The sequence below is a fragment of the Bos javanicus genome, chromosome 2 (genome assembly GCF_032452875.1).
Source record: "Bos javanicus breed banteng chromosome 2, ARS-OSU_banteng_1.0, whole genome shotgun sequence".
Classification (NCBI taxonomy): domain Eukaryota; kingdom Metazoa; phylum Chordata; class Mammalia; order Artiodactyla; family Bovidae; genus Bos; species Bos javanicus.
The window spans coordinates 6,387,340-6,459,428 of record NC_083869.1 but is presented as its reverse complement, the minus strand read 5'-3'; the positions used below and the strand labels follow the sequence as shown (position 1 = coordinate 6,459,428).

The following is a 72,089-nucleotide window of genomic DNA, read 5'->3' as shown; positions in this document are numbered from 1 at the left end:
AGTGATTTTGGAGCCCCCAAGAATAAAGTTTGACACTGTTTCCCCATCTATTTGCCATGAAGTGATGGGACCAGATGCCATGATCTTCATTTTCTGAATGTTGAGCTTTAAGCCAACTTTTTCACTCTCCACTTTCACTTTCATCAAGAGGCTTTTGAGTTCCTCTTTACTTTCTGCCATAAGGTGGTGTCATCTGCATATCTGAGGTTATTGATATTTCTCCCGGCAATCTTGATTCCAGCTTGTGTTTCTTCCAGTCCAGCGTTTCTCATGATGTACTCTGCATATAAGTTAAATAAACAGGGTAACAATACACAGCTTTGACGAACTCCTTTTCCTATTTGGAACCAGTCTGTGGTTCCATGTCCAGTTCTAACTGTTGCTTCCTGACCTGCATACAAATTTCTCAAGAGGCAGATCAGGTGGTCTGGTATTCCCATCTCTTTCAGAATTTTCCAGTTTCTTGTGATCCACACAGTCAAAGGCTTTGGCATAGTCAATAAAGCAGAAATAGATGCTTTTCTGAAACTCTCTTGCTTTTTCGATGATCCAGCGGATGTTGGCAATTTGATCTCTGGTTCCTCTGCCTTTTCTAAAACCAGCTTGAACATCAGGAAGTTCACGGTTCACATATTGCTGAAGCCCGGCTTGGAGAACTTTGAGCATTACTTTACTAGTGTGTGAGATGAGTACAATTGTGTGGTAGTTTGAGCATTCTTTGGCATTGCCTTTCTTTGGGATTGGAATGAAAACTGACCTTTTCCAGTCCTGTGGCCACTGCTGAGTTTTCCAAATTTGCTGGCATATTGAGTGTAGCACTTTCACAGCATCATCTTTCAGGATTTGGAATAGGTCAACTGGAATTCCATCACCTCCACTAGCTTTGTTCGTAGTGATGCTTTCTAAGGCCCACTTGACTTCACATTCCAGGATGTCTGGCTCTAGGTCAGTGATCACACCATCGTGATTATCTGGGTCGTGAAGATCTTTTTCATACAGTTCTTCTGTGTATTCTTGCCATCTCTTCTTAATATCTTCTGCTTCTGTTAGGTCCATACCATTTCTGTCCTTTATCGAGCCCATCTTTGCATGAAATGTGCCTTTGGTATCTCTAATTTTCTTGAAGAGATCCCTAGTCTTTCCCATTCTGTTGTTTTCCTCTATTTTTTTGCCTTGATCGCTAAAGAAGGCTTTCTTATCTCTTCCTGCTATTCTTTGGAACTCTGCATTCAGATGCTTATATCTTTCCTTTTCTCCTTTGATTTTTGCTTCTCTTCTTTTCACAGCTATTTGTAAGGCCTCCCCAGACAGCCATTTTGCTTTTTTGCATTTCTTTTCCATGGGGATGGTCTTGATCCCTGTCTCCTGTACAATGTCACGAACCTCACTCCATAGTTTATCAGGCACTCTATCTATCAGATCTAGGCCCTTAAATCTATTTCTCACTTCCACTGTATCATCATAAGGGATTTGATTTAGGTCATACCTGAATGGTCTAGTGATTTTCCCTACTTTCTTCACTTTAAGTCTGAATTTGGCAATAAGGAGTTCATGGTCTGAACCACAGTCAGCTCCTGGTCTTGTTTTTGCTGACTGTATAGAGCTTCTCCATCTTTGGCTGCAAAGAATATAATCAATCTGATTTCGGTGTTGACCATCTGGTGATGTCCATGTATAGAGTCTTCTCTTGTGTTGTTAGAAGAGGGTGTTTGCTATGACCAGTGCATTTTCTTGGCAAAACTCTATTAGTCTTTGCCCTGCTTCATTCCGTATTCCAAGGCCAAATTTGCCCGTTATTCCAGGTGTTTCTTGACTTCCTACTTTTGCATTCTGTCCCCTATAATGCAAAGGACATCTTTTTTGGGTGTTAGTTCTAAAAGGTCTTGTAGGTCTTCATAGAACCGTTCAACTTCAGCTTCTTCAGTGTTACTGGTTGGGGCATAGACTTGGATTACTGTGATATTGAATGGTTTGCCTTGGAAATGAACAGAGATCATTCTGTCGTTTTTGAGATTGCATCCAAGTACTGCATTTCAGACTCTTTTGTTGACCATGATGGCCACTCCATTTCTTCTGAGGCATTCCTGCCCACAGTAGTAGATATAATGGTTATCTGAGTTAAATTCACCCATTCCAGTCCATTTCAGTTCGCTGTTTCCTACAATGTCGACATTCACTCTTGCCATCTCTTGTTTGACCACTTCCAATTTGCCTTGATTCATGGACCTGACATTCCAGGTTCCTATGCAATATTGCTCTTTGAGGCATCGGACCTTGCTTCTATCACCAGTCACATCCACAGCTGGGTATTCTTTTTGCTTTGGCTCCATCCCTTCATTCTTTCTGGAGTTATTTCTCCACTGATCTCCAGTAGCATATTGGGCACCTACTGACCTGGGGAGTTTCTCTTTCAGTATCCTATCATTTTGCCTTTTCATACTGTTCATGGGGTTCTCAAGGCAAGAATACTGAAGTGGTTTGCCATTCCCTTCTCCAGCGGACAACATTCTGTCAGATCTCTCCACCATGACCCACCCATTTTGGGTTGCCCCATGGGCATGGCTTAGTTTCATTGAGTTAGACAAGGCTGTGGTCCTAGTGTGATTAGATTGACTAGTTTTCTGTGAGTATGGTTTCAGTGTGTTTGCCCTCTGATGCCCTCTTGCAACACCTACCGTCTTACTTGGGTTTCTCTTACCTTGAGCGTGGGGTATCTCTTGACAGCTGCTCCAGCAAAGCGCAGCCATTGCTCCTTACCTTGGACGAGGGGTATCTCCTCACCGCCGCCCTTCCTGACCTTCAACGTGGGATAGCTCCTCTAGGCCCTCCTGCGCCCATGAAGCCACGGCTCCTTGGACCTGGGGTTGTTCCTCCCAGCCACCACCCTTGGCCTCGGGCGTGGGAGCATGGGGTAGCTCCTCCCGCCCGCCGCCCCTTGCCTGGGGTTTAGGGGCGTGGGGTAGCTCCTCCCGCCCGCCACCCCTGACCCCGGACGCAGGGTAACTCCTCTCGTCACTGCCCCTGACTTCAGACGCTGGGTATCTCCCCTCGGCCACCACCCCCCGACCTCGGACACGGGGTAGCTCCTCTCAGCCGTTCCTGCGCCATCGCAGTCTGGTACTCTCGGCCGCTGCCCCTGACCTCGGACGTGGGGTAACTCCTCTTGGCCACCGCCCTTCGGGCATGGGGTCCTCCCGGCTTCTGCCCTGACCTCAGACATGGGGTGGCTCCTCTTGGCCACGCTTAGCGCGCCCATCACAGCCGCCTGCGCTTTAGCACGTGACATCTACCAACCCTAAAATGGACTGGTGCAACACTTTGCACTTTAACTATGGACATCACATGACTTTTAATTTTGATTCTGAATGTTTTGTTCTTGCTGTTTGTTGGGGATTTTCTCCCTGGGACTTGGAAGCGACAAACCTGAAAGAATGACACTCGGACAATCTCTTGCAGGGACTGACAAGTTTATTTCTGCAGTCAAGCTTTTTTATAGAAGCAGAAACAAAGAGCTTAAAGTATACGGCCAGCAGAGCGCATATGGAGTTAACACATAATCAGTAAAAACATTTCAAGGACAGCGTGCTCTAAATGACTCATGGGCTTATCCCACAACCCGCTTTCACAAGTAACATCCCTATTTATTATTAAATCTTGGCACCGAGCATAACCAAAGGCAGGAGATGTTTTTCTGTCCGTGTACAAAGCTGGGTACTTCTGGCCCTTCGCCATTTTCCCAAGGACTTTCTCCTTTTACGGCTATTTTGTACTACGCTTCCCAACATATCCTCCTTTTGTTTTTAAATTAAGCATGGCGGCTGCTAGTTGGACTCCATTGTGGGAGGCACAGAGTCTTGAGTAGAGACTTCTGTATGCTATAAGCAAAGACAAAAAGAGCAGGGTGATTAATACATATATAAAAATATTGCTTCCTGAAAGCCAAGCTCTAGGGTCTAGAGACGATAGGGTTTTGGTTAAAGTATCATAGAATTGAGTGCTATACAATTCTGTAGGTACCCTAACTTGAAAATTAGCAACTTGTTGTTTCAACAAATTGATGTCTAAACTTGAGTTATTTGTGAGATCCTGCAAATGCACCTTAACTTTATTCCAAGGATATTCAGTGCTATTATAGGGCATGTTAGTCAGAAAAAAAAAGTAAAATTCCAGTGACAGCGTATACATGTTTGGAAAGTCAATTGCTGCATTTGATCTCCTAAGTAGATAACCACAGTTTGTAACTCATTAATTCCTGTTTGTAATTGCTGATCTATTTGAGCTCGTCGAGTCCACAGATCATGAGAGTCTTTGTGCCAAGCAGTGATAAAATCATGATTTTGTATAGAATTATGTAAAGCCATACCAGACAAAGTTCCTACAGTCACAATGGAGATAAGGCTTAAGATGCCTGCAATAATCCACCCAATGATGCGCTTAGATTGCCTAAGCCCAGTTTTCAACAATACAGAAAGAGATACAGAATCAGTCCAAGGTTCAGTTAAGTTTACAGGAAGCCATAACTCAGATCTTTGTTTAACTAGCGCAATGCTAACACTGTGATATGAAATGGTGTGATTAAGGCAGGTATACAATGCACATGCAGTACAATTGACAATCTTGGCTGATAAGTCAATATCAAAATGCCCTACAATAAACAAGTACTGAAGGTGAACACATGACTGAACATAGCCAGTACTATTATATAGGAAGGTATAATTAGAAGGACGAAACATACCCACAGTCCCATAAACATTAGCGAAGTGCTCTAAAGCTGCTGGAATTTTCTAAATGTGCCATTGCTCTGGCCCCACAATGGGGACGACAATCCTGGGTCGTGGGGAGTGATAAGCCCCCATTATACCAATTCAGCAATATGTTCTTATCAGTCCAGAAGCTTGTCTTAGAGTTATGAAAGCCTCCAATGCTTGATCTATTAAACCAGTAGCAATTATGATGTTCCTCCTGCTCTTCAGAACAGTTTACATTGCCAGAAACAGCATATCTGGAGTCATAGGAGTTTCAGTACTCTTCAGTGTCTGCTCAGCCTGATGAGTCATGTTTTCACTTGAGCCCATGTCGGGTAAGGATTCAGATGATGGCGTTTCCTCATTGGCTCCTCCAGGGTCATTGACGAGACCCTTCGTGTCAATTTCGTCACTTCCCAAGGGAATCCGGTCTTGGGGTCCCTCTCGGTAATGGACTTGGCGAAGGGTAACCCAGATTTCCTCCCCATCTGCAATGACAAGGCCATAACCCTTGCCTAGGAGTTGTAAGATTCCTGGCAGCCATTGATTAAATTGCTTATAGCATATTGGTATATTGATTTCTAATTTGCTGTTTTTGTCTTCTGCAAAATGTCTATCTGCACCAGTGTCAGAATTATTTTTTGTTAAGTTTAAAAAATTTAGGGAATAAAAAGTTAAAGATAATAATAATTGAGGGTTCATAGGATAAGAAGTGTATCTCATCTTCCATATTCCCCCTTTCTGTTTTAGTAAATGAGTTTTTAGGGTGCAATGGGCTCTTTCAATAATGTCTTGACCCTGAGGATTATAGGGTATTCTTGTAATGTGAGTGGTGTTCCATTCTGATAAAAATGAATGAAACGAATGAGAGGTGACTGTAGGTCCATTGTCTGTTAACAAGACAGAAGGAATCCCCATAATGGGGAAGGTGAGTAAGAGTGCAGAAATGGCGTGTTTATTGGGTTCTGAAGAGATAGGTATTGTCCAGATAAAGTTGGAAAATGTATCTATTGAGACAAAAAGTAAAGAAAATTTTCTTTAAGGAGAGTGAGTGAAGTCAGATTGCTAAAGGGAATTAGGTTGTTGCCCCCGGGGATTAACTCCTGAAATCATAGTTCGTAAGTGCAGAGGGGCGCAGACATCACAGATTTTAATAATATGCCATGTTTCAGTGAGAGGAATATGGTATTTAGAGTGCAATCTGTTAGCATCGGTATGAAGATTAGCATGTTCGTCATTGGCAAATGTAAAAATGGGAGCTATGAGCCTGTCAACAGCATCATTTCTTGTGACCAGAGGGCCAGGTAAACTTGAATGAGCACGTATATGTACAATAAAGAAGGGTTCCGTACGTGAGTGAATTAAAGCTTGAGTCTGTGAAAAGAGAGCATATAATTCTTCATCTAGATTGTATAAAAAGGCGGTAACAAAATCATGAAAAAGGGAAGCAAGGTATTTGGAATCAGTATATACGTTGAAGGATAATGGTTGAAGTGACAAAAGAGCATATAAAGCATACAATTCAACTCTTTGTACTGAAGAATAGGTAGTGGGTAATTTCTCTTTGATATCAGGGCGGACAATCTCTGTTACGCTTTTCTTGTTGCCATCAATGAAATAGGTGGGTGCACTGGAAATAGGCTGGGATGCAATGATATTAGTTACAATGAATTTAGTACATTGTAGAAAGTCCTATAATTTTCCTTTCGGTAAATGAAATGAAATAACATTTTGAAAATCCTTTAATGCCATTTGCATGGTCAAGTTATACTGTAAGGCAATTTGCAATTCTTTTTTTGTCAAGGGAACGTGTATTGCATATGGATCAAATCCAGGCAAAGTTTGTACATGGCTTCTTCCTGACACAATTAAGTGCCCCATTTTCTCAATATATGCTACACTTTTTTTAGACTGTTTTGTGTGTAAATATACCCATTCTATTGGGCTCTGTTGAGCTATAATTGCAGTGGGTGAATGTTCAGTGGGGAATATATCTAAAGAAACTGGTTGATCATAATTTAGCCGAGTTGAAAAAGATTGTTGAATGTGTTTCTCCATTAAGGCCAGTTCTTCTTTGGCCTCTTTTGTTAGTTGTCTAGGGCTATTAGGGTCAGGGGATCCCTTTGAAATTTTAAATAGATTTTGTAAGGCATAGGTGGGGATGCTGACAGATGGCCGCAGCCAATTAATATCTCCTAGCAATTTTTGAAAATCATTCAGTGTGCATAGAAATTGCATAGAAATTTGAGTTTTTTGAGGTTTGATTTTAGATTCTTCCATAACATGTCCTAAATAATTAAAGGGTGCTTTCCATTGAATTTTATCTGGTGCTACAAGCAGGCCATGATTTTGAAGAGTAGTAATAACTTCATTATATAACTGTTGTAAAGAGAGTTCAGATTCCATAGAGAGAAGTATATCATCCATATAATGAATTATAAACGCAGTAGGATACTTGTCTCTAATGGGTTGTAATAATACAGATATGAGATATTGGCAAATGGTAGAGGAGTTCATCATTCCCTGAGGTAGCACCTTCCATTGGAAATCTTTTAACAGGAGCCATGTGATTTATAGAAGGAATTGAAAAGGCAAAACGTTTTCTATCTTTAGGATGCAAAGGTATAGTAAAAAAGCAGTCTTGCAAGTCAATAATAACTATAGACCATCCTTTTGGTACCATAGAAGGGGAGGGCAATCTGGGTTGTAAGGGCCCCATAAGTAACATGGTATTATTAACATTTCTTAAATCTATCAACATTCGTCATTTTCCTGATTTCTTTTTTATTACAAAAATAGGGGAATTCCATGGGGAAGATGAAGGTTCTATATGAGCTTTTTGTAATTGTTCATTAACTAATTGTGTAAGAGCTGCCAATTTTTCTTTAGTTAAGGGCCATTGAGGTGTCCATACTGGGGTATCAGATTCCCAATCGAGGAGCAGTGTTGTTAACTCAATGGCCCCCATTAAAAAGGTTCATTTAAAGAAATTGTGGCTTTCGTTTGTTCAAGAAAATCCCGTCCCCATAAATTGATTGAGATATTAGTAATATATGGTTTAAGATAAGCTACAATTTGATTAGGGCCCTAGAGACATTACTTTGCCAACAAACGTTCGTCTAGTCAAGGCTATGGTTTTTCCTGTGGTCATGTATGGATGTGAGAGTTGGACTGTGAAGAAGGCTGAGCGCCGAAGAATTGATGCTTTTGAACTGTGGTGTTGGAGAAGACTCTTGAGAGTCCCTTGGACTGCAAGGAGATCCAACCAGTCCATTCTGAAGGAGATCAGCCCTGGGATTTCTTTGGAAGGAATGATGCTAAAGCTGAAACTCCAGTACTTTAGCCACCTCATGCGAAGAGTTGACTCACTGGAAAAGACTCTGATGCTGGGAGGGATTGGGGGCAGGAGGAGAAGGGGATGACAGAGGATGAGATGGCTGGGTGGCATCGCTGACTCGATGGACGTGAGTCTGATTGAACTCCGGGAGTTGGTGATGGACAGGGAGGCCTGGCGTGCTGTGATTCATGGGGTCGCAAAGAGTCGGACACGACTGAGCGACTGATCTGATCTGATACATTTGTAAATAGGATGCATTGACAAAAGTTTGTGTGGCATTAGTTTCATTTACTTCTAATAGTCTAGAAGGAGCTATAACCTTATCCCAATCAAGGGGCCATTTTGCATCTCTAATGATTGAAATGTTAGCTCCAGTATCTAACATGCCTGTAAAATTCTTTCCCTGTATGCGTAAAGTAAGCATGGGTTTCCGATGTTCCTTTAATAAGGTAGATAGTGCAGCAGTAAGGTTGGTACTGCCAAAGCCTCCCTGCCGAACTTTATCAGATGCCTTCATTGGTTTGACATATGGTAAAAGTAATAATTGTGCAAAATGTTCCCTTTTTTGTAAGTATACATTTCCCATTTTCACAACATTTACCATAATATGTATTTCCCCTTCATAATCTTCATCCACAACACCGGTCAATACCATTAAACCTCTCATTGTGCAGCTACTACGTCCCAAAATCAGTCCCATTGTCCTGGGTGGAATCGGGCCATAATATCCAGTGGGAATTTTGTGGGGGTTGTGTAATTCTAATAGTTCCATATCATAAGGACTAGGTATATCAATGCAAGCATTCTTAGATGTAACTGCTTGTAGCATCATAACATTAGTTCCTCCTTTTGTAGTGGGGCTAGAGGACGGCCCCTTTATTAGTTTCCCTGTTGTTTTTGCTGGGCACCGGGGTTCAAGGTGTTTGCATCCTTATCAAATTTAGAATGACATTCATTCAGCCAATGGAACCCCTTTTTACATCTTGGACATATTCCTGGGGGTCTCTTCTTATTAGAAGTAGTATTATTTTTTCTGGCCTGTGTTGACATGCGACATTGCTTTTTCATATGGCTGGGCTTCCCACAGTTAAAACATTTGGCATTAGCAGCTTTTTGTACATTAAAGGTTTCCAATGTTGCCAATTTTGCTCTATGGGAACTAGATCTGATATCCCTATATGCTTTCAAACATTCCACAAGAGAGCCAGTCTCTCAAATTGGTCTAAGCATGGATTGACATTCCTCATTAGCATTTTCAAAAGCAAGTTGTTTTAAAATAATATTTTGTAAAGTCACATCCTTAATAGATTTTTCAATTGCATCCTTTAATTTTCCTATAAATTGAGAATATTCCTCCTCATGTCCTTGAATATTCTTAACAAATGAACCATAAGAGTTAGTGCTATCAACCTTTGCTTATGCCCTGCAGGCAGTTTCTTTAATGAAATGTAACATCTGAGGGGTAATATTAGCTAACTGCACAATCATATCGGCCATGGCTCTTGTTCCAGTGAGTATATCATAGGTTAAATTGGCAGGGTTACCATGAGATTGCTTGTCAATCATCAGCTGTCGGGTCTCATCATTAACCCACATTTGCCATTGCAGTAATTGTTGAGGATTTAAAACCATCTTTGCTACTTGAAAAAAAAATCATATGGCATCCAACGGTCAGCCCATCCTCTGAGAAATTCTATACAGTAAGGAGAAGTAGGTCCATACAGAGTGCATGCTTTCTTAAAGCTAGACAACATGCCAAAATCTAGATTAGCCCAAGTATTTTGGTCTTGGGCAGGTTGATTAAATTGCATTGGGAAAGCGAAAGCGCAAGCAGGCATCTCCCGAGGAGGAGTGAAATGATTAGTATGAGCAAAGTTAGCAATTGCTGTTACAGGTGGAGCAGAAGGAAAAACCTTAGATTTGGGCTGTCCGTTGAATGAAATGACCTCCGTTCCAAGTGGCTTCAGTTTTGACATATCCTGTATATATATGTCTCTAAGTTGTTTTTCTAAGGATTGTGTCTGATTGAGCATAACATTCTTATATTTCAAAGCACCTTGCATATCTTGTTCCTTATGCTCATATTCATGTAAAGATTGAATAGTTTTTACTTCCAAATCAATGTATGTCTTTCAATTTGTTCTATGATAGCCCGTATGAGTGACCATGTAACCCTTGCCGACATGCTCACAAAACATTATTTTTAACCCTTTTCTATATGTCTAGATTGAGTGTCCCCTCTTCTGGGAACCATGAATTGTTCCAGTAAAATATGATAGCAGTCGTTCAACTGATCTCTTGAAACATTAACACTGTTTTGTTTCAAAAAATGATGCATTATAGAAATGAAAGGAATTTTACTGCTATGTTGTCCCATCCTACTTACCTCTTTCTGCAGGGGCTCATCGCTTTGTTCAGCCTTCTTTTCAAGTCCCTGTTCGTGGCGCCACTTGTTGGGGATTTTCTCCCCGGGACTTGGAAGCAACGAACCTGAAAGAATGACAGTCGGACAGTCTCTTGCAAGGACTGACAAGTTTATTTCTGCAGTCAAGCTTTTTTATAGAAGCAGAAACAAAGAGCTTAAAGTATACGGCCAGCAGAGTGCATACGGAGTTAACACATAATCAGTAAAAACATTTCAAGGACAGTGCGCTCTAAATGACTCATGGGCTTATCCCACAACCCGCTTTCACAAGTAACATCCCTATTTATTATTAAATCTTGGCACCGAGCATAACCAAAGGCAGGAGATGTTTTTCTGTCCATGTACAAAGCCAGGTACTTCTGGCCCTTCACCATTTTCCCAAGGACTTTCTCCTTTTACGGCTATTTTGTACTACGCTTCCCAACACGGCTCCCTGCATCTGTAACTGTATAACTGAATTTGTTTCTAGCCGCATGAAAGCTTTTAAGTTACAAATGGTTGCTCAAACTCCTGCTACTGCTGTAGCTTCCTCCAACTACTATTTGGGGCCCCTGGATCAGATATCCTTAATATGAGGATTAGGAGAATATGTTGCCTCACCAATTTAGGGACAACGCCCCTTGTCAGCTCGGAAGCAGTTATGGAACGAGAACGATGCCCCTTTTCCCTAGGCAACATAATTATCCTAAAAGATAAGGGGGGAATGAGAGAGTAATCTCCTAGGCAGGTTGATAAGGAGTCTAGGGGTCCCCAAGGAGAGAGGGGTCTGGAATTCTCAAGGAGGAAGAAAGGACAAACTTTTTTTTCCTTCTCTACATTCCTTAGGATTATATAACAATAATGTATCCTGCCTGAGGACAGTCTCTGGATTAAACCTTCTGGCTAATTCTGTTACCTTAAAATGTAAATTATGGGAGTAGGTCTGGTGAGGTCTTTACAACCTCCAGACATTCTTTGGATTCGTTGGAGAGTATATAACTTCATTGCTAACACTAGCAAGTGGGTACTCTTTCGGCCCCCTTCTGATGCCTATGTCAGAAGCTTTCTCTATCTCCTTTATACTTTAATAAAACTTTATTACACAAAAGCTCTGAGCGATCAAGCCTCGTCCCTGGCCCCGGATTGAATTCTTCTCCTCCGGGGGCCAAGAATCCCGGTGTCTTCATGTGATTCAACAACAACCTTTCAATACCTGAATGGGCTCCCCACTTTCTTCAATTTCAGCCTGAATTTGGCAATAAGCAGTTCATGATATGAGCCACAGTCAGCTCCCAGTCTTTTTTTTTTTTTTTTTTTGCTGACTGTAAAGAGTTTCTCCATCTTTGGCTGCAAAGAATATAATCAATCTGATTTCGGTGTTCACCTTAGTATTAAAGTCACTAGCTATTCTGACTTCTTGGATGTAGTTTTACCTGTTTATGTATATCATCTAGAATTGTGCCTAACCTAGAAGGCAATCTACAGCTGCAAATTTGAGTTATGGCATTTTATGTAGCATTCTCTCACTTCAGTTTCAAATCTGCTGATATTGACAAGCCAATACTAGTCTCATGCCCCATGAGAGACTCTCCCCAAGGAGAGTCTTGGGAAATAACAGTTCATTCAGAACAGAGTTTGAGAGGACCTGAACATAAGACTAAAGATTTCAACTTGGGGAAAGCAGCTTTTGAGCATGAAAATAGTCATCAGAACTGTAGTTTATGAATATTAGATTAAAACTGTGTTGGAATCAGAAAAATGAATTGGAATCAGCAAGAACAGAGGAGGGGAGGTCAGTTGAAAAAAGTCATATGGCTGAAATTCCATTTATAGCCAAATGTCTTAGTCATCTCATGTTCATTGTATTCATTCCATATAGAAGAAGAAGCTTCTTTAGAAGAACTTGAAGAAGAATTTGACATTCTTGAGGTATAAAAATATGCTATTTCTAAACTTAAAGTAAAATTTTAAATCATATATGTTTATTTTCCATTTTCTAATTCTAATGTTTGTCAATAAAATATATTAGTGACTTTAGAGAATGTCAATTCCATACTTAATGAGAATGCTATTTATGGTATATATGGACAAAAAGATACTTTAAACTTATTTAGTTTTATCTTTTTTTTTTTTTTTTGGCAGCAAATATTCAGATGTTTAGCCTGAGATGCCATCCTAAGAGGATGAGATGCCACCCAGCCATCTCATCCTCTGTCGTCCCCTTCTCCTCTTGCCCCCAATCCCTCCCAGCATCAGGGTCTTTTTCAATGAATCATCTCTTCTCATGAGGTGCCAAAGTACTGGAGTTTCAGCTTTAGCATCATTCCTTCCAAAGAAATCCCAGAGCTGATCTCCTTCAGAATGGACAGGTTGGGCCTCCTTGCAGTCCAAGGGACTCTCAAGAGTCTTCTCCAACACCACAGTTCGAAAGCATCAATTCTTCGGCACTCAGTCTTCTTCACAATCCAACTCTCCCAGCCATACATGACCACAGGAAAAACCATAGCCTTGACTAGACGGACCTTTGTTGGCAAAGTAATGTCTCTGCTTTTGAATATGCTATCTAGGTTGGACATAACTCTCCTTCCAAGGAGTAAGCATCTTTTAATTTCATGGCTGCAGTCCCATCTGCAGTGATTTTGGAGTCCCCCAAAAATAAAGTCTGACACTGTTTCCCCATCTATTTCCTATGAAGTGATGGGACCATATGCCATGATCTTCGTTTTTTGAATGTTGAGCTTTAAGCCAACTTTTTCATTCTCCACTTTCACTTTCATCAAGAGTCTCTCTAGTTCCTCTTCACTTTCTGCCATAAGGGTGGTGTCATCTGCATATCTGAGGTTCTTGATATTTCTCCTGGCAATCTTGATTCCAGCTTGTGTTGTACAAACTTAGTTACCTGATTTATTACCTTACCCAGTTGTTCCATCTGCTGTGAAATCTCATGTCCCCTTACCTGAGGCAAATTTGTTGGCACCTGTTTTATTATGGGAGGGGGCCTCCCATACACAATTTTGTACAGAGAAGAGCCATGGGACTGTGGGGTCATCCTGAGTCTGAGCAGAGCCATCAGAAACAAGTCCACCCAGGAACAGTCAGTCTCTAAGATCCACTTGGAGACTGTCTCTTTAAGTGTCCAGTTGGTTCCTTCCACCGTCCCAGAACGCTGGGGCCTATATGCTGTATGTAATTTCCACTTGATGTTTAAAGTTTTGCTTACTTGTTATACTAAATCAGCTACTAAATCTGGGCCATTGTCCGATCCAATGCTGGTAGGAAATCCAAATCTGGGAACTATCTCCCTAAGCAGGCACCAGGCTACTTTTGATGCTCTTTCAGTGCGGGTAGAAAAAGCTTCCTCCCATCCTGAGAATGTATATACCATGACCAGCAGGTAATGGTAGTGTCAGTGAGGTTTCATTTCAGTGAAGTCCACTTCCAGGTGTTCAAAGGGCAGCGTGCCTTTTACCTGAATCCCTGGAGGTTTCTGTCTGTGCTGAGAGGCAGCATTGACCTGTGAGCAGGCAGTGCAGTTCTGAGATATTGTCCTGCATAGGGAAGAGAGGTGGGGAACCAAGAAATATTTTCAAATTAGCTCTTCCAGTTTATCATGGCCTAGATGGGTCGCTTGGTGTGTTTGGCTTACCAGAGCGGGTGGAAGTTCCTCCAGTACCAAGAATTTGCCACTTGGCAATTCCCACCATCCCTTTTCAGTCTTGATGGCCCCTTCTGCTTTGGCTAGTCGCTTTTGGGCTTCATTGTATTTTGGAGAGTCTAGCGTTAGCTCAGGGAGCTCTGCCAATATGAGAGCTTTAATAGGGGCTTCACTTGTCACCCCCAAGCCCTCGGCTGCTGTTTTAGTGGTCTTAACTGCTAGACTGTTTCCAGAGCCCGAGGGGTATCCTCTTTTTGACGTCCTCAGCAGTGTATGACTGCAACCCTTTCTGGTTCCCAGGCAGCATCTAACAGGGTCTTAATTGCTTCCTTATTTTTAATATCTTTTTCACGAGCTGTCAAAGGCCTCTCTCCTTATACCGAGCCCTGTAGTGTGGCAAAAGCATACCTGGAATCTGTGTAAATGTTTGTCTTCTTACCTTTTGACAGCTGGAGGGCCTGGATTGGAGCATATAGTTCAGCCTGTTGAGCGGACCAGTGTGATGGCAGAGAGCGAGCCTCAACGATGGTTTCTTCCATGACTACTGCATGTCCCGACAGTCACTGTCCTTGTTTCACCAGGCTGGTGCCATTGGTGTACAGGACCCAATCTGGGTCCGGCATTGGCTGGTCTCTCAAGTCAGGTCTGCTGGCATATTTCCTAGTAATCATGTGAAGGCCCACCTTCTCCCACAAGAAAGAGAGTGGCCAGATTCAGGGCCTGACAAGGCTCAGTAGTAACATGGGGGTTCTCACATAACAGTCCCTGGTATTGAGTAATCCGGGATGTTGACAGCCATTTATGGGGGTCCCCTCGCAGGAGAGCATTGACCTCATGTTTACGAACAAATCTTGTCCCAAAGTCAGCTTGGTTGCCTCCCAGACCAGTAAGGCAACTGCAGCAACTGCCTGTTAAGCATCCTGGCCACCAGTGGCAACATTGTCCAGCTGATTATAAGTCACTGGTCTGTCCCAGGTCCCCAAAGTCTGGGACAACACTCCCACAGCCACCTTGTCCTTTTCAGTCATGTGAAGAGTAAATGGCTTAGCAAAGTCTGGCAGGCCCAAGGTGGGTGCTGATGTAATTGTACCAGGTTTGAGTTCTGTTACCAGTGGAACTTGTTTTGCAAGCTTGGGGTGGGTTGTCTTCCACCCAGACCTGTGGGAATTGTTGAGTTAACTCTCTCACGCGCGACTGTTTAGCCTGTCTGGTTTCCCTTCCTGGAGATCGTGCAACCTGCATTCATCTTGAGGGGTTACTGAGAGGAAGAGTAAATAGGTGGTTGGGCCCACTCAAACAGTGAGTCTTTTGTGGGGGGAAAGGTCACTTGTGCCCCTAGTTTAGACAGCAAGTCTCTTCCTAACAAAGGTACTGAGCATTCAGGGATGTATAAAAATTCATGAGTCACTTGGTGTCCCCCCATCTGATATTTTCAGGGTAGGCTAGAGACACAAAGGCTGCATTTATCACCATCTGAGACCCAGTAGCCTCTGGCTGGGTCTACTGGTGTATAAAGTCTACAGGTCTCAAACAGTCTTTCGTAGAATTCAGAGGGTGATTCGCTTTCCCTTTGAATCACTTTGGAGGGTTTTGTGATACGCATGGCTTTTTGGGCCCCCTTCTTGAGACCTTGTAAAATAGTCACCTGATATCTCTCCAGGTGGCCCCTCTCTTCTGTGTTACAGTCCCAATTGGGCCTCTCCTCGGGGGTGGCTCCTTCTGCCCACCGCTGCGGGTTTGCAGTACCCTCAGGTGCCATTTCTCTTAACCATTTTCTGGCCTCAGTTAGGATCCTGTGTCTTTCCTCAGTGCTGAAAAGGGAGACTAATAGTTGGATTATGTCATCCTATGTAGGGTGGTGGGTTCGAAAACTAGTCTCCATTAGCCTAATCATGGCTTGTGGCTCCCCCGAGTAGGGTGGAGCATGTCTCTGCCAGTTTAATATATCCGTAAAGGAAAATGTCTGGCAATAATAGGCTACAGGAGGCAGACGGTAGTGCCCCATGCGTCCTGAACCGGAGGCTGTTGTAGCTCTCTGAGGGGCATCTGTAGTGGGGTTCTTTCCCCCTGTTCCTTGGCGAAGCGCAGCCTCTGTCTATTTGCTGTTTTCTTCCCCCTTCCCATCAGTACTCACCGGGAGAGGGGGATACAATCTAGGCGGTCCAGCTGAGGTGGAATTCTGGGGGTATTGACCAGAGGTCTCCATTGCTGGGATTGGAGCCTGCCAAAAGGGCGGCTCTACGAACTCCAGGAGAGCTGGTGGAAGAGCAGTGGCTGCTGCAGGAACTTCATCTGGCCCTGGATTGGGCAGTAAGGCGGCCTCCGTTCCTGGTAGAGCATTGGGAGGCGGGCGCGTCATTATCCAGTATGGAGGAGGGGTCAGGTCATCCCCGTCCAAATCCTGTAGAATTTCCCTTTTGATCATCAGTCAAATTTTTGTGCCATTAATATTTTCCCTTTCCCTTCTGGATACAGAACCTTGTCCAACTAGGAGGGTCTTGAGCTAACCCTGGCCATGAGTCAGTATATGGATATTGATCCAGGTGTCCTGGCTCTCCTGTGACTACAGTGTATACTGCTTCCACTATTTGTAAGTTCATGGTGTTCTCTGGTGGCCATCCTACTCCCATAGGGGGCCATTCAACCTCACAGAATATGTGGAGGTGGTTAGGCTTCATCTTCACCCCATAGTCTCCTCCAAATCCCTTCTTTAAATTTTCAGTCATGCACTCCAACACAGTTGCCTTAGCTTCACTTCTCCCCATCTTGCTTGCCTTCTCGGACCTTCTTCTACTTTTCCTTTTCGTTCTGTCTACGAAGTTCTCAGTACCCTATGTATGTCTGATATTTCCACTCAGTGACACTTAAATTGCCGTTCTGCCTCCTTCCTAATTGGGGTGAGAACAGTCTTACCTGCCAGATCCCAGAGGGAGAAGGGGGACCAGCGTGTCTTCACCTGCCAGTCACAACAGCCGAACCAGAACACCACGTGATCCAAGACTGTTTTTCTCCCTTAACTTTTAAAGTCCATTCTGCCTTGGTGGGCTTTATCAGGTGCAGATGAAAATACAGATGGGTTACATATCCCATGTCCCAGGCCATCTCCAGAAAAGCCAATTCGTACTCACTTATGTATCCCCCTCCTTCTAGCCTGAGAATTCCGAGGGGGTCAAGAATTTCATAGCAGATGAGACACCACCTTGGGGAGGGCAGAATACGAGCACACAAAAACCAAGTTTCTTTTCCTAAAAATCCCCTGGCAATTGCTTGGTAATAAATTTCCCCTAGACAGCATGGACACCACCTCCTAAATGACCTTCACAAATTTCCTTCCTAAGCCCTAACACGCTCGTCAACCTGTGTACAAGCAATCATTGCCACCTGCCTATTTTAGGCTCCTGTGGGTCTGTGCCCCTTCTAATCCCTCCCAGGGGGTGGTCGGGCCCCCTCTTCCACCCTGCTGGGTGGGTTCCTCCTCACCTGAGCAATCAGTTCCCCTGCTGCCATCCACTACCTGCTAACGTGAAAGGTGCGGGCATTCAGAAGCAGAATCCTTCCAGAAGGGCAAGGCTCCTTCCCCCCCTTCTAGAAGATTCGAGCCGCAAGGCCTCAAAGTAGTCCCAAATGGGTCTTGTCTCCTCAAAGTGAGGAGTTTCCTGGCCCATGCACCAAATGTTGTAGCCACGCGTTCTGGGAAACAAACTCACTCAGAAGTACAATGCAGATAGTGGAGTGCAGTTTATTACACCGGCGGGCCCAAGGCAGAGTCTCCTCTTAGCCAAAGACCCTGACCAGTTTTTCTGAAAAACCTTATATACCCTAAGTGTACATGCCCATACCCACCTCCCCAAATTCCCTGAAACTAGTCTGAATAAAGGAAAAGAAAGATACAATCAAAGTTAACCCGTGATTCATATGCCTTAAGCCTAGGTAGTTAACAGTGGAAAATTATCAATAGGCCTGTGGTCATACCCCAATAAGCATAATAGACTTCATGATTCTATTCAGTTACACAGATAATTAGGGTATTCTTTTAGGCAACAGAGAGTCTAGGTACGAGCCCTGGGGCTCTTCCATCCAGGGGGCCTGGTTTTCCAGTTGGTATGTCGTTTCCATAGATACTGGGCACCTAGCTCAAAGTCCACAGTCTGGCCCAAGATGGAGTCCTGCTTTCAAGATGTAGCCTGTTCTGTCTGTTTCCTCCTTTAATAGGGCAAAATTTCCAACTTTAACTTCGATTCTTTGAATCTTAGGAGATTGTTTTCATTTTTATCTGTTAAAATTTCATATATCTTTATTAACTGTTTATTCTCTACAAGGTATATAAACATCTGATGCTCTAAATACTGTTCTTTTATCTTTTATCTAAATACCGTTCTTATCTTTTTATTTCCTGGTAAAAATTACTAGGTATCTTATTTTTCCTAGAAAAATTACTAGGTATGTTATCTTCTTTTAGTTATTTTTTATTTCCAGTGCTGCAGTCTAAATTCATAAAGTATTTTATCCATGTATTTTCAGAGGTTTAATATGAGAATTAAGTTTGGTGCAATTACAAATGTAGAATTCAGAAAGTCACTAGAAATTCTTGGTAATTCCTGTTTTCTAATTTTAAAGTCTTTTTTTTTTTAATGCAAAATAGATTCTACACTAGTTGCATGATTAGAGATTTCTTACAGAGCTTTTCTTTATTTTTTCTTTAAAGCTTTGGATTCAATATGTCAACTGGTATATAATATAATTATGAAAAGTATTACATGAATGCTTATAAATATGCTGTTAAAGTAAACATGGGTAGGACATAAACACTATCAGTAATAGGTCTTAGAATTACCTTTTTTGGGTCAGCTATGAAAAATTCATACTTCAGTGTCCCTCTTTTGCTTTCTTTTTATTTTTTTCATGAGTCAAAAATTTTTGAGTTTTTAAACTCATTACAGTACAGAAGACTAGTAATAGGAAGATTATTAATTTTTACTGCTCAACTTGGCAGCATATATGTTCTTTCCCTTTCATTGTTCAAATGCATCAAATAAAGATGATTCTTTATTTATGATCTCTTAGAGAGCTAATGGGGGTAAACAAAAGATAGAAACTAGCCATTGGAAGATGAGGAAGAAAGGAAAGGCTGTGGATTTAATAGGACAGTGAAGATTTTTAAAATAGGTTTCTTTAAGATCTTAGTATAAGAAAAATTCAAAGCATAAACTATAGAGGGAACATTTGTAAATGGAAAATCAGAGTAAAAATTGAGTAAGATAGCTGTGTATACCTTATATAACTACATATTCTATTCTACTTAATAGTTTTCCTTGAAAGGTATAAAAACTCTAAGTATTGAATGTTATTAGGTTTAATTTTAATTATGGTATATTATGGTTGATAAAATTAATCCAAAATAGTATGAATAATTTGGAGAATATTGGGATTGCATATATTTAACTTATGCTAAAAAACACATGCTAAAATAAATTCCTTACCACTGTGCTTAGATAGCTGAGTTGTTGCTAAACTACTGCATAATAATTTACATTTATAATGATGATTCCTAGAGCAAGCCAAGATCTTGAAGAGATTTTTTAATCATTTAAAGAAGATTAAATTTTTTTCACTATAGTTTGTGTTAAATATATCTTATTCATTGTATTTTAGTTCTTCAAATATTGACAGCCAACATTATCATCACTGTTAGAATCAGTAATAATTTGAGTGTCTTTTATATGTAAACATTAAGTTAAATTACATTGTTAGAGCATTCAAAAGGGGGATGGTAATTTGTAAAAATACTTCAGATGGTAAGAAAGCAAGACTGATTATGTATATGACTTACTAAAAGTAAATCAGCATTTTATAGTTATTCTTAATGTAAAAATTTTAACCTACAAATAATAAGTGATAGTGATTATTTAAATTATTCAAAACTTGCTTTCTTTGTTTTATGTACAACTTTCAATAACACTTCTGTAGCTTAAAATATGTTTTAACTTTTCATGTTGATTGAATTGTGATTAGTATCTGCATTAGGAAATACACGGAGAAGGCAATGGCACCCCACTCCAGTACCCTTGCCTGAAAAATCCCATGGGCGGAGGAGCCTGGTAGGCTGCAGTCCATGGGGTCGCTAAGAGTCAGACATGATTGAGCGACTTCCCTTTCACTTTTCACTTTCACGCATTGGAGAAGGAAATGGCAACCTGCCGGGAGCCACCACGGGAGATCCCACCCATGACAAAGCTCAGGAGAGAACCTGACAGGCAAAGGCAGATCAGGCCTCAAGGGACCCCCTGGATCTGCTCGAGCATCTACCCCAAAATCAGAATCTGTCTGTCTTACTATTTTGTGCCTTTCACCAACTCTTCTGACATTAACAGGGGACTATCCCTGACCAACTTTCTCTGGAAAAAGTCAACTTAGGGCTTTAGTTAATAAGTCTCCTGGGCATGAAAGGAATATTTCTATTTTAACCTCTCTAATGGCTTTCTAGCTTGCCTGACAGGTTTATCCATATTCTTGCAATTAACACATGATTGTTCACAACTCCCCAACCTTGAAAGGCATGGGAAGCCAAAACATTCCAAAAGTCCTAATGAGCTTAGAGTCCTTTAAGGGATGAAAAATTATTACAATAGATAGTACTGGTAAAGGGCTTCATTACTGGGCCAATGCTTGCTGCCAAGTGCCCATATCCCTTATCCATTGTGCACCTGGGGGTGCATTGGTTAATATAGTTGGAATGTAAGAAAAACAAGTAGCAGCCTTGGAATTAACCACATCAGACCTTTGAGCTAATTGGTTCTTTCTTTGTTGTGACCCACTGCACCTTTGCTCCGTGAGAATGTAACTCTGTTTAGTACTTTCTGAGGCTGGGAGAAATAAAGAAGAAACACTTTAAGGGAAAACAAGTTTTCTGGCTGAACAGCCTTTATCAAAAAAGGGTCATAAAATTTCCACAGGCCTCCAAGGCCAGAAGCTATTGTACACAACATTTTTTATGGGAAAGGTATGTAGAGAAAATCCTGGTTTCGATAAAGACAAAACAGATGTAATGTTTGGGCTGACTCTGTATGACTTTCCATCTTTCATTTCCCTCTATACACAAGTCAAGGTATAAAAGTTCCTTTTGAAAATAAAGTTATGGGCCTCGCTCACTGAAGCTTGGTCTCCCCATGTCATTCTTTTTTCCTTTTCTCTCCTTTTCTCTCTCTGTTCTTCTTTCAGGATGACTCCTTGGAACACAGGAGATTTATTGGCTTTCTGTGTAAACCAAGGAAGATCAAGCCTCTCTTTCTCTGTCTTTTTACTTTCCTTATCGCCTATGCCATCATCCTGAGGGTACCCCTGGATCCTGCTGGGGCTGGACCCTGGCAGCAACCCACTCCAGTGTTCCTGCCTGGAGAATCCCAGGGACGGGGGAGCCTGGTGGGCTGTTGTCTATGGGGTCACACAGAGTCGGACACAACTGAAGTGACTTAGCAGCAGCAGTAGGAAAATACAACCAGCAAATCAGTAACTCTGCCTCTTTACATTTATGCATAGTACTTGAGGGTTTACAGATTGGTATCACATACATTTCTATGTAATCCTTGCAGAAATGCTATAGATCATTACTCTGTTTTTCAGATGAAATGCAACATGTTAAGTGACTAAACCAAGGTTTGTCCCTGTAGATCTATGTACGGTTGGGTCACTCCTCTTCTAAGCATGCTAGCATTCTGTGTGTGTGTGTGTGTGTGTGTGTGTGTGTTAGTTGCTCAGTCGTGTCTGACTCTTGGTGACCTCATGGACTGTAGCCTGCCAAGCTCCTCTGTCCATGGAATTCTCCAGGCAAGAATATTAGAGTGGATTGCCATTCCTTTCTCCAAGGGATCTTCCTGACCCAGGGATAGAACCCCTAGGTCTCCCCATTACAGGCAGATTCTTTACCATCTGAGCCACCGGGGGAGCCTATTCTACATAGTTGCTTACAAAATTATGGTCCCATTTATACTTTGTTATACAGACAAATTATTTGTTTCTTTTAGTCATCTCTAAATGTATTAAACTTGTTAACAGAGCATGGGAAAAGATTACCTAACTGGATTCTTTAGTGGGAAATGTAAACACAGTTTCCTGGTAAGTCATTTTGGCCATGTTAAAGGCAGAACCTGTTCTTTAAAGTCACTTTTGGGATAAGATATTTGTAAAGAAGGAATGGTTTTGGAAATCTGTGTGCCATAATTGACTATAGTGAATTTCAGTCCTTAATCCTCACATGTACCATAAGAAAACCTACCTTAAGAGAAAATATGGCAAAGAAAGATGATTTTCTGTACTACAGAGAACACTGGATCTAGAGTGAAAAGGCCTATGTTCAAACAATGACTCTGGTACTTACTAGTTCAGTGACTGTAGGAAAGTCATTTATCACCTTTGATTCTTTTCCAGCTTTCTCACTTGAGAAATGGGGAAAAGAATACTGTTATCATCTGACAGAATTATTTGATGGAACAAGAGCATATATATCAAAACACTATATAATTATTTTAATTTATTGTTACTAAAATAATGTATATTTATGTATCTCTGTCACTTTTTTTTATCCAAAAGAGAAGGTTGGGGTTAAATAGGGCCCTTTGATTCTAAAACTCTATCACCAATAAGTAAGATTTACAAATAAATATTTAAATTCAGGACTGAAGTTTCCATCTAAAAGAAAATTTGATATAGTCTTTGATAAGAATAAGATACATTGTGTACTGTAACTATTTCATAATTTATTTGTTCTCAAAACCTAGATTTTTAGTCTTGAAAGTAGAGACAACTGCAGTTGTGTTTCCTCGGAAATCAGTGCTTTAGTTGCCAATACACAGTATGCTCCTTGTGCTCAGTCATGTCCAACTCTTCACGACCACATGGACTGTAGCCCACCAGGCTCCTCTGTCCATGGAATTTTTCAGGTGCGAATACTGGGGTGGGTTGCCATTTCCTGCTCCAAAGGCTTTCCGACCCAGAGATCGAACCCAAGTCTCTTGAGTCTCCTGCATTGGCGGGAGGGTTCTTTACCACTAGTGCCACTGGGAAGACCTAATACACAGTGTACCATGTTACCATTCCTATGAAGCTGCTTAGAGAAGTAATTTGAAATTGTTTGTTCTTTTAAAAATGTGAAAATAAGGAAGTTTACCTCAGTCCAGGGCTGGCTGAATAAAGGATATAGCTAGAAGTAGGTAGCTCGGATGTGACTGAGAGTCACAGTTCCCCTGCCTGCCACACACATCAAAATCTAACCTCATCCTTTTGGGAAAAAAATCTGTAGCAAATAAGGTAGTTTTAGATTCCTGTCATGAAAGGAAATTTTTATCCTTTGTCTTCAAAATCTGTAGTCAACAGAATTACGTTGACTCTTTGGCCAAAGTGAATCTTTGGCTAAAATAAATTTAGATATTTATTCTGTTAAAAGTGCTTCCTGTTCCCAGTCTACTGTTGTGTTGTGCTTAGTCGCTCAGTTGTGTCCAACTCTTTGCAAACCCATACACTGTAGCCCACCAGGCTCCTCTGTCCATGAATTCTCCAGGCAAGAATACAAGAGTCATTCTCTTCTCCAAGGGATATTTCCGACCCAAGGATCAAAGCCTCATCTCTTGAGTGTCTTGCATTGGCAGGTGAATTCTTACTGTCTGAGCCACCAGAGAAGCCCATCCTCAATCTATAGTCCGTTGGTGAATTCCTGTTAAATTGAGTCAGAACAACATAGTTTCTAAGCCCTCAGCAGCAGTGGGAAACTGCTTTAATCACTTTCATGTAGCATCTGCTTAAACGAAAGAGAACTTGAGGATTCCTCTTTAACATTTACATTCAGCTTTAGGAATATAGATTTTTGCAGCAAAGATTGAAAATTTATTTCCAGCATTAGGGAGGACTTTAGGCAGGCAGATGTCCCAAGGAAGGAAGTTAACAATTTGGTTTACCTTTTGCATTAATTTTAGAGTCATTTTTCTCCAGTTTGAACTGGATTGCAGACCACAGTGAGCAGAGTAAAAGAGTAGATAACATTTTCCACTCATTTTGAATCAGGTCTTCGTGTGATGTTACCAGAAGGGAATCCCTTCCAGGGCCTGAGAGCAGGCTCTGGTCTAACACTCGGAAGTGAATTGTTGACTTGGCCAAGGAGACACCTGTACTGATAAAACAAAAGACTTTATTGGAAAGGGGTGCCTGGGCTGAGAGCCGCAGGGTACGGAAACCCAGGAGAACTACTCTACCAGATGGCTTGCAGCGTCAGGTTTCATGGTAATTGGGTTAGCTTTGCAGGTTGTCTCTGGCCAGTCATCTTGCTTGTGCCCATACTTGGTCTGATTCAAAGCTCTTCCTGGTGGTGCACACATCTTTCAGTCAAGATGGTTTCCAGCATGAGGGTTTCTGGGAGGCTGGCAAGACATACTGTCCTTCCTCCTGTTGGCCCCTCCAGAGTTATTTCAGTTGGCAGTAGGTAGCTTGTCAGTTCTGTGTTCCTTATTGGGACCTCCTATTGTGAGATAATTCATGCAAGCATTTATTGTCCTGCCTCGCCAAGATGGGCATTTTCGGTCAGTGGTTCCCTGACAGTGAGATTTTGCATATTACTTGAAATATGAATTCTCAAACCATCACACTTTCATATGTTTGAAATGTATTTATTAAAGCATTTAATATGTTAAGAGGATGAAGCACAAGCTGGAATCAAGATTGCCGGGAGAAATATCAATAACCTCAGATATGCAGATGACACCACCCTTATGGCAGAAAGTGAAGAGGAACTAAAAAGCCTCTTGATGAAAGTGAAAGTGGAGAATGAAAAAGTTGGCTTAAAGCTCAACATTCAGAAAACGAAGATCATGGCATCTGGTCCCATCACTTCATGGGAAATAGATGGAGAAACAGTGGAAACAGTGTCAGACTTTATTTTTGGGGGCTCCAAAATCACTACAGATGGTGACTGCAGCCATGAAATTAAAAGACGCTTACTCCTTGGAAGGAAAGTTATGACCAACCTAGATAGCATATTGAAAAGCAGAGACATTACTTTGCCAACAAAAGTTCGTCTAGTCAAGGCTATGGTTTTTCCAGTGGTCATGTATGGATGTGAGAGTTGGACTGTGAAGAAAGCTGAGCACCGAAGAATTGATGCTTTTGAACTGTGGTGTCGGAGAAGACTCTTGAGAGTCCCTTGGACTGCAAGGAGACCATCCTAAAGGAGACCAGTCCTGAGTGTTCATTGGAAGGACTGATGCTGAGGCTGAAACTCCAGTACTTTGGCCATCTCATGCGAAGAGTTGACTCATTGGAAAAGACTCTGATGCTGGGAGGGATTGGGGGCAGGAGGAGAAGGGGACGACAGAGGATGAGATGGATGGATGGCATTACCGACTCAATGCACATGAGTCTGAGTGAACTCTGGGAGTTGGTGATGGACAGGGAGGCCTGGCGTGCCGCGATTCAAGGGGTCGCAGAGTCGGACACGACTGGGTGACTGAACTGAACTCAACTGATATTGAGTTGACTAAACTCATAATTATCAGAGTCATTCTTTGAGTATGATACTATTATCTTCACTTCAAAGGTGAGGAAATTGATGTTTAAGAGAAAAACTAGTCCAAGAAATAGCTGATTAGTGTCGTATCAGGCATTTGAACCTATATCTTTCAATTCTCTGTATTCCATATGAAGGACCTTTCTAGGTTCTGCCTTTTTCCTTCTGCCTCTCTAGGTCCTTTGGCTGTCCTTCTAATCAGATTTACAAGAGACAGGTTAACAAGAGGGAAAAAAAAATACATATGTACAGGACCATCATAAAGATATAAATACTCAACCAAATATAAAATTGCAGCCAGGACTCCCCTGGTGGCACAGTGGTTAAGAGTCCACCTGCCAATGCAGAGGACACAGGTTCCATCCCTGGTCCAGGAAGATTCCACACGCTTCAGAGCATCAGAGCCCCTGCACCACAACTACTGAGCTTCCACTCAAGAGCCCATGAGCTGCAACTACTGAAGCCCGTGTACCTAGAGCCAATGCTCTGCAATGAGAAGCCTGCACACCGCATTGAAGAGGAGTCCTTGCTCGCAGCAACTAGAGAAAGCCTGCTGCTGCTGCTGCTGCTGCTAAGTCACTTCAGTCATGTCTGACTCTGTGTGACCCCTGCACAAAGCATCAAAGACCCAGCGCAGCCAAAAATAAGTAAAATTATAAAAAATAAAAATGCAGCCAAACATCCTGAGAGAAGGAAAGGGGTAGGGGCCTGGAGATGCAAAGTCAAGGAATGCCCCATTATAGGAAGCAGAGAAAACATAAGTTGTGCTGTTATGCAGATAAATGTCTTAGGTAAAAAGTGCCTCTGGTAATTGCTCCCTTCCTAGTATCAACCCCCTTTCCGGTATAAATTTAGGCAGTTGAGGGGGAGGAAAAGAGCTTTTCTTGAATCTGCTGGGATTTTGATTGCCGTCAGCTCAAAATAATGTGTGAAAGTGTTTTATTCGGGGGGGGGTGGGGTGGTGCGGGTCACAGATTCTGCTCCCCTTTACTTAGTTTTTCAAAATGTGAAGGTATTTTTTAAATCACAAAATTAATTCCAGTTCACTGAAGAAAATTTGAATACAGATACAAAATAAAATAAAATATCCTTAATCTTACCACATAGAAAAATATTTTATATATCTCTTCCAGTATATTTGAGATATATATATATATATATATATTATAGTTGAGAACATTTGGTATATATAGTCTTATTCTGCTTTTTGAACTTTCCATTATACAAACTTGATTCCATGTTTTATAATTTTGAGTGTTATTTTTATTTTTAATTTTTTTTAAATTTTATTTTATTTAACTTTACAATATTGTATTGGTTTTGCCATATATCAAAGTGAATCTGCCACAGGTATACATGTGTTCCCCATCCTGAACCCTCCTCCCTCCTCCCTCCCCATACCATCCCTCTGGGTCGTCCCAGTGCACCAGCCCCAAGCATCCTGTATCATGCATCGAACCTGGACTGGTGACTCGTTTCATATATGATATTACACATATTTCCATGCCATTCTCCCAAATCATCCCACCCTCTCCCTCTCCCACAGAGTCCAAAAGACTGTTCTATACATCTGTGTCTCTTTTGCTGTCTCGTACACAGGGTTATTGTTACCATCTTTCTAAATTCCATATATATGCATTAGTATACTGTATTGGTGTTTTTCTTTCTGGCTTACTTCACTCTGTATAATAGGCTCCAGTTAATAGCTGCATACTATTCTAGCATATGGCCTTCCCTCATAGCTCAGTTGGTAAAGAATCTGCCTGCAATGCAGGAAACCCTGGTTCAATTCCTGGGATGGGAAGATCCACTGGAGAAGGGATAGGCTACCCACTCCAGTATTCTTGGGCTTCCCTTGTGGCTCAGCTGGTAAAGAATCTGCCTGCAATGCAGGAGACCTGGGTTCAACCCCTGGTTGGGAAGATCCCCTGGAGAAGGGAAAGGCTACCCGCTCCAGTATTCTGGCCTGGAGAATTCCACGGACTGCATAGTCTATGGGGTCACAAAGAGTCAAACACAACTGAGCGACTTTCACTTTCTTTCACTTTTCATTTTAGCATATAGATAGATATACTATCATTTTTTAAAACATTCATTTATTTGTTAATATTTAGGATGTAGTTTCTCAGTTTTTTAATTTAAAATTTCTTGACATAACGCTTAAATTTGCAAACAAAGAACCAAGGAAATGTTTGTCAGATACATAATTACTTTGTATGACAATTTTAAATTTTGAAAATATTTTCATATAAGCCTAACACTTAAATATACATTTCTGTTAATCCCAATCATGTTAATTTTACATATGCTAAAATGCATGGGCAAATACTAGAGGGAATTACACTAAAGTCTTAAATGAGGTGCTATTATCTCTCACCCAGAATATTTAGAGCTTCCTAACTGACCTTTTAATTTCACTCTTCCTTCCTTATCATCAGCTCTCCACATAACAGCCAAAGCTGCTTTACCTACAGAAACCATTTAAAATCATTTCTCTGCACAGAACTTCTAGTGCTTTTGTCATAGAGAAATCCTGAGTTCTTACTGTGACCTGCAAAGTCTTACTTGTGCCTCCCAGCTGCAACTTCCATTTTCTCTCTGATTTTAATATCCTGCATCGGGTTCCCTGTTTCATTTCTGTAGCCACACTGGGCCCTTTGATGCTCCTTCAAAGTGTCAAACATGCTCCTTTCTCAGGGCCTTTCTAGTTACTTTTCATTCAAAAACACTCTAAATACCAGCACTGTCTGTTGACTGACTTCCTTGATGTTCCTGGTTGAGTGTCATTTTGTCAAAAAAGAATTCCCTAGTCACTCTATAAAAAATAGCATTGCTCTCTTCTCATCACTTTTTGCTACTTATCCTACTTTTTCTTTTTATCACTGACCTAGTCAGTGTTTAGTCATTTCTCACTACTCTCTAGAATCTAATCTTCATGAAAACAAGATTTTAGTCATTGCTGAATCACAGACTCTGAAACAGAGCAGGGTTTATAAAGGGCATTCAGTAATTATTTATTGAATGAATGAATGTTTTCTCTGAGTAGTAGAATTTTAGGTGGTTTTAATTTTCTCCCAAATGCTTTTCTATACTTTATAATTTTTTTTTTTTTTTGCTATGTTGGGGACAAAACTATTACTTGTATAATGTAACAGCTTTAATAGCAGTTTTTTGAAGAACTCTTTTTTTCATTCTAAGAGTAAATAAAAATACAATTTCTACACATTTTTATTCAAGATTTTTACATCTGTTATTCATTCATCCCCCAAATCTGCCCAGTTATCTAAATTGCCTTTCAGTATATTTACACACATCTTGCAGCCTATTGTTTCTATTTTCTTAAAGTCACCTAACTAGAGGTTTCCCTAGTTAAAGAATCTGCCTGCAATGCAGGAGACTGGGGTTTGATCTCTGGGTCAGGAAGATCCCCTGGAGAAGAAAATGGCAACCCACTTCAGTATCCTTGTCTGGGCAAATCCATGGATAAAGAAGCCTGGCGCACCATAGTCCATGGGGTCACAAAGAGTTGGACGTGACTGAGTGATTAACACTTTCACTTTAACCTAACTAGAGACTTGGGCCTGCTCTAATTTTGAATGTCATCAGTGCATCATACACAGCTTATATCCAGAGGTCTACCATCATCTGGGGATTCCTTTTACATCTCTTTTGAATTGATTTCCATTTCCTGGATCCCATGTCTTGCTCTTTCTTATTTTGCCGTTTTTGTTCAGTCGCTCAGTGATGTCGAACTCTTTGCAACCACGTAAACTGCAGCACACCAGGCTTTCCTTTCCTTCACTATCTCCCAGAGTTTGATCACACTCATGTCCACTGAGTCAGTGATGCCATCCAACCATCTAATCCTCTATCACCCCCTTCTCCTCCTGCCCTCAGTCTTTCCCAGCATCAGGGTCTTTTTCAATGAGTCAGTTCTCCACATCAGGTGGCCAAAGTATTGGAACTTCAGCTTCAGCATCAGTCCTTCCAATGAACGTTCAGCGTTGATTTCCTTTAGGATTCCTTTAGGATTACTGGTTTGATCTCCTTGCAGTCCAAGGGAGTCTCAAGAGTCTTCTCCATCATCACAGTTTAAAAGCATCATTTCTTCAGGGCTCAGCCTTCTTTATGAGCCAACTCTCATATCTGTACATGACTGCTTGAAAACCCATAGCTTTGCTTATACAGACCTTTGTCAGCAAAGTGATGTCTCTGCTTTTTAATACACTATCTAGGTTGGTTTGTTTTACTGCCTTATTTTAGGGGTGTGCCTCCTCTAATAGTTTTTTTGAAAAATAGTGCCTGAGAATTGAATTTTTTGAGACGGCATATCGAATCACTTACATAAGATAGAGAACTCTAGTATAAAATAAAATTTCTCACAAAACTTTAAAGGCTTTACTTGTTTTTGGTCTTGACTTCCAGTAGTACTATCTGAAACCATTAGTTATTACTAACTATAAAAGTCCTGGATGAAATTTAAGCATTGACTCTGCATGTTCTGCTTATGTTTAAATATATCTGAAAGTCAGCATTCTGATAATATTTAATAAGGTTTTCATCTGGTTTTACTCTTGGGTTACAGTTTGGGAGTTTCATTTGTTTTTGCTTCAGTTTTCAGTCTTAGAGTTTACTTGTATTTAGTTTCATTTTGAGCTATGTAAAACATTTGTATAATGTTCAAAGTAGACACCTGAATGAAAAAGTATTTCTTCCCTCCACCATCCCATTCTGCTCCTATTTCTTACAACCATTTTCATTAGTTTTTGTTTTCTCATTACTTCCTTTTGCAAAAATATACAAAGGCATATGCGTTCAGGAGTCCCTGGTGACTCAGTGGTACAGAATTCGCCTGCCAGTGCAGGAGATGCGGGTTCAATTCCTGATCCAGGAAAATCCCACATGCCATGGAGCAGCCAAGCCCCTGCATCTATCTGAGCCTGTGCTCTAGAGCCCCACAGCTGCAACGCCTGGGTGAACATGCCACGACTACTGAAGCCTGTGAACCCCAGAGCCCATGCTCCACAACGAGAGAAGCCAAGGCAATAAGAAAGCTGCATACCACAACTAAGGGGTAGCCCCCACTCCCCACGGCTGAGAAAAGCCTGTGTGTCAGCGAAGGCCCAGCACAGCCGTAAATACGTAAATAAACTGTCTCTATAAAAAACAATGATCATCTGAACTAAATTCACCCACTCCAGTCCATTTTAGTTCACTGATTCCTAAAACATCGATGTTCACTCTTGCCATCTCCTATTTGACCACTTCCAACTTACCTTGATTCATGGACCTAACATTCCAGGTTCCTATGCAATATCACCAGATGGTGATACTGAAATCAGATTGATTATATTCTTTGCAGCTGAAGATGGAGAAGCTTTCTACAGTCAGCAAAAACAAGACTGGGAGCTGACTGTGGCTCAAATCATGAATTTCGTATTGCCATTTCAGACTGAAATTGAAGAAAGTAGGGAAAACCACTAGACCATTCAGGTACGACTTATTGCAAATCCCTTATGATTATACAGTGGAAGTAACAAATAGATTCAAGGAGTTAGATCTGATAGAGTGCCTGAAGAACTATGGATGGAGGTTCAGGACATTGTACAGGAGACAGTGATCAAGACCATCCCCAAGAAAGAGAAATGAAAAAAGGCAAAATGATTGTCTGAGGAGGCCTTACAAATAGCTGAGAAAAGAAGAGAAGCAAAAGGCAAAGGAGAAAAGGAAAGATATATCCATTTGAATGCAGAGTTCCAAAGAATAGCAAGGAGAGATAAGAAAGCCTTCCTCAGTGATCAATGCAAAGAAATAGAGGAAAACAAGAGAATAGGAAAGACTAGAGATCTCTTCAAGAAAATTAGTGATGCCAAGGGAAGATTTAATGCAAAGATGGGCACAATAAAGGACAGAAATGGTATGGACCTAACAGAAGCAGAATATATTAAGAAGAGGTGGCAAGAATATGCAGAAGAACTGTGAAAAAAAGATCTTCATGTCCCAGATAATCATGATGGTGTCATCACTCACCTAGAGCCAGACATCCTGGAATGTGAAGTCAAGTGGGCCTTAGGAAGCATCACTATGAATGAAGCTAGTGGAGGTGATGGAATTCCAGTTGAGCTGTTTCAAATCGTAAAAGATGATGCTGTGAAAGTGCTACACTCAATATGCCAGCAAATTTGGAAAACTCAGCAGTGGCCACAGGACTGGAAAGGGTCAGTTTTCATTCCAATCCCAAAGAAAGACAATGCCAAAAAATATTCAAACTACTGCACAATTGCACTCATTTAACACACTAGCAAAGTAATGCTCAAAATCTTCCAAGCCAGGCTTCAACAGTACATGAACCGTGAACTTCCAGATATTCAAGCTGGATTTAGAAAAGGCAGAGGAACCAGAGATCAAATTGCCAACATCCGTTGGATCATAGAAAAAGCAAGAGAATTCCAGAAAAACATCTGCTTTATTGACTACATCTAAGCCTTTTTCTGTGTGGAACACAACAAACTGTGGAACATTCTTCAAGAGATGGGAATACCAGACCACCTGACCTGCCTCCTGAGAAATCTGTATGCAGGTCAAGAAGCAACAGTTAGAACTGAACATGGAACAACAGACTGTTCCACATCGGGAAAAGAGTACATCAAGGCTGTATATTGTCACCCTGCTTATTTAAACTATATTCAGAGTACATCATGCAAAATGCTGGGCTGAATGAAGCACAAGCTGGAACCAAGATTGCTGGGAGAAATAACAATAACCTCAGATACACAGATGACACCACCCTTATGGCCAAAAGCAAAGAAGAACTAAAGAGCTTCTTGATGAAAGTGAAAGAGGAGAGTGAAAAAGTTGGCTTAAAGGTCAACACTCGTAAAACTAAGGTCACGGCATCTGGTCCTATCAGTTCATGGCAAATAGATGGGGAAACAGTGACAGAGTTTATTTTCTTGGGCTCCAAAAAATCACTGCAGATGGTGACTGCAGCCATGAAATGAAAAGACACGTGCTCCTTGGAAGAAAAGCAATGACCAATCTAGACAGCATATTAAAAATCAGAGACATTACTTCATGACTAAGGTCTGTCTAATCAAAGCTGTGGTTTTTCCAGTAGTCATGTATGGATGTGAGAGCTGGACTATAAAGAAAGCTGAGCATTGAAGAATTGATGCTTTTGAACTGTGGTGTTGGAGAAGACTTTTTGAGAGTCCCTATGATTGCAAGATCCAACCAGTCTCAATCCTAAAGGAAATCAGTCCTGAATATCCATTGGAGGGACTTATGCTGAAGCTGAAACTCCAATACTTTGGCGACCTGATGCAAAGAACTGACTCATTTGAAAAGACCCTTATACTGGGAAAGATTGAAGGCAGCAGGAGAAGGGGACAACAGAGGATGAAATAGTTAGATGGCATCACCAACTCAATGGTCGTGAGTTTGAGTAAACTCCAGGAGTTGGTGATGGACAGAGAAGCCTGGCGTGCTACAATCCATGGGGTTGCAAAGTTGGACATGACTGAGCAACTGAACTGATAAAAAAAATAATAAAGAGAAAGCTTAAAAAGAAGATATACTCACATACATACCTGCATATATATATAGCTTCTCCCTGCTTTCTTGGTTATAATTTTCCTAATTCGTTGTTCTACACCTTGCTCTTTTTCATATAGCAATTTATCTGGAAGATTGCTCTGAATCAATACATAAAGAGCTTCCTCACTTCTTTTATGGCTGTGTCATATGTATATTTTACAGTTTGTTCAGCTAGTACTCTGATATCATCATTTGTGTTGTTCTGGTCTTCATTACAACTAATGACACAATGAATAACCTTGTGCATATTTTTTTAACTAATGGAGATGTATTTTCAGGATAGATTCTGGATATAAGACCTCTAGGTCAAAGGGTAAAAGCATTTAAAATATTGTTAGATACACCCTCATTTTAAGGGATTGTACCACTGATCCTTTTTCTCCATGGGAAATGTTAGTTCTCTTGAAGGTTTCATATCCCTTTGTTCCTTATAAGTTGTTCTTTCAGTTTTTCCCATCACTCTTTTATATTAGTGAGTTTTCTCAGATGTGTGATCTTGGCTGCCTTCTTATATTAAGAGTAAGTGGCATTAAATAGCTTGCTGAGTGGGGCTTGTTTATTGAAAGCTTTTTGGAAAAGTTATGTCTGTCTGACTGCTGCTTTGGAGAAACCAGAATATAAGGATTATCTTTAGGCCTTTTCTTTGGGCTGGTCATATTCCCAAGGGAAGAATATTTTAATCTCATTCCTGGAGGGTAAGCCGGCTTACTAGCATTTTAGAAACCCAAAGACTAGGAGATCTTATTGTTCAATATGGGTGATCATATTTTGGTGAGGGGATTGGGGAGAGAATATTTAAAAGAGAGTTCATACTACTTTATACTAGATCATCATCCTTTTTTATGTAGAAGATTGAAATCAAGTGGCAGCATGGCTTTTCTGCCTCTAGCCCTTTAGCAGTATTGGGTATATAGCTTTATTCATCTCCTTGACAATATGATATTGTTTGGTAGTGGATTAATTTAAATAGTTACATGTATTGTGGTTACTGATCTACTTGGACATACTGCTGTTTCTTATTTTGTGCTTTTTGTTTATCAAACTAATGTGTCTGTGTCTGTCTTTCCTCCTATTAATGCTTTCTGTTTGGAAATAATAAAATTAATTTCCCTTTTCAATCTCCCCTGGTTTGGAAGTAATAGTTTATATTCCTGATTTTTGTTTGGTGGTAATTGTTTGTTTTTAATGGTTATGTTTAAATGTTTAAAATAAATTCTTGAATATACATTTTTTTTAGCAAAGGTAATAATCATCTTTTTTTCTCCCTGATTAAGACAAATTTAGTTTAACCCACAGAATGTCCAAAGCAGTTTCCCACTACAGTTACTGAAAATTTATTCCAGTGTTTTAACCCACAGCTTAGTGTCATGTTAGTTGTTAAATTAACCAACATTTTGTCAGTTTCTGTTTTTGTTTCTAAAAACTTTTTTCTTCTCTTTGAAGTTTTATTTCCTCCATCCTGTTTTGATTATCTAGTTTGATTATCTAGAGTTAAACTTTAATCTGGAAAAACAAATAAGCAACAATAGCAGGTATAGAAAAAGTGGTGGGGCCAGGTAATAATTATATGGTTTCAGTACATGAAACAGTGTGTTAGTAACATAAGATTAAGCAGGTATCAATGTAATTAAATAGGTGACTCATATTTAACCTATGAGAATGTAAAGAGCAAGTGCTATAAATCATTGGAGAAGTGTAATGATTATTACTGTATAATTATTCAGAACCATATTCATGCATTACCTTATCAATTTGTACAAAAAAACTTAGAATCCTCTCTTATAATGTGTTTCAAACTAAGTTTTAAAATACACCTCTCTGAGGCAGTTTCTTGATTTGTATACTGACTATGTACCATACTTTTCCTACAACAATCATGATTTATAACCTGTCCTCCTAGCATGATTGTTATAATGCTCACTGCCTTTATTCTCAGAAATGTAGCAATTTTGTCAGTAAATCATATGGTCACCTCATTTATAAAATTTGAAAAACTCCAGTTTGTAGGAATGATTTAAAGATCACAAATAATCCATGTGCAGAGTTATAGATAGTATTTTACATATAGTTCATGCTCAATAATGGTAGGTATCATAAGGAATAGCTTAGATTATGTGTGTCAATATTGATTTTTTTTCTCCCAAGCTTTTTAAAAGGTGAACCCATGTCCTGATAATGTTTTAACATCATTTGATTTCTGAATTATCTTTTATTTTTCAGCAGTCAACACTAACATGGTAAGCTGTAGTATTTATATACAAAAATTTGAATTGGTATTTTATTAATGGTTAATTAACTATGTTTTCCATGCATCTCAAACTCTTTATGAATAAATACTGATTTCAGTAGTGATAATTATAATAATTTTACATTTAGAATTTGTTAAGGTATTTTTCGCGACTGCAGCCATGAAGTTAAAAGACGCTTACTCCTTGGAATGAAAGTTATGACCAACCTAGATAGCATATTCAAAAGCAGAGACATTACTTTGCCAACAAAGGTCCGGCTAGTCAAGGCTATGGTTTTTCCTGCGGTCATGTATGGATGTGAGAGTTGGACTGTGAAGAAGGCTGAACGCCAAAGAATTGATGCTTTTGAACTGTGGTGTTGAGAAGACTCTTGAGAGTCCCTTGGACTGCAAGGAGATCCAACCAGTCCATTCTGAAGGAGATCAGCCCTGGGATTTCTTTGGAAGGAATGATGCTAAAGCTGAAACTCCAGTACTTTAGCCACCTCATGCAAAGAGTTGACTCATTGGAAAAGACTCTGATGCTGGGAGGGATTGGGGGCAGGAGGAGAAGGGGATGACAGAGGATGAGATGGCTGGATGGCATCACTGACTCGATGGACGTGAGTCTGATTGAACTCCGGGAGCTGGTGATGGACAGGGAGGCCTGGTGTGCTGCGATTCATGGGGTCGCAAAGAGTTGGACAGGACTGAGCGACTGAACTGAACTGAAAGTATTTTTCAGTTATAAAAATGGTTTCTGTAACACAGGTCAAATATCTAGAATATATGTTTTACTTTAGCTCTGTTTTTGGATTAGCTTCATGTGTATATATTCTGAAATTGGGCATATTCTGAATTTAGCTTTATGGTCCAAATTTTATTGATTCAAGAATTTATCATTTGAAATGGATAGGGCAGTTGTTTATCTGAATTATGATACTTTGTCAAATAAATTAATATGCAAATGAAATATATTTCAGTTACTTTAGAACAAACATTGAAAGCACTTTTTGCATATGAGCCATGTTAATTAATAACATCTACTTTTTTTTTTTTACTATTTTTTTTTTAAACTTTACATATTTGTATTAGTTTTGCCAAATATCAAAATGAATCCGCCACAGGTATACATGTGTTCCCCATCCCGAACCCTCCTCCCTCCTCCCTCCCCATACCATCCCTCTGGGCCGTCCTAGTGCACCAGCCCCAAGCATCCAGCATCGTGCATCGAACCTGGACTGGCAACTCGTTTCCTACATGATATTTTACATGTTTCATTGCCATTCTCCCAAATCTTCCCACCCTCTCCCTCTCCCACAGAGTCCATAAGACTGTTCTATACATCAGTGTCTCTTTTGCTGTCTCGTACACCGGGTTATTGTTACCCTCTTTCTAAATTCCATATATATGCGTTAGTATACTGTATTGGTGTTTTTCCTTCTGGCTTACTTCACTCTGTATAATAGGCTCCAGTTTCATCCACCTCATTAGACCTGATTCAAATGTATTCTTTTTAATGGCTGAGTAATACTCCATTGTGTATATGTACCACTGCTTTCTTATCCATTCATCTGCTGATGGACATCTAGGTTGCTTCCATGTCTTGGCTATTATAAACAGTGCTGCGATGAACATTGGGGTACACGTGTCTCTTTCCCTTCTGGTTTCCTCAGTGTGTATGCCCAGCAGTGGGGTTGCTGGATCATAAGGCAGTTCTATTTCCAGTTTTTTAAGGAATCTCCACACTGTTCTCCATAGTGGCTGTACTAGTTTGCATTCCCACCAACAGTGTAAGAGGGTCCCCTTTTCTCCACACCCTCTCCAGCATTTATTATTTGTAGACTTTTGGATCGCAGCCATTCTGACTGGTAATAACATCTTCTTTTTATATAAGAAGTGTCTGAAAATAAGAGAATGTTTTTAGTAACTAATTTAACAAGGTTAACAATAACATTTGCAGCCTTAATCAGCGTTGGATGCAGTGTATTTCTTACAGTTCTTAACATTTTGGCTTTAGAGTATGACAAGAGTCTTGATTCACAGTAATATACTTACTTGAGTATTCTCCTGAAAGTGGACCTGGGCAAGCCAATTTGAATTTAAACTAACAACTTCATGCCAAATTATACTTTTCTAATCAACTATACTGTCATAAGAATTTGGAATGTTTGCAGAGATGATTAAAAAAAAAAAAAAAAAGCATATCCCCAGGTCTGTATTTGTTTTCTTTGAATCTCCTGATTACCACTCTCGTCTTTCTCTACCCTCCTCTTTAACACCCCAGATAATGCATTGATGATCTTCCAGTCTGTAATATATGACATTTGAGTTTAAATTTTTCCTTGTTTTTCTAAAACCTAATAAAACTACAGTTGTGGAACACTGTGAAAATTCCTTTTGATTTTCAATAGCTGATTTTTAGATCTATTCTGACAATAAAATTTGAATTCTTTAAAATTCACTTATTTACTACATAAAATAGAAATTTCTTTGGGTCAATATGCATTAGTAATACATTGTCATACTTATGATTATCTTGTTTTATTGTAAAAATTGAAGCATGGCCAGGCTTTCTTTACTGTTAATCACTATTTAAAACTTTAATCAGAAATGAATTGTAAATATGGTGGCAATAAAACTTCTATATTTAAGTTCTCAGTGAAAACAAGGGCACAACTTTTATTTTTGGATGTAAGACAGGGTGATACATAACATATGTAACTTTTTAAAAGATTTATAAGCACTATTTTGTAATTTTTTCTTTTCACTCGAAATTGGATGTTATCTGATGTAAGCATACCTCCATATCTATTTCCTTTTTAAGCACTATTAGCATCTCAAGTCGGAGAAGGCAATGGCACCCCACTCCAGTACTCTTGCCTGGAAAATCCCATGGATGGAGGAGCCTGGTAGGCTGCAGTCCATGGGATCACTAAGAGTCGGACACGACTGAGCAACTTCCCTTTCAGTTTTCACTTTCATGCATTGGAGAAGGAAATGGCAACCCACTCCAGTATTCTTGCCTGGAGAATCCCAGGGACGGTGGAGCCTGGTGGGCTTCCATCTATGGGGTTGCACAGAGTCGGACAAAACTGAAGTGACTTAGCAGTAGCAGCAGCATCTCAAGTAAAGGAGAGGTAACATTCATTCCATTAATTTAAGTTAAGCTTCTAATATACCTTTTCTAAATAAAATTCCCTATGAAATACTGTGTATGGATTTACATATTAATGAAACCTTTTATTTGAATCATGAAACTAGAAAATGTATGGGAAGAAGAACTCTTGAGGAAATGTTACGTAAGGTGGAAGGAAAGCACACCACTTAGATTTTTAAATTAATCCACAGCTGAATAACCACATTGTGTTTGTAGGAAATAACAGTCAATACTTTGCAATTTTTGAAGTTTTACAAGACAGCTGAGCTTTGTTAGTCTTAACACATCACTTTATTAAAGCCCATTTGTACATATGGTTATAATTATATATTGTTGCTAGTTTTGGAGGAAATATATCTGTTTTTGAGATTGAAGTAGAAGATACCTGCAATAAGATGATTGAATTATGAAAAAGAGTTTAGAGAACTTATTGATCTCTTAACATCAAGCCACAGCTGTAATGGTTTCTTGTTTGTTAGATGAATTGCAGTGGTTACTTAAGTAAAACTCTATGCAAATATCTCATGATTCTGACCATACTCATACATACAAGAAAGAGTCGAGTAGAAATATGTAGAAATTTGACTAAATTTAGTTTAATCTAGAAATTTGACTATTTATACAATGTGGATTTTTTAAAGTTATTTTATCTTAGTCATTAGAAATAACCATTCTCTAGTTTCTTTAAAGGCTGGTTCATTAAAGGCATTAAACTGTGATTCCTGCTACCTTCAATCAACTGACAGGTCATTTTGTCTTTCTTGGTTGCCTTTTTGTCTTATTTTTCCTTGAATTGAATCAATTGCTTTAGGGCACTGAGTTTTTGGTTTGTTTTTTGTTTTGTTTTCTTCATATTGTTTGCACTTGGGGTTTATTGAACTTGTATTTATTGATTTAAAGTTTTTACTGAATTTGGAAAATTTTTAGTCATTATTTCTTCAAATTATTTTTGTCCATTTCTCCCCCTTTCAAAGAATCCAGTTACATGTATTTTCACTTGAAGTTATCCCACAGCTCACTCATGTTCTGTTTATTCTTTTTATTTTTTTCTAAAAATTATTGGACTGTGGGTTTTCCAGATGGCGCTAGTAATAAAGAACCCGCCTGCCAATGCAGGAGATGGTAAGAGATACAGGTTCAATCCCTGGGTCGAGAAGATCCCCTAGAGGAGGGCATGGAAACCCACTCCAGTGTTCTTGTCTGGAGAATCCCATGACAGAGGAGCCTGGCAGGCTACTGTCCACAGGGTCACAAGAATGGACATAACTGAAGCAACTTAGCAGGCACACAGGCACACGTTGGAGTACAGTTGATATATAATGTTGTGTTAGTTTCTGCTACACAGCAAAGTGAATGAGTTATGTATATACATATAACACTCCTTTTTAGATTCTTTTCGCATATAGGTTGGGCTTCCCTGATAGCTCAGTTGGTAGAGAGTCTGCCTGTAATGCAGGAGACCCTGGTTCAATTCCTGGGTCTGGAAGATCCACTGGAGAAGAGATAGGCTACCCACTCCAGTATTCTTAGACTTCCCTGGTGGCTCAGCTGGTAAAGAATCGCCTGCAATATGGGAGACCTGGATTCAATCCCTGGGTTGGGAAGATCCCCTGGAGAAGGGAACAGCTACCCACTCCAGTACTCTGGCCTGGAGAAGTCCATGGGGTCCCAAAGAGCTGGACACGACTAAGCGACTTTCACTCTTTCACTTCCCACGTAGGTCATTACAGAATTTTGAGTAGTGTTCCCTGCGCTATACAGCAGGCCCTTATTATTTATCTATTTTATATATAATAGTATGTATATGTCAATCCCCGGAGAAGGCAATGGCACCCCACTCCAGTACTCTTGCCTGGAAAATTCTATGGACGGAGAAGCCTGGTAGGCTGCGGTCCATGGGGTAGCTAAGGGTTGGACATGACTGAGTGACTTCACTTTCACTTTTCACTTTCATGCATTGGAGAAGGAAATGGCAACCCACTCCAGTGTTCTTGCCTGGAGAATCCCAGGGACGGAGGAGCCTGGTGGGCTGCCATCTATGGTGCCACACAGAGTTGGATACGACTGAAGTGACTCAGCAGCAGCAACATATGTCAATCCCAATCTCCCAATTTATCCCTCCTCCTCTTTCCACCCCCACCATAAGCATAAGATTCTTTTTTTACATCTGTAGCTCTGTTTTGTGAATGAGTTAATTTGTACCATTTTCTAAAGATTCCACATTTAAGTGATATCATATGATATTTGTCTGACTTTGTATGATAATCTCTCAGTCCATCCGTGTTGCTCCAAATGGCATTATCTTACTCATTTCCGTGGCTGAGTAATATTCTGTTGTATATATGTACCACATCTTTATTCATTCCTCCATTGGTATGCATCTAGGTTGCTTCCATGTTCTGGCTATTGTAAATAGTATTGCAGGGAACATTGGGGTACATGTATCTTTTTGAATTATGGTATTCTCCAGGTTTATGCCCAGGAGTGGAATTGCTGGATCATGTAGTAGCTCTATTTTTAGTTTTTTAAGGAACCTTCATACTGTTCTCCATAGTAGCTGTACCAATTTACGTTCCCACCAACGATATAAGAGGGTTCCCTTTTCTCCAGCCTTCTCTAGCATTTATTGTTTGTAGATCTTTAGATGTTGGCCATTCTGACCAATGTGAAGGAAATGCCTGCTTGTAGGGGTTTTTTTAAATTTATTTATTTATTTTATTTTTACCTTAGTTTCGGTTGCACTGAGACATTGTTGCTGCTTGCAGGCTTTCTCTAGTTGTGGCAAACAGAGGCATCCCTTCATCGTGGTGCACAGGCTTCTCCTTGCAATGGCTTCTCTTGCTGTGGAGTTCAGGCTCAGCTGTTGCAGTGTGCAGGCTCCAGAGATTGTAGGCTCAGTAGTTGTAGTTCGCGGGCTCTAGAGCACGGGCTCAGTAGCTGTGGTTCATCAGCTTAGTTGCTCCAGGGCTCGTGGAATCTTCCCAGACCAAGGATCAAACCCCGAGACCCCTGCATTGGCAGGCAGATTCATATCCACTGTGCCACCAGGAAAGTCCTTCACTGTAGTCCTTCATTTGCATTTCTCTAATAATTAGTGATGTTGAACATCTTTTCATGTGCTTTGTAGCCATCTAAAAATGTATGTCTTCTTTGGAGAAATGTCTATTGAGATCTTCGGCTCATTTTTTGATAGGGCTGTTTGTTTTTTTGATACAGAGCTGCAGGTGCTGTTTCCACCACTTCATTTGCAAATATTTTCTCTCATTCTGTGGGTTGTCTTGTTATGAAAACTAAAGACCTTATGAAGTCTATATAAATAACACATGAATTTCTGCATCATGATTTGGATTACTGACTATATACTTTAATTTATTTTACAAATCAGAACATCTCATGGTGTCTTTCTAAGGTAACATGTCATTATTTTACCACATCATAGGCAGAGTTTAGCTTTATTAGATTCCACAATAAAACTAATGTTTTTCTTCATTCTTTTGTTGTAAAAAATTGCTTATTTTTTTCACAAGTTAAACAGCAAGTTAATAGTATTTTCATTGATCATAATTTGTTTCCAGAAGGACCAGAAAAACTGTTATGACCAAATGACCTGGCTGAGGTTACTTTACTGCGAAGCTGCAAAGTGTTTTATTTGAATTTAAAATTATACAAACTGAATTGAACTGAAGCCAACAAAGAAAAGGAACTATTGGAGAAAGAGCTTAATGATTTGTGAAATCTTAAATATAATGTATATATTTTGTAGGTTTTTCCTCGGATGTATATCTCAAAATATGGACATATTCTCAAGGACTCTTTTTCGAACTTCTTTTTCTAAAGCTAATTTGACAAATGTCTTTATTTTAGTAAAGAAAAGAAAGCGACTGGAACGCTTTGGACTCCTTTGACATGCTTCCTTAACTTTTCCTCTCTGAGTTTTGTATATTAAATATAATAACCAAATTAAAAGATTACACAATGTTCTTTCTTTCTAATCACCAGTATGTTAATCATTGACATTGATTTTATAATTAAAATTTCACTGTTATAACATAAAATTTAAAAATTAGTTATCAAAGATATTTAAGTTATTAGAATGGGGTCGGCTCTTTTACTTAGGACATTTTAAGTTGGTTGTGGTATTTAAAAACAGCATTGCAAAATTATAGTTACCTTTATAGTATTCACAAATTTTGGTTACTTTTCACATGTTTTATGTGATTATGGAGAATTTATTATAAACAATACTGAATTTCCTCATGGTGGCCTTGGATTAAATACATATGGCTGCAGATTAGCTAGAGTACTTGTCAAAATAAATTATAAGCTCAAGCTTCATTATCATTTGTAGCTTAAACATAGTGAATCCGATACAGCCTTTCTTCATAATTTTGATGCTGTTTGCAGTAAATTTGATATAGAACAGTTGCTAACGAAACCCAATTCAGATGTGTGACCACTTTTATGGAAAACATCTGGGGTAATTATAATTAGTTCAGGATGTGTACTGTTTAAAAATAATCTTGAATTCATGGAGAAAGAAGCGTATCTTTTCCTCAATGACTAGAATAATCCAAGTTGGTATAAAAATTCTTTAAGTTATTGGTAGCTATGCTTAGAGTATAATTTTAGAGTATTCCAAAAGGAAATAATGAGTAACTTTTATGTAAAATGCCAAATTGGCACTTTACACCTGTTAGTGTGTTTCGTTTAGAACAGCTGTGTCTTTTATTATCAGTAAACAGATGCAGAAAGTAATGGAATGTTTTAAAGCAATATGTTAATCCTGTCTTCCACTACTGAGCTGTCTCACAATATAGTGATTAAGTATTGACTGTGCAGCTGTTACTTACAATTATAGAATTTCTTAGTTAATTTCTTCTTCCCATGCCCAAATGTTTTAATATTTAGAGATCTAGTTTCTAATTTTAAAGTGTTTCATAATGTAGTTTGTTTATTGCAGTTTGATTTCTAAAGTTATTTGTCTATTATGAAGACAAATTCATATGTTTATAAAACTCCTTATATTTTGGTAATTGACTCATATTCTAGCTAGGATAAAAATTTTAAGTATTTTAAAAAATAAATTATGAATATGAGGATGATTATTAAATATGACAATTTTGTACTGTTACTAATAGCTAACATTTATTCTGATTTTAATGTCTGAAAAATATTGTGCAAAGAGCTTTATTGTGATATTATTCTTGCCCCTTTTAGTAGTTGAGGAAATTCAATCTTAGGCACATGAACAAATTGACCAAAGTCTTCCAGCTGAGAAGTGGTAGGGATTGGATTTAAACCCAGGCATTTTCGCTTCCCTGGTGGCTCAGACAGTAAAGAATCGGCCTGCAATTCAGGAAACCCAGGTTCGATCTCTGGGTCAGGAATTTCCCCTGGAGAATGAAATGGCAACCCACTCCAGTATTCTTGCCTGGGAAATCCCACAGACAGAGGGGCCTGGCGTGCTACTGTCCACAGGGTTGCAAGGAGTTGGACACAACTGAGCGAATATAGATGTTTACATTTTCACTGTCAGGCTTCTCGTTCTTAACAACTTTGTATTTTTCTTGCCATTAGCATCTAATAGTAACACTATACAGATGAGGGGATTTTTTAAGCCCTATGTTCATCCCCAAGTGATAATTGTATCATTTAGTCCCCTTGCCTCAAAGGAAAACACAAAACATTTATGGGAAGATGGAAAGCTCAAAATCTTGGTACCTCACCACATGCTGACTGTGTCCCTGATCTTCAACATCATCAGGAGTGTCTTGCAAGACAGATATCGTTTCATAGTTTTCACTAGAAAGGTTTTCAAATATCCTTTTATGGTTTTACTTTAATTGTGCCACTTTGTGGATACAATACTAACAATCTATTTTCCTTCCCCAAAAGAACCTGTCTTTGGTTCAAAAGATTTTAAAGAGCAGTATGATGTGATTTCTACTTACATTATTTCAGTTATGCCTTAACCTAGAACTATCAATTATTGTTGAAACTTATTAAATGACTGTTCTGTCAGATATTATTACTATTTAGCACACTCCATTTATTTTGTCATTTTTCATAGGAAGTATCCCATTGTATATATGAAGAAACTAAGACTCAGAGATAGGAAATAAATTGGTCAAGATCACAGCTAGCAAATGATGTTTGTATGCATTTGATTTTTTCTTTGAAAAAAAAAAAAAAACTGGAAATCTAAAAGTGTCCAGCTAATTATTTTTATAGAGAGCTTTTAAGATTTCTGTCTCTAACAGATGGCTACTTGTAGTTTCTCTTGACACTGATGAGAATGCTTATAAGATTAACTAGGATCAACATGTCATGAGGTATTGCTGGAAAATAATATTGTGAAAGTTCATTTTAAGGTGGTTCTTAAGAGGCAAAATGTTCTTGTAGGCAAGCTGTCTGAAATATCAAAAAGAATAGACATGTCTTTTATCATACAATAACATGAGACATCATTTTTCATGTTGCCAGAGTCTTAAATGAAGAAAGACTTTGCAATTTTGGGAAATGGAAGGAGCTATCTCATAGTTATTCAACATTAATATTTTATTCAGACTATTTCTATTGGTGTCTCCATCAAATGGAGAATGCAAGAGATAAACAATAAAATTATCATTTTATATAATACAGAGATCTTGCAGAATTATTTGGCAGTTTGGTTTTTTATTTACATTTTTGAAGTTACTTTTTTTTTTTTTTGAGAAAATTACAGATTTACATACAATTTTATGAAATAGTACAGAGAGCTCCCACGTACCCTTCACCCAGTTGCCCTCATTGGTAACATTGCAAAACCGTATAGACAGTATCCCATCTAGGACATTGATGAGAAAATGACCAAGATACAGAACATTTCCATCATCACAAGGATTTCTCATGTTAAGCTTACACAGCCACATCTGCTTCCTTTCCACCTCTCTAAGCCTGAAAACCACTAGCCTCTTCTGTATAATACTGTCATTGCAAGAATGTATAAGTGGGACCATACTGTGTGTGACTTTTGGGGACTGACTTTTTTTCACTCATCATAATTCTGTGGAGTCTCACTCAGGTTGTTGCAGGTATCACTAGTTGGTTCTTTTTTGTTTCTAACTAGTTAGACTTCCCAGGAGTCTGGGAACTTCCTGGACTTCACCTGGATTTCACCTCTACTTCCCAGGTGGCAGTGGTAAAGAATCTGCCTTCCAATGCAGGAGACATGGGTCCTATCCCTAGCTCAGGAAAATCCCCTGAAGAAGGAAACGGCAACCCCCTCCAGTATTCTTGCCTGACGGGCTGCAGTCCATGGGGTCGCAGAGTCGGACGTGACTGAGAATACACACACAATATTTGATAATGTGGATGTACCTCTGTTTGTGTAACCATTCACCCATTAAAGAACATCTGCTTTGTTTCCAAAGCAACATAAATCTGATTTCTGTCACAGTACTAAGGTTTTATCCTTTTACATTTTACACTTAAGTCCATATCTAATTTTGAAGTAATATTTGTATAAGATGTGAAACTTAGGTCCAGGTTTTTGTTTTTTTGTTTTTGTGGGGACAGGGAGTTAATGGATTCTAACTTGGTCCAGCACCGTTTGCTGAAACTGTCTTTGCTCCACTGATTTGCTTTTGCACCTTAGTGAAATGAGTTGAGCACATTTGTGTAGCTGTGCTTCTTCCTTCTTTTTGTGTTCCATTGTATCCCTTCATCCCTTCATCAGTATCATCTGTGTGTGTTAGTTGCTCAGTGTTCTCTGACTCTTTGTGACCCCATGAACTATAGTCCACCAGGCTCCTCTGTCCATGGAATTCTCCAGGCAAGGATCCTGGAGTGGGTTGACGTTCCCTTTTCCAGGGGATCTTCCCAACCCAGGGATCAAACAGGGTCTCCCGCATTGCAGGCAGATTCTTTACCATCTGAGTCACCAGGGAAGCCCTCCACCAGTATCATAAAACCTTGATTACTGTAGCTATATAATGTCTTAAAATTGGACATTTTATTCCTCTATTTTTTTCAAAGTTGTTTTAGTTTTCTGGCTCCTTTTACGTCACATAAATTTCAGAAATCATGTCTATACAAAAATTGTCACTGATTTTGATAGGAATTGAATTCAACTTGTATTGGGTTGGCCAAAATGTTTGAATTTTGGCCAAACCAATGTATTAGTGCGGCAAGTATTGAAATCTTTACTATATTGAGTCTTCCAGTTAATGAACACAGTATGTTTATTTATTTAGAATTTTTTATTTCTTTTATCAGCATTTTATAGTTTTAGCATCTAAGTATTGTCACAAAGAATCAGGTGTGACGGACCACACACACACAGACGTTCTATGCCTTAACTAGATTTATAGCTAAGTAGTTCATTTTTCTTGAATGATTTTAAAGGGTATGGTATTTTTGCATTTTGGTGTCTACATGATCATTGCCAGTATGTAGAAATATAATTAGTTTGTGTATTTCTCTTGTATCCTGTAGCCTTGCTGAACTCATTTATAATTCTAGAAATTTTTTGTGGATTCCCTGGGATTTTCTAGATAGATTGTCACGTCATCTGCAAATAGGGTCAATTTACTTTCTTTTCAATCTGTGTGCATTCCTTTTTCCTACCTTTTTGCCCTGGCTATTACCTTCTAACACTGTTTTCAATAGGAGTGATTAGAGAGGATATCCTTTCCTTATTTCCTATCTTAGGGAGAAAACATATTGTTTTACCATTAGTTGTAAAATTAACTGTAGGTTTTTGTAGATAACTCTATCACATTGAAGTTTTCTCTAATCTCGTTTTTATGAGTTTATTTTAAATGATGAAGTGGATGTTGAATTTTGTCAAGTACAAAATTTATGTGTGATTCGTATTATCATGTGATTTTTCTTTACCTTGTTAATATGAAGTCCTGCTTTTTCAAATATTGAAAAGTCCTGATTTTTCAAATATTGAACCAGGCTGTGTCCTTGGAATAAACTCTACTTGGTCATAATGAAAAAATAATTTTATATGGTGCTGAATTTTAGTTGCTAGTATTTTGTTAAGGATTTTTGTATCTATATTTACAAGCAATATTGTCTATAGTTTTTTCATACTGTCTTTTGTTTCTGGATCAGGGTATTACTAACTTCATAAAATGAATTATAGTGTCCTATACTCCTCTGTTTTCTGAAAGACATTGTACAGAATTTGTATCAATTCTTCTTTAAACATTTGGTGGGATTATGACGTGGAGATTTCTTTTAGTGGGAGTTTTTTAAGATGATGAAGATGAATTAAATTTCCTTAACAATCATTGACTTATTCAACCCAGTGGAATTATGGATATGTTGGACTATGGAAATTATGTTTTATTTTTGGTGAGTTTTGATAGATAGTAGTTTTTGAGGTAATGCATTCTATAATGTCAAATTTATGTGTACAGGAGTCTTTGTAATATTCCCTTTTAACCCTTTTGATATATACATAGTCTATAATGATGATACTGTTTCATTGCTGATATTGATAACTGATATCTTCTTTCCTTTTTCTTCGTCAGCTTTGTGAGCAGTTAGTCAACTGAATTACTCTTTTTGAAGAACTAACTCATTTCTTTGATTTTTCTCTATTTTTTCTGCTTTGAATATCATTGATTTCTGCTCATTATATCCATTCTTCCACTTAATTTGGATTTATTTTTATCTTTTTCTAGGATATTGAGGTAAGAACATGACTTTTGATAAGAGACTTTTCTTCCTTTCACATGACATTTAATGGTATAAATTCCCCTCTCAGTACTCCTTTCACTATGTCATGCATATTTTGATATGCTTTATTTTTATTTTCACTTAGTTCAGTATACTTTTAAAAATTTGTTTTGAGAGTCTTTAATCTGTCTTATTTAGAAGTGTGTTTTGTAGCTTGCATTGTTTGAAGATTTTTCTGACATTGATTTTTAGTTAGATTCTCTGATGGACAGAGAACACACTCTATAATATTTTAGTTCTTTAAAATTTGTTGAGGTTTGTTTTACAGGCCAGGATGTGGTCTACCTTGGCATATGTTCTGTGGACCTTTGAATAGAATGTGTATTCTACTGATACGGGTGGAGAATTCCATAAATGTTTATTAGATGCTGTTAGTTGATTGTACTGTTCAGATTTTATATCTGTCCTGATCTTGTTCTATCCTTGTTGAGAGGAAGATGATGAAGTCTCCAACTATCATTTGGATTGTCTATTTCTTTTTTCAGTTTTATCCATTTTTAGCTCACACATTGCACCTCTGTTGTTCACTGCATACACATTTCAGATTTTTATCTTGTACTAATGGACTGATCTTTTTATATCATACAGTATCATTCTTTGTAATTTTCTGAAAATTATTTTATCTGATATTAATATAGCCACTCCTGCTTTCTGTTGATTTATGTTTACAAGATACATATTTTTCTATCCTTTCATTTTCAACATGACTATATTATTTTATTTGAAGTTTAATTTCTTGCAGACAGCATATACTTGGGTCATGTTTTTTAATCCTCTCTACCCATCTCTTTTAATTGATAATAATGAGGCCACTTATGTTGAATATAATTATGGACATTAGACTTAAATCTGTTTTTCATTTCTCTGTTTTTTTTCTGATTTCCTCTGGATCACTTGAATATTTTTAGAATTCCATTTTGATTTTAGTGTTTTTGAGTATCTCTTTGTTTAAACTTTTTAAGCATTGCTCTATATGTATACACACATAACATACACATCCTTATTGTTTTCTGTTGGTATTGTCATATTACCAGTTCAAGTGAATTGTAGCAGACTTACTTCCCTTGATGTTCTTTTACTGTCTCCATTTATAAGATAGGACTGCAAGGAGATCCAACCAGTCCATTCTGAAGGAGATCAGCCCTGGGATTTCTTTGGAAGGAATGATGCTAAAGCTGAAACTCCAGTACTTTGGCCACCTCATGCAAAGAGTTGACTCATTGGAAAAGACTCTGATGCTGGGAGGGATTGGGGGCAAGAGGAGAAGGGGATGACAGAGGATGAGATGGCTGGATGGCATCACTGACTCGATGGATGTGAGTCTGAGTGAACTCCGGGAGTTGGTGATGGACAGGGAGACCTGGCGTGCTGCGATTCATGGGGTCGCAAAGAGTTGGACACGACTGAGCGACTGATCTGATCTGATCTGATCTGATAATTGTCTTAAGTATTTGCTTACTTACATTTAGAGATACCATATAGAGTGTCATAATTTTTACTTCAGCCATCAAAAACAATTTAGAAAACTCAGAGTAACATGTATTGTCTTTAACCATATCTTTTGCTCACTGCAGTCTTTCTTCCTGATATGCCAAGATTTCTTCTTTTATCATTTTCTTTCTGTTTAAAGAATTTCCTGCAACTCTTTTTACACGATATCCCCTGGTGGCTCCAATGGTAAAGAATCCACCTGCAATGTGGGAGACCAGGGTTCAATTCCTGGGTTGGGAAGATCCCCTGGAGGAGGAAATGGCAACCCACTTCAGTATTCTTGCCTGGAGAATTCCATGGACAGAGGAGCCTAGTGGGCTACAATCCACGGGGTCGCAAAGATTGCTGAGATTTTCCCATTTTCATTTGTTTAGTGTGTGTTCTTAATCCTTGAAACATTTAAAAATCTGCTTTAAAATCTTTGTCAGATAATTCTAACATATCTCTTATCTGGGCATCGGCATCATTATCTTTTTCATTCAGTCTGAGTTCTTCCTGGTTCGTTGTATGATGAGTAACTTTCAGTTGAAACTTGAACATTTCTTTGTTGAGAATTATAGTGTGAGACTGAGTATTATTTAAAACTACTGCTTCAGCTGGCTTCCTCTGATATCTGCCTAACAGGAGAAGAAATATATTGCCTCATTACTTCCAGGTGGGGATAGAAGGTCTAGGTTTCCCAGTTGTCTTCCATTGACTCCTGGGGGCTTGTGGAATAGGGAGAGATCCTCATTACTGCTGAGTAGGTGTGGAATCCAGCTCCCCACAAGACCTTGACTGATAGCCCAGGGGTAGAGCCTCGTTATCAGCCAGTGGGGATGAAAATCCTGGCTCCCTGCTGGTGTTCTTTGACACCACTTCTGCAGGATTAAACGGTGCCTTCTGATGGACTGGCAGAATGGAAATCGAGGCTCCATAGTTAAGTTTGGGTAGAGTGGTCAGAGTATTTTTCTGTAATGTTCATTTGGAGTAGGTCAGGTATTATAAAAAGATCAGCCCCGCAGTCTCAAGGAACAGAATGATGCCTCCAGATAAGAACCTAGCCCTAAGCTAACATTTTGACTGTAGCCTTGCAAGTGAAGTCGCTCAGTCGTGTCCGACTCTTTGCGACCCCATGGACTGTAGCCTACCAGGCTCCTCTGTCCATGGGATTTTCCAGGCAATAGTACTGGAGTGGGGTGCCATTTCCTTCTCCAGGGGATCTTCCCGACCCAGGGATTGAACCCAGGTCTCCCGCGTTGTAGACAGACACTTTACTGTCTGAGCCACCAGGGAAGTCAGCCTTGGAAGAGACCCTCCCCCCCTAAAAAAATGTCTGGATTCCTAGGCCACAGAAACTGTCAGACAGTAAATGTGTTTTGTTTTAAGCTGTTTGTGATCATTCAGTATATCCCAGTGAATAACTAATAGACCACCCAGATATTCATAAGCACCTCCCACTCATAAAATAATCTCACCTGTCTCCTCTCTCCCTAGTTGTTTGTTGGGAGGAACCCTCTTTTCCATTTCTTCTGTGTTCCTGGCTTTTCTGTCTAGAAGGTTCTTGTTTAAAGCCACATGTAAAGTGCATGTTGAAAAATATGTTTTTCCTGTGGGATGTACCTGTTTGAGATCCACTTTCTGCTGGTGTGTTTTTGGGAGCCCATTATTTATTTTAGAGGTTAAATAGAAGATTTTATAAATATTATATATGAGTTAAAAAAAAAATCTCTCAAATTTCCAGCTTCCAGTTTAGCTGATTCCAGTTTGTCTCATGGGCAAGTAACCGTAGCCAAAAATTTTAAATAGAAATGTTTTATACTTAAAAACTCTGGTCTTTTTATTTCAGGCTTCTCTGCCTTGCCCATTCCCTGCCTCAGCTCACCCAAGGCCATCTGAAGCAGTGTGTTTCCTGTTGCTCTGGCTTTCATTCCCTCAAGTACAAGAAGCTACTGGGAGCTGTAAATGCCTCCATTAAAAAAGGAGAACAATGTCAGATCAATAACATTTACTTCATACTTTTAGTGGTGCATAACTCTTCACATAACCCTACATGGTAGAATGGTCAAAACCTGCCAAGTCTTTAAATAAAGATGATGGGAAAGAAAAAATCGAAGATAACTCCTAGATTCTGTCTTGAGCAGAAGGTGGTGCCATTTTTTAAGGGAGGGAATAGAGGAACAGCAGTTTACAGGAAGGCTGTAGCCAAAGGGATCTGAGATAGTAAGTTTGATATCTGATGTATTGAGTCAGAAGTTCCTGAAAGACATTAAACTAGATATGCCCACGAGTCCATTTATGAGTATGGACCTTGGGACTGGCTTAGGTTAGGATGTTCTTTGGATTTACTCCCTTTTGTGCAATATGTGGTTTTTGAAGCCAGAAATGTGGGATGAAATCATCCAGGGATGTGCATAATGAAAAGAGATGACAGTATAGGACAGAAGCTTGAGAGATAACAGTAGTTGAGAAATTAATAAAGAAAGGGGAGCATGCAAACGATACTGGGAGCAGAGTGTTGAGAGGTGAGAAAATCAGGAAAACATACATTATTCAATCAAGGAGAAAAGAATGTTTCAAGAAAGAAATCATAATATGTATTATCATACATTCAGTTCAGTTCAGTCGCTCAGTCGTGTCCGACTCCTTGCAACCCCATGAATTGCAGCACGCCAGGCCTCCCTGTCCATCACCAACTCCCGGAGTTCACTCAGACTCATGTCCATCGAGTCAGTGATGACAGCCAGCCATACATTAAAGACTGAAAATTATTCTTTGGATTGAGTGAAAAGTACACATATGATCTTCCTGAAAACAGTTTCTGTGGTGATGGTGGAAACCTATACTAGATGGAGGTATGTGAAGGAATATGTAGAAAAAGAGAAATATGATTTGAAATTAATACAGCTACCCTTCTTCCTTATTTTACAGGTTTTCCATATAGCAACTTTTCTGTTACTTTTCATTGACATATGATTGAGTGCAGAAGGGGGGATTTGTAGTAACTTTTTTTTTGTTATCTTCCCTAGGATGAACCCACTAAATCTCACTCTTCACAGGGCTCTCTGTTTTACTCAGAAGGAATGACTGTATATATCCTGCATCCTCAGAGAGATGCAAAAAATGATATTTGTGTTCTTCTGAGTGACCTTAACTTTTAAATAACTTTGCTGCTTTTCATATTCAATACTCAGGCTGAAATCTGAGCTCTGCTCTCTTTTCTTCTCTTCTAAGTACAAAAGTTTAAAATAACATTATACAGTTTGGGTCAAGGAGTAAATAGTTTGTCTATGGAGTGATAGAAGAGTTGTTTTTTATGAAAAAAAGAATTATATGAACACTTCTGTTTAAAAAACTAAGTGAAAAATATAGACATTAATAAAAACTTGATCACTAATTTTATATTTACAAATAAGTTCTAGTGGAAACAACATTGATTTTATGCAGCTATTTTATCCTTTTCCCTTTTAACTTGAAGTAGCATTAGTCTTACCAAAAATTGCAAAAATAATAGAGAGTTATGTAGGCCTTTCACATAGTTACTCTAAATATTAACATTTTGCTTTAGCATTCTCTTTTCTCTGAAACTCTTTAAAGTCTTGAAGCTGCACATATAATATCCTTTAACCTCTAAAAATTTCAGTTTATTTCCTAAAAATAAGGAAAGTCACACAATCTCAATTATCAAATCAGGAAGTTAACACTAATATAAATCAGTGCTTAAGATATGATACCCATAGCCATGTGTGGCTATTTAAATTTAAATTAAATTAATTAGAAATTTAGTTCCTCAGTCATACTGGTCTGGTCATGTTTCAAGCACTTAGCAGTCGAGTGGCTATTGTATTGGAGAGCATAGGTATAAACCATTTTAATCATTGCATAAAGTTCTATAAGACAGTAATGCTCTAGACATTCAAATTGTGTTGGTGGTTTCAATAGCAGGCTGTGCAGCAGAAGAAAAAGAGTTGTTTCAAGTTTTGTTCACCATTCCACTGTTCTTACTTGCATTTAGTTGTCATGTCTCAGTCTCCTCCACTCTGGGATAATGCCTCAGTCTTTCTTTTTATTTCGGGAAAAATAATTTTTTTTCTAATTTTATCATTTATACCACATTTATTAACTGGAACTCTAAGAAAGGACTTTATTTATTTACTTCTGTTGACATCAACTTATGGATTCTTTCATTCTGTGGTTAAAATCTATTACTATAATTAATTATTTGTTTTTCAAATTATCCAAGAATTGACCAGTGAGAGCCCTTTGGTCTGAATATGTCACCTGATAATGAGATTGTTTTGCAGTATTGGCGACATTTAATTTTAAAAGTCATGTGGATCTGCTGAATATCTTAAAACTATTTAAAATAGCTGAATCATCACTATATACCTAAAAATCAAAAATTATTCATCATATGACTGCCTGTATCTCATCTTTGTATTATCCCATATCTCACGCCTATTACTGAGAACAAGATGTTTTCACTATCATTGCTTCATTACTGTTTAACTTGGACGTTCACTAATTAGTTCCCTCTTCAGTTTTGAAAAGATCTTTCACATAATTAGCATTCAGTTATTTTTATCAATTTTTTCTATCATATTTATTGAAATATAGTTGATATGTGATACTGTATAATTCTAAGGTGTACAGCATAGTGACTTAATATACATTATGAAATTATTACCACAGTAAGTGATAAAATCTGTGCTCTGTCCTTCTCTAGGAATTTAATCTGCTGTCCACATTGGAAATCTTTGCATTACTTGCTACGTGTTTAGCAATCACTATGACTCAATGACTGTGAGTGTTTATAATTCTTCCTTTCCCCAGTAAGAGTCTCATTATGGTTATTCTGTTTCCACATCAACATTGGATAGTGGGTAGGGAGGAAGCAGACAACTTGACTTTTTGTTTATAGATAAATAGACCATATTTCAATAACCTCAGGTATTCAGATGACACCACCCTTATGGCAGAAAGCAAAAAGGAACTAAAGAGCCTCTTGATGAAGGTGAAAGAGGACAGTGAAAAGCTGGCTTAAAACTCAACATTCAAAAAATGAAGATCATGGCATCTGGTCCCATCACTTCATGGCATATAGATGGGGAAACAATGGAAACAATGACAGACTTTATTTTCTTGGGCTCCAAAATCACTGTGGACAGTGACTGCAGCCATGAAATGAAGAGACACTTGCTCCTTGGAAGAAAAGCTATGACCAGCCTAGACAGCATATTAAAAAGCAGAGACATTACTTTGCCTACAAAGATTCATATAGTGTTTCCAGTAGTCATGTATGGATGTGAAAGTTGGACCATCAGGAAGGCTGAGCACCAAAGAATTGATGCCTTCAAACTGCCATGCTGGAGAAGACTTTTGAGAGTCTCTTGGACTGCAAGGAGATCAAATTAGTCAATCCTAAAGGAAATCAACCCTGAATATTCCTTGGAAGGACTGATGCTGAAGCTGAAGCTCCAATATTTGGCCACCTGATGCAAAAAGTCGACTCATTGGAAAAGACCCTAATACTGGGAAAGACTGAAGGCAGGAGAAGGGGGCAACAGAAGATGTTTGGAGGGCATCTGTGACTTGATGGACATGAGTTTGAGCAAATTCTGGGAAATTGTGAAGAACAGGGAAGCCTGGAGTGCTGCAGTCCATAGGGTCGCAAAGAATCAGACAAGATTGTGCAACTGGACAAGAGCAAATAGACCATGGGAAGAAACTTCATTCTCTTCTTCAATAGCAATAGAGCCATAGCTTTTATGTGATTGCCTAGCCTGGACTACGTTTCCAGTCTTCCTTGCAGCAAAGCCATTGTTACATGACAAAGGTTTCACCAACGGAATGTGAGAAAAAGTGATGCAACTTCAGCTTCCCTTGCTTAAAAGAAATTCCCCGACCCTAGGGGTTTTATTTATTTTTTTGTTTGTTTGTTTTTTCCCCTAATTCAGTTTATTTAAACTAAAGTGTGAAAGTGTTAGTCATTCAGTCATGTCTGACTCTTTATGATCCCACGGACTGTAGCCCTCCAGGCTCCTCTGTCCATGGGATTCTCCACACAAGAATACTGAAGTGGGTTGCCATGACCTTCTCCAGGGGATCTTCCTGACACAGGGTTTGAACCCATGTCACTTACGTCTCCTGCATTGACAGGCACGTTCTTTCCTACTAGCACCACCTGGGCCAGAACCAAAACCGAAACGAGTTCATTCATTTCTCATATCCCCTGCTTTTGGCAATCACTTTTCTCTGAAGCTGTGAGGTTATATATAAAAAATAGGTTGACTCTGAGTTTAAGAATGATCATGCGGTATTTGTCTTTGTCTGACTTGTTTCACTTGGCACAATGCCCTCAAGCTCCATCTATGTGGTCACAAATGGTGAGATTTCATTCTTTTTTTATAGCTGAATAATGTTCTTTTATACACACACACATTCACGTACCAGTTTTCATTATCCACCCATCTATGGGCACTGAGGTTGTTTTCATATCTTGTTTATGGTAAATAATGCTGCAATGAACATGGCAGGTTGAGGGGAATGTATCTTTTTGAGCTACTCTTTCTAGTTTCTTCTACCTGGGAGTGGAATTGCTGGATCACATGGTAGTTCATTTTTTAGTTTTTTTGAGGAAACACCATAATATTTTCTGTAGCAGCTGCACCAATTTACATTCCCACCAACAGTGCACAAGAGTTCTCTTTTTTCCACATCCTCATCAACGCTAGTTACCTCTAGTACTTTTTATAATAGCCCCCTAATGAGTATACAGTAATATCTCATTTTTGTTTGGCATTTCCCTGATAAGTTAATGATATAGAGCACTTTTTCATGTACCTGTTGGCTATTTGTATGTCTTCTTTTGGAAAATGTCAGTTCAGATCCACTCATTTTTAACCTTTTTTTCTTATTTTTAAATTATTTTTTTTAATTGAAGTATGGTCGATTTACAACGTTGTGTTAGTTTCAAGTGTACAGGAAAATGATTCATCAGATATGTATATGTATGTGTTCTTTTTCAGATTCTTTCCTATTCTAGGTTGTTCCAAGACATTGAATGTAGTTTCCTGCGCTATACAGTAAGTCCTTGTTTATCTGTTTTGTATATCTGTTAATCCCAAACTCCTAATTTATGCTTCCATTCATCCTGCTTCCCGGTTTACTAGCCATCAGTTTGTTTTCTAGGTCTGTGAGTCTATTTCTGTTTAATAATTAACTTCATTTATATCATTTTTTAGATCCTACATCTAAGTGATATCACATGATATTTGTCTCTCTGTCTGACTTATTCACTTAGTATGATAATCTCTACCATCCGTGTTGCTGCAAATACCATGTTTTCATTCTTAGGCTGAGTAGTATTCTTGTGTGTGTGTTTGTGTGTGTATACCACATCTTTATTCATCTGTCAGTTGACATTTAGGTTGCTTTCATTTTTTTAATTACATTTTTTCGCTATTGAGTTTTATGAGTTCATTGTATTTTGTGGATATTTGTCTTTTACCAGATACATGATTTGTAAATACTTTCTTAGGTTGCCTATCATTTAGTTGATGGTTTCCTTTGCTTTGCAAATAATTTTTTATATAGTTCCACTTATTTTTGCTTTTGTTATTATCATTTAGGAATTTTTGCCTATTAAGTGACTTTACTAATGTCAGGGCTTGTGAAACAAGGCTATCACTGCATTAGAGTTGAAATTGGCAGTTTATTTATGTAACAGAAGTATCTCTCAAAGAGATTCCAGGTCTTTTGGGGGGAAATGTAAGGCTGGGGTTCGGAGCAACTTCCTAAAAATGTCAAAGCTTTATACAGTGTCTAGCTTCTGTTTGAGGAAAAGGCAATGGCAACCCACTCCAGTACCCTTGCCTGGAAGCAGCAGCTTATGTTTGGCACTATAAATGCTCAATAAATATTTGTTGAGTTAATGAGTAATATGTAGAGAAAGGTCTCAGCTCTCTTCTGTTTCTTTAATCTTAAATTCCTTTAGGTCATAACCTAATAACCTAATAAGTGTTTCCTGGATGGGCCATTTTTACACATAACGTTTTGCTGCTTAAGTATAATTATCAACTAAAGCATTACCAAATTGTTTGCTGTGGAAATATGTGTTTTGAAATTTTCAAAAAAGGGTTGGGAATTTCATGTGCAAAAGGCAGGTTGGTTTCCGTTCCTGTATTTTGCTCACAGAGCCTTTTGTATGTTAATGTATACTACAAATCTCTTAGAGGAAGGAGAATCCTCAGCATTTTTGAAGTTTATTTAAGATAAAACCCATTTTTTTTCTCTCAGTTTGTAAGGGACTGTGATATCAAGGAATATACTTTGGGAAATACTTATCTGATATTTAAAATTCTGCTCAACTTTTTTTAGGCTGACTTCTTTAATACTTTGTATCATTTTGCCATTTTAAGTCTACTTGTTATGACTCCACTGAATTTTCTTTCTTGCTAATCTGGACAGCCTCTTTTCAGATAAATATGACTTGTCCTAGGAAGGCCATTGATTTCCCAAAAAGCTGAGACCGTGAATTGTAAATGACCTCAAGATTACCCATCTGAACATTTGTCACACACTCATCAGACAACTTTGATGCGATTTTTCAAAACCATTTAGATTTTTTTGTAAGCCATTCTGTACACCTTGGTAGGAGATATTTCCTATTCTAATAGACAAAGTAGTAGAAATTTTAAACATTCAAGGAATGTTGAGTCAGTCTCTTAAAGGCAGAATTATACACAGTAAGAAAAAAGTCCATAGAAATAGAACCAAGAATAGTCTATATAAATAGTAATGTGAAGAAGAGTGAATTCCTTTTTAGCTGTAACATCACATTTTTTGCATGTTGCACACATTGTTTAGCCGTTTCTAAACACATTTCCATTTACGTCATTTGTAAAAACTGCCTAGCCTCATATTCTGGAAAACTGACAAAGTTGTAATGAACAGATGCAGATTCCATAATTGTAATTGGCTTTTACTCTAAACTAATGTTCTGACTCATGCATCATTAATGATTTCTGTTTGTCTCTATTATTACCTTACAAATTTGAAAGGGTATCTTTCAGAGTGAAAAACTTTCCTTGACTTTTTAAAATCAAGGCTTATTGCTTATGAATTATAGATTTTCCAATCACCTGTATTTAAACCTATAATTTTATTTTGCCATATTCTTTTTTACATTTCTGTTGGTTATTTGACTTCATATAATCTTTTTCATTTCCCAGTTGTATTTCCCAGAGAAGCATGTCAGTTTTAAATGACACCTTTCTTTTTATTACATTTTTCCTACTATTAAAATTTTATTTTTAAACTAGATGTTATAATGTAATATAAATTACATGCTATTTCACAAATTAGACTCTATCTGAAGAACGAATAATTAGTATTAGTAGAACCCCAAAGGGAAATAAAAAGATGTGCTCTCATGAAACTTTTTTTCTGATAAGATTTTGACAATGACGTGGAAAATTTTCACTTGCCAAAGTGGGGCTAATTTAGGTGAATAGCTGAAGGGCTCAAAGGTACCAACTAATCTTGTTCTAAGCATAATAATGTATATTTTCATATAAAATGGAATTAAACCCCCTTATCCTGATCTTTGAACAATTCTTTTGATAGTTTCTGTTACTGAATTTTGTTATATGAAAGGAGAACACAGTATTTATTAATGAAGGAATGATTGTTTTATAATTATTTTTTTCAGTGTTTATAAGTTCTTTTCATTAAAGTACTGAAATATAGAGCAAGTGTTTTGGCATATTGTTGCTTCTTGTAAGGAAGATTTAATAGCTTGTTATGGACTATTAATATGAACAGAAGTCATTTAGAGTTCAGGTATATATTTAGAACTAGCATGTGTGCAAAAAGATACAAAGTGAATCAAGAAATTCTGGAAAAGATTGTTTGAAAAGGAAAAATTGCTGTTTTCTGGCTAGCATTGATGAAATAGATATTTAAATAAAGATATTTAAATGTTTTATTTATTTTGAAGAAATATCTTAAGAGCCTCAAATATAACTTAGAATTGATATAATCAAATCAATGAAAGTATAAAACTCTTTATCTAAAATAGTAAATATAATTTAATTTCAAATGTTATCTAGGAAACTCAAAAAGGTTACAGTTGTTAGTTATTTGAAATGATTACAAATAGAATGTCTGTTTAAGTTTAGTAATAAACTAAACTATTTGTTACTGCTTACTATAAATTTAAAATAAGCATGTACATAAACTAGTTTTCTCCAGTTTTGAAAATGTCTTTATCATACTATTTTACATAAAGAAGAGAAACATCTTCATGTCCCAGATACTTACTGAGCAAATGTTGATAGGAATGCAAGTAAGGATTTTTTTCCATCTAATTTGTTGATTAAAAGGTGTACATAATGGAAGCCCATGCCAAGTAGTTTTGCTGCATGAATTTTGCAGCATATGGTAAACTAAAACCCTGGTGACCTTTTGGTCTTGTTGATCACATGCATGAAGATGATCATCTGTTAATCTCTACTAATCACTGGTACATCCTTGTACAGAAGACAGAGCAGTTTTTATTTGTGCTTCATTTGCTCTTTTGGAAAATGCTTTCACAGGGATTTTTTTAAAATCATTTTATACTCTTAGGATTATAAAATCATGAATATTTTATATCTAAGAAACATTTTAAGCAAGAGAATTAAAATTTTGAACCTGTATATAGCCCCATATTTTCTATGTTTATTTTAAATACCAGTAATAATTTTCTGGAAGTCATGGATATTAGTACCTCTTTTAGGCTTATTAACACACACATGCAGGGGTTCACACACTTTTACATATACAGTATGTGTTGTTTCTTGTTAGAATTGTAAAACAAAAGGAAAGCACCAGCGCTTCTCAAATTTTGATAGGCCTGTGAGTTACCTGGGATCTTGTTATAATCCAGATTCAGATTCTATAGTTCTATGGTGGGGTGTGAGAGTCTGCATTTCTAGCAAGCTCCCAGCTCATAACTAATCTGTTAGTCTGTCTCAGGTTAACAAACCTTTTCTTTTAAGGGCTAGGTAGTAAATATTTTAGACTTTGTAGGGCAAGAAGCAAAGTGAGGATATTTATAGGTGTTTATATAACAAAAGGAAAATGTCCACAAAATTTTTTTGATGAAATTTAAAATGTAATAATTATTCAGTACTTTGTGGTATAACTATATAATAGAACACTATTCAGCAATAAAAAGGAATGATCTACTGATAGACACAACAGGAGTGGATCTCAAAAATATTCTGCTTAGTGAAAGAGGCCCTACACAAAAGTTACTTACATACTATGTGACTCCACTGATACAAAGTTCTAGAAAATGCACCCTAATCAATGGTAGCAGAAAGCCAAGTTTTTCCTTTATGGAAAGAGAAATAAACCCTGGGTGTAAATTATGAAAAGGGAGAAAAATTCCCCACTAATGAGCTTTCCAAAAAAACAGTTATATTCACAGCATGAGAAAGCCCATCTAGAATAACATCTTTAAGAGGCACAAGAATTCCAGGTCAACAAACTGATGAAGAGAACTGAATGCCATTTCTAAGCAGCTTACATTAGAGCAAGATTGTTGAGAGGATTAATCTGTCCTCTTACTCCACACATATTAAAGTTCTGTCATCCCTCTGATGCAGAGTTGTTCAAGTACGGACTTGACAACAATAAGTAAATTTAAATGGTGACCTGATACACTAATGTTTCTGTAACTATATGTGACTGCAACCGGTTTTGTGAAACTGTGCTTTTAAAAAAGAAACACACACACACTCCAGAGCCAGAACTGAGAGGAGGAGGTACCTGAGGGAATTGTTTGGATGATAGGAATGTTCCGTGTCTTCAGTGTGGTAGTGGTTATGCATTAGTATATATTTTTCAAAACTCATTAAACTTGGGGATTCCAGCCTACATTTTGTGAGGACACTTAAGCAACCCAAGGAGGAGGTCTACATGGTTAGGAACGGAGGCCAGTTCCTAACAGCCAACAGCCAGCAAGTAACTGAGGCTTTCTGCAGAGAGCCAAGTGAGTGAGCCATCTTAGATGCCAACCCTCTTGCCCCACTCTAGCCTTCAGATTACTCTAGACCCAGGCTGACAATTTAATTACAACTTGTAAGAACATTGTAAGAGTTATTTAAGATGGTGGAGTATAAGGATGTGAGCTCATCTTCTCCTGTGAGAACTCCAAAATTACAACTCACTGCTGAAGAACCATTGACAGGAGAAGGTTGGATCCCACCAAAAAAATATACCCATGTCCAAAGGCAAAGGAGAAGCCTCAGCAAGATGATAGGAGGGGGGAAATTGCATTTAGAATCAAACCCCATACACACCAGAGATATTCAGAGGGCTCAAACAAAACCTTGTGTGCACCAGGAGACTCCACAGAGACTGAGCCAGACCTGCCTTTGAGTGTTTGAGTGTCTCCTGTGGAGATACGGGTCAGCAGTGTCCTGCCACAGGGGCAGGGGCTCTGGTGCGGCAGACCTGGGAATGCCATAAGCCCTCTTGGAGAAGTTGCCATTAACCCCACCATAGAGCCACCAGAACTTCCACAGGACTGGGGAAACACACTCTTGGAGGGCATGAACAAAACCTTGTGCACACCAGGACCCAGAAACCCCACAGAGACTGAGCCAGAACTGTGTTTGAATATCTCTTGTGGAGGTACGGGTCAGCAGTGGCCTGCTGCAGGGTCAGGGGTTCTGCGTGCAGGAGACCTGGGTATGTAAGGCCTCTTGGAGGAGGTCGCCATTAACCCCACCATAGAGCCACCGGAACTTACACAGGACTGGGGAAACAGACTCTTGGAGGACACAAACAAAACCAGGTGTGCACCAGGACCCAGGAGAAAGAAGCAGTGACCCTACAAGAGACTGACCCAAACTTGCTCGTGAGTGTCCAGGAGCCTGCGGCAGAAGCGTGGGTCAGTGGTGACCTGGTACAGGGTCAAGGGCGCTGAGTGTGGCAATTTGAAGGAGGTCGCCATTATCTTCATTACCTCCACCATAGTTTGGCCTCAGGTCAAACAACAGGGAGGTAACACAGCCCTGCCCATCAACAGCAAATTGAATTAAAGATTTACTGAGCAAGGCCCTGCCCACCAGAAAAAGATCCAGTTTCCCACTCAGTCTCTCCCATCAGGAAGTTTCCATAAGCCTCTTACCCTTCTCCATCAGAGGGTAGACAGAATGAAAACCATAGTCACAGAAAACTAATCAAACTGATCACATGGACCACAGCCTTGTCTAACTCAATGAAACCATGAGCCATGCCGTATAAAGCCATCCTATACAGATGAGTCATGGTGGAGAGTTCTAACAAAACGTGGTCCACTGGAGAAGGGAATGGCAAACCACTTCAGTATTCTTGCCTTGAGAACCCCATGAATGGTATGAAAAGGCAAAAAGATAGGACACTGAAAGATGAACTCCCCAGGTCGGTAGGTGCCCAATATGCTACTGGAGAACAGTGGAGAAATAACTCCAGAAAGGAAGAAGAGATGGAGCCAAAGCAAAAACAATACCCAGTTATGGATGTGACTGGTGATAGAAGCAAAGTCCGATATTGTAAAGAACAATATTGCATAGTAATCTGGAATGTTAGGTCCATGAATCAAGGCAAATTGGAAGTGATCAAACAGGAGGTGGCAAGAGTGAACATTGACATTTTAGGAATCAGTGAACTAAAATGGACTGGAATGGGTGAATTTAACTCAGATGACCATTATATCTACTACTGCAGGCAGGAATCCCTTAGAAGAAATAGAGTAGCCATCATAGTCAACAAAAGAGTCTGAAATGCAGTACCTGGATGCAATCTCAAAAATGACAGAATGATCTCTCTTCATTTCAAAGGCAAACCATTCACTGTCTCAGTAATCCAAGTCTATGCCCCAACCAGTAATGCTGAAGAAGCTGAAGTTGAATGGTTCTATGAAGACCTACAAGACCTTCTAGAACTAAAATAAAAAAAAAAGAAGTCCTTTTCATTGTAGGGGACTGGAATGCAAAAGTAGGAAGTCAAGAGATACCTGGAATAACAGGCAAATTTAGCCTTGGAGTACAGAATGAAGCAGGTCAAAGGCTAACGGAGGTTTGCCAAGAGAACACACCGGTCATAGCAAACAACTCCTCTTCCAACAAGACAAGAGGAGCCTCTACATATGGACATCACTGGATGGTCAACACTGAAATCAGATTGATTATATTCTTTGCAGCCCAAAATGGAGAACCTCTATACAGTCAGCAAAAATAAGACCAGGAGCTGACTGTGGCTCAAATCATGAACTTCTTATTACCATTTCAGACTGAAATTGAAGAAAGTAGGGAAAACCACTAGACCATTCAGGTATGACCTAAATCAAATCCCTTATGATTATAGAGTGAAAATGACAAATAAATTCAAGTGATGAGATCTGATAGACAGAGTCCCTGAAGAATTATGGATGGAAGTTCATGACTGTACAGGAGCCAGTGATTAAGACCATCCCCGAAAAGAAAAAATGCAGAAAGACAAAATGGTTGTCTGAGGAGACCTTACAAATACCTGAGAAAAAAAGAGAAGCAAAAGGCAAAGGAGAAAAGGAAAGTATACCCATTTGAATGCAGAGTTCCAAAGAATAGCAAGGAGAGATAAGAAGCCTTCCTCAATGATCAATGCAAAGAAATAGAAGAAAACAACAGAATGGGAAAGACGAGAGATCTCTTTAAAAAAATTTGAGATACCAAGGGAACATTTCATGCAAAGATGGGCACAATAAAGGACAGAAATGGTATGGACCTAAAAGAAGCAGAATAGAAGAGGTGGCAAGAATACGCAGAAGAACTATACAAAAAGGATGTTTATAACCCAGATAACCACGATGGTGTGATCACTAACCTAGAGCCATACATCTTGGAATGTGAAGTCAAGTGGGCCTTAGGAAGCATCACTACGAACAAAGCTAGTGGAGGTGATGGAATTCCAGTTGAGTTATGTCAAGTCCTGAAAGATGATGCTGTGATAGTGCTGCACTCAATATGCCAGCAAATTTGGAAAACTCAGCAGTGGCCACAGGACTGAAAAGGTCAGTTTTTGTTCTAATCCCTAAGAAAGGCAATGCCAAAGAATGCTCAAACTACCGCACAATTGCACTCATCTCACACGCTAGCAAAATAATGCTCAAAATTCTCCAAGCCAGGCTTCAGCAATATGTGAACCGTGAACTTCCAGATGTTCAAGCTGGATTTAGAAAAGGCAGATGAGCCAGAGATCAAATTGCCAATATCCGCTGGATCATGGAAAAAGCAAGAGAGTTCCAGAAAAACATCTATTTCTGCTTTATTGACTATGCCAAAGCCTTTGACTGTGTGGATCACAATAAACTGTCAAAAATTCTTTAAGAAATGGGAATACCAGACCACCTGACCTCCCTCTTGAGAAACCTATATGCAGGTCAGGAAGCAACAGTTAGAACTGGACATGGAACAACAGACTGGTTCCAAACAGGAAAAGGAGTACGTCAAGGCTGTATACTGTCACCCTGCTTATTTAACTTATATGCAGAGTACATCATGAGAAACTCTGGGCTGGAAGAAGCACAAGCTGGAATCAAGATTGCTGGGAGAAATATCAATAACCTTAGATATGCAGATGACACCACCCTTATGGCAGAAAGCGAAGAATAACTAAAGAGCCTCTTGAAGAAAGTGAAAGAGGAAAGTGAAAAAACTGGCTTAAAATTCAACACTCAGAAAACTAAGATCATGGTATCTGGTCCCATCACTTCGTGGCAAATAGATGGGGAAACAATGGAAACAGTAAGATGCTTTATTTTGGGGGGCTCTAAAATCACTGCAGATGGTGACTACAGCCATGAAATTAAAAGACGCTTGCTCCTTGGAAGGAAACTTACGGCCAACCTAGATAGCATATTAAAAAGCAGAGATATTACTTCATTGATAAAGGTCCATCTAGTCAAAGCTATGGTTTTTCCAGTAGTCATGTATGGATTTGAGAGTTGGACTATAAAGAAAGCTGAACACTGAAGAATTGAAGCTTTTGAATTGTGGTGTTGGAGAAGACTCTTGAGAGTCCCTTGGACTGCAAGGAGATCCAACCAATCCATCCTAAAGGAAATTAGCTCTGAATATTCCTTGGAAGAACTGATGCTGAAGCTGAAGCTCCAATACTTTGGCCACTTGATGAGAAGAACTGACTCATTGGAAAAGACCCTGATCCTGGGAAAGATTGAATGCAGGAGGAGAAGGGGACAACAGAGGGTGAGATGGTTGGATGGCATCCCGGACTCGATGAACTTGAGTTTGACTTAAGTCCAGGAGTTGATGATGGACAGGGAAGCCTCGTGTGCTGCACCCTATGGGGTCAAAAAGAGTCAGACATGACTGAGTCACTGAACTGAGCTGTAAGAACATTGGAACCAAAACACCCAACGAAGCCACTCCCAAGGTTCTAGACATTGATAATAAATCTTTTTTTTTCTTAAGCCAAAAACAAACCGAAAAACTCTTAAGCTCTAAGGGATTCCCTGGTGGCTCAGATGGTAAAGAATCTGCCCGCAATGCAGGAGACCTGGGTTAGATCCCTCGATCAGAAAGATACCCTGGAGAGAGGATTCTTGCCTGGAGAATTCCATGGAGAGAGAATCCCGGCAAGCCACAGTCCATGGAGTCACAGAGTCGGAGACAACTGAGCAACTAACAGGTTCCCAGGTAGTGCTGTGGTAAGGAACCTGTCTGCCAGCACAGGAGGCGTAAGAGCTGTGGGTTTGATCCCTGGGTCCCCTGGAGAAGGAAATGGCTGCCTACTCTAGTATTCTTGCCTGGAGAATCCCATGGATAGAGGAGCCTGGGAAGCTACAGTCAATAGTGTCACAAAGAGTCAGACAGACTGAAGTGGCTTAGCACACAGCACACATATGCTTTAAGTGGGTGTACTTTGTTTTTTTGTATTTAAATTATACCTTGGTAAAGTAAATTTTAAAAAGAAGCTTGTTTGAGGGTCTTCAGCTAAGATAATATGTGAAATGACATTGTAAATTATAAATTTGTATCCAAATATGTTGTTATTGCTCTTTAAGTACTACCAAAGAGGCCTTTACATTATAGGTAGGGCCATTAGTAATCTGAACTCCTTTTCATCAGGAGACTATTTATTCTTGACCAGTATACATTTAGGGTAAATATTAAGTAGATAACCACTCTAAGAATATGTCTAACTAACTTTCTCAATAGAAGGGTGGGGACTTTTGAACCCTTCGCTTAGGGACCCAGGATTTAAATATGCTTGACATTTTTCAAAATAGAAATGAAGGTAGTATGGTGTTATAATATATTGAATAATAAGTTTTAGACTTAATATCAGGAAACCTAGGGTTTAGTCTCCACTCAGGCACTAATTCACAAACAGTCATGGAGAAACTTTTCAAACTTCCCTGGATCCCAATTTTCTCCTTTCTCAACATTAAGTTGTTGGACTAGATGATCTTACCATGCTTAAAAATCTGATTCTATAAATTAGGAAACATTAAAAGATGATGAGAATAGAGTATGTAGCATTAAAAAGATGCTTCTATTTCTTATTTCATATGATGATGTTGGATGCCATGAACCTTCAAAGATAGTTCAGAGTGATACTTTTCTAAATTCCTGGTTTTTGAAAAGTATTTAAAAGAGATTTCAATTTAGCAACCTAAAAGTGTAGGCTTTATTGGAGCATTGAAGCACTGTGGTGCAAAAAAAGAAAATGTCTGTTTTTACACATTTGTCTTAAACATCTTGTTTCCCTTTTCAGTCATTAAAATCTTTCCAGTTCCAAAATTCAGAAATAATCTGAATTTTTCCCTTTTATTACCAGATTTTTAGTCATGGAAAATGGATACGTGTACCATGGTTAGGAAGTCATTTCATTAGTCTTCAAATAGAGAATTTAAAATCAATGTTTTTAAACTTTTGCAGATGTTTTTATTCCTAGGTCTTGCATATCATATCAGAAAACTAGTTTGCTCTGTAAATTAGTTACATAAGTGTAGTAGTCAGTGATCAACACACATAAACGTTATTTTAAAGTGTGTTATTCAAGCTTCCCCAGCGGCTCAGATGGTAAAGAATCTGCCTGCAATGCAGGAGACCTGGGTTTGATCCAGTCACATTCAGTGTAGCAGTCAGTGATCAACACACATACATGTTATTTTAAAATAGAGCTCATTAATTTTCTAATTGTGCTTTTTTTTGTTTAATCTCAACTTTGTCACTTACCAACTGGATACAAGTTATTCAAACTTTCTGAATCTGGTTTCTTTTGTTTTTATTTTTTTTATTTATTTTTTAATTTTATTATTTAACTTTACAATATTGTATTGGTTTTGCCATATATAAATGGAGTAATAATACCTGTCTCATCAAATTGTTGATTAGTCAAGGATTTAGCAAGCATAGCAAAAGTACCTGGTCGTAGGAACTTATTTTCTTTTATTCCCTGAGGTTGACCTAACAGTTGAATTATTATTATTTTTTGTGGCCACATGATGAATTAGTGACAGGGAAAAAAGATTAATTTTATCCCTTAAGTTCCATCTTCTCCATCTGCATATGCTTTGGCTTGATGAGTGACTATTTTTTCATTTTTGTACTTTGCTGGCTCTGAAGTTTTCAAACATGGATTTTAAGTATTCGGATATTTTCATAAGTATAAAATTTTAAACTTTCACTAGTTCACAAACCATTTCGATTTACTTTAGCATTACATAGTGACTAAATACAGAAATATTTAATGAAGATGTGATGTGGTGCTTTGTGGCCAGACAGTAGTGGATTTGAATCCTCACTAGTAAACATGTGAACTTGGACTATTTGTTTAACCTGTGAGCCTAAATTTTCTAAGACATTAAATGGTGATGATGATTAAGTGCTTAGTTTTGTACCTGGAACATATTAAACACTCAAAAAATACTAATTATAAGCCATCAGTTCCATGGACTGTATAGTCCTTGGGGTTGCAAAGAGTCGGACATGACTGAGAGACTTTCACTCTCATCGTCATCCTTAGATGACAATTTAATTTATATATGGGTTGAATCCTATATGGGTTATTAAGTTAGCTGACTATTAGTGATTTCTGATTCTAACCAGAGTTTCAAATTTGTGTGAATAATGAACTTATTACCGTTATTCAAAAGTACACACTTTGTTGATGGTGGATCAATGGTAGTATCTTTACTGAAGATGCCATGTTACATGGAAATTTGAAGCAATGTTTATTTTGCTGAGATTTTTGACCAGGAAATTTACCAAGATATCATTATTGTTGTGTCATGCCAAACTGACTCTCATGGGTTTCCCTGGTGGCTTGGATGGTAAAGAATCCACTTGCAATGCAGGAGACCCAAATTCGATCCCTGGAGAAGATTGAACCTTCCTAGGTCAGGAAGATCCCTGGAGGAGGGCATGTCAACCCACTCCAGTATTCTTGCCTGGAGAATCCCCATGGACAGGGGAGCCTGATGGGCTGTAGCCCATGGAGTTGCAGGGAGTCGGACATGACTGAGCAACTAACACACATACAGACTGTCTTCGTGGAAAGTTTAACATATTAAAAGTACATTTCTTTACCTTCTACGGAACTTACCACAGCAGTAAGCACATTGTAGGCAGTATGCAAATATTAATTTGTTAATATTAACAATTAAGTTAGTAAGTTGGGAGAATTTAAAATGTATAGCATTCTTAACTTAAAATACAAATGAACCCTGAAAGTTAACAGAGGAAGAAATTAATTCACAATTATTAAAAATTCTTTTTCATCATATCTTAATTGTTATGCATTCTGAAAATGGGATTCGTATCAGAAGAACTATTACCTTGTCTCTGCCTCAGCTCAGAGGGCATAGGAATTTCTGTACATCTCTATTTTCTTTTGCAGTTTCATTTTTTATTCTTTGTACTCATTAATCTCTTTAAAATGAATTTTTTTTCTTATTACTGCAATAAAATACATATCACCAAGAAAAAATCCTTCAGGTAATACAAAGAAAAAAATTAAAATTACCCATAGTTCTACTCCCCAGCAATACTCACTGTGAATATTTGTACTCTATGGGCTCTATTTTTTTAATGTATTTGCATACATGCTTACATGTTTATATACATATACATAGACACACACACACATAAATATATGTATGTGCTCAGTTGTGTCTGACTCTTTGCAACCCCGTGGACTGTAGCCTCCTAGGCTTCTCTGTCCATGGGATTTTTCAGACGAGAACACTGGAGTGGGTTGCCATTTCCTCCTCCAGAGGATCTTCCTGACTCAGGGATCAAACCCACCTCTTTTGTGCCTCCTGCATTGCAGGTGGATTCTTTACCCACTGAACCATTGGGGAAGCCCAGAGCAGGAAAGTATATCTGTAGGTAAACCAAATGACTATTACCTACATTTCACTGTTGGGAAGTATTTCCCTAAGTACTCTTCCAAAGCCCCAAAATCAAAGGTTACAGAGTCATCTTATCTTAGTCTTTAATATAGCATTTGCTGAAAGTAAGAAACAGGCTTAGAATAGAAACCCTAAATCTAAAAAAGACTAAGGAAGATCACCAAAATGAAACAGTTTACTTCCCAGTATTGCTTTTAGAAGCCTAGTTGACAGCCTTACTTACATGTTTTCTAGAGACATCACAGTAAATAAATGTTCAAAGACATAGATAAGAAATATGAATGTATCTTACATTATAAGCATACAGGTTTTTCCCTCCTCCTTTTTGCCCTATTTTTCTTCTCACTAATGATCTAAAATCCAAAGAGTTTACTTATTCTCCCAGCACTGAGGAAGGGGAATCTGATCCTCACCACCTCTGGTTGAGGTGTCTTATCCCAACTGGTCTCTGGGCATAATAAGCCTCTTCTGTCTATATTACCTACTATAAATTATTCATGACCAATATAATTCTTGATTTATTCTCTTATTCAGAGTCCAAGTCTGCTGCTTATTGGCTGTACAAAGCTTCTTCTCTGTGTGTCAGTTCTCTCATCTTTAAAATAGGAGAATATAATTTATCTTATAGGATTGTGAGGATCAAGTTCATTCCCTGTAAATTACTTAAACAGCATTTAGTACCTAATATCTGCTTTATTATAGTCATCATCAAGCTTCCCTGGTGACTCAGATGGTAAAGTGTCTGCCTGCAATGTAGGAGACCCAGGTTCAATCCCTGGGTTGAGAAGATCCCCTGGAGAAGGTAATGGCACCCCACTCCAGTACTCTTGCTGGAAATTCCATGGATGGAGGAGCCTGGTAGGCTACAGTCCATGGGATCGCGAAGAGTTGGACACAACTGAGCAACTTCATTTTATAGTCATCATCATGTTATCAAGGGCAGAGTATAGTGATTGGAGAGCTCAGCTATTCCCTGCTAATTTGGCCCCTTCTGTACTTCTCAGTTTGGGGCTGCCATTATTGATCTATGCCTTTTGGCTCTTTGCCTCCCTGCTAAGTTGTGCTAAGTCACTTCAGTCCTGTCCTGCTCTTTATGACCCTGTGCACTATAACCCACCAGGCTCCTCTCTCCATGGGATTCTCCAGGCAAGAATACTGGATTGGGTTGCCATGCCCTTCTCCATGGAATCTTCCTGACCCAGGAATTGAATCTGAGTCTCTTATGTCTCCTGCATTGGCAGGAAGATTCTTGACCACTAGCATCAACTAGGAAGCCCCAAAAGTATTAGTTGCTTCAGTCATGTCTGACTCTTTGCAACTCCATGGACAGTCAACCACCAGGCTCCTCTGTCCACGGAATTCTCCAAGCAAGAATACTGGAGTGGGCAGCCATTCCCTTCTCCAGAGGATCTTCCTGACCCAGGGATCAAACCCGGTCTCCCACATTGCAGGTGGATTCTTTACTGTCTGAGCTGTACGTAAGTGTCATTTGGCTCATTGCTTCTGTATTACTCCTGGCAAGTACTCTGACTTCAACCTCAACTGTCTTTCATGCCACAGGGATAGGAGTAGCAGAACACTGAGGAGCTTTTCTGGATCATTTCTACACTTTGATGGAAATAAGGGAAACCTGGAGTGAGTTTGGGGGTGTTATTTCAGGCTTCTTTTGTCATTTTTTTGTGGCTGTTTCACCAAGCTTCCTCAGTGTTAGCTTTTTTCTCCTCTATTTCATCAGAGGAAACTTTAGTTTCATTCTCTGAATC

The 72,089-nt window shown here is 38.8% G+C and overlaps 1 long non-coding RNA gene and 1 other non-coding gene across 2 annotated transcripts; one reads left to right on the top strand and one right to left on the bottom strand.

Moving 5' to 3' along the window:
* Positions 1-3,450: 3,450 nt before the first annotated feature.
* LOC133257255 (uncharacterized) lies at positions 3,451-11,609 on the bottom strand. The gene is made up of 2 exons (XR_009739474.1): positions 10,469-11,609; positions 3,451-3,875 (listed from the first exon to the last, which is right to left on the bottom strand). It is a non-coding gene; the product is annotated as an uncharacterized LOC133257255 (long non-coding RNA).
* Positions 11,610-40,086: 28,477 nt separating this feature from the next.
* On the top strand, positions 40,087-40,159 carry TRNAY-GUA (transfer RNA tyrosine (anticodon GUA)). Its single transcript has one exon. It is a non-coding gene; the product is annotated as a tRNA-Tyr (tRNA).
* Positions 40,160-72,089: the final 31,930 nt, after the last annotated feature.